The 72,089-nt window shown below is 37.4% G+C and overlaps 1 pseudogene; it reads right to left on the bottom strand.

The window, feature by feature from the left end:
- Positions 1-49,857: 49,857 nt before the first annotated feature.
- Positions 49,858-49,975, bottom strand: LOC129890970 (5S ribosomal RNA; annotated as a pseudogene).
- Between the last annotated feature and the right edge of the window lie 22,114 nt (positions 49,976-72,089).

The following is a 72,089-nucleotide window of genomic DNA, read 5'->3' as shown; positions in this document are numbered from 1 at the left end:
TATACAAAACCTATAGAACATATATATATATAACCCACAATACGAGTCTATAGACCTTTACAGAATGATAGCATAATCATATGATGGGACAGGACCCTGTTGTACCCCTAACCAACGTGTACAAATATGCAACAGAAAAGTTAGTACCAAAATAGGACTCCAGATAAGGGAGCACTGTCAAACAACAGAGTGGATGTCCTAGGCAAGAGGATCGGCAAATCGAGCATCTGTAGCTGCGATCATATAATGCAGCCCCCGAGGAATGGGGGTCAGTACGAAAAATGTACTGAATATATAAAGCATGGACTGTAATAAATAAAGTCATAACTAGAATAAAATGTGCAGAAAATGAGAAAAATACCCAGAATGTCAAAATGATTATCACAAACACAAATAATATATGCGGAAAAACATATGTCATATTCGGCCCCATTATGGAACTCGGTGAAAAAAAGTGGTCGACCTCCCATCACCAGCGCCACAGCACAACATACTCTAGAGTAGGGAACATCTCCGTAATAGATCATATCATATCATATCAGATGGAAATATCATATTATATCATCAGACATCAGCATATATGTACATGATACAACATACAGCATAACCCACGTATATGTCATACCTACCTCCTCACGTCGGGGCACGGTGAATAATGCAGAGAAGTATGCTTGATAACATAACATGGCCTGGGCTCAGTGAATGAAGCATTGAGGCATCTATGAGTGGAGTAATGAGAAAGTAAATGCAATATGAAATATAAAACATTTACAGAGATGCGATAGCATAACTCCGATGACAAATCATATAATAGAAATTGGATGGTAATAATAGTGTATATCTTTCAGATGTCACGATAGTCTATGTCAAAATGGTCTTTGTGAAATCGTTCTCATATTTCAAAATATATTATAGGACTCAAGGAAATAATTAAAACATATGTCGTTTAGTAGTTGGAAGAGTATCAAAGTGTTTCCTTTGAATTTATTCAAAAATAAGTCAAATGAAACAATAAAGGAAAATTCGGTAATAGTGGACCCATCTCGGCCAAATGAGGTGACGAACACAAATTACATGCATTAAACTTCATGATGTTTCTTATAAGAGTTTTAAGGTAGTCGGGTCCTACTTGTGCAAGTTTTAGATATTTAGACAATTTTTCCAACTATTCATGAATATTTAGTTCAATTTTACTGAATGAAAAAGAGGAAAATTTAGGTGTAGATTCTGAACAGTAGAGTCGTCCCCAAGGCTCGTATCAAAACCTATTACACTTATGCCAAGAGAAGGAAAAGTAAAGCTTTACATACCTTATTTCCCTTTCACGCTTGTCCAAATTCAAATCCTGTTTCCTCCAAAATCTAAAATTGGTCATATTTATCAAATATTAACTATAAGGCTTTAAGAATTCAATTCTAGCCAATACTTGTCTACAAAAATTCGGGCAGTGTCTCCCCTATACATACAACATCCACGAAATTTTAACTCGACCAAAATGTCAACAACCATACCAACAACAATACCAATAACATCAACAATCAATTCACCCATTCCATATCTCACCCGAAATCTTTATATATGCAAACAAAACATCACGACGCATTTTTTACTTTCAAATCCATAGTCAACAACAATAATCCACACTCTAACAATTTCATTTCCATAATATCATAAAATCATACTAAAATGATAAAATTTCCTACAATCAATTCCCAACTTCAACCAAATTCATTCAACTCCCATTTCCAACATAAAGTCCATAATAACCATAACTAAAATACTACATAAAATTAATTTATCTTGCCTATTAAACCATACATATACACGACCATATATACATATATACACCCACCATGAAAACTTCCATATTTCCATAAATTCTACCTATATCTACATACTACAATATAAACAACCTTAATAACATAATAAAAAGGGATTAATTCTTACTTTTTCCTCCTAACGTTTTTACTTGACCAAGGTGTTAAATCGATGAAACAATCGCCCTATCTTCCGAAATAACTTCACCATGTTATACAGGAACCTTGAATTAGTGGAAATACTAGAAAAAATAATTTTTGAAACAAGATTTTAAGGGATAAAAATCCCTAGCTATGGCCTAATTTTCTCTTCTTTTGGTCCCTTCTTTCTTTTGTTCTTCTCCTTTCTCAACTTTTCTTGAAAGTTTCATGGAATTGATGACTAAGTGGCCCTTTTATTCATTTACACATGGATAAATTACATGGTCTTGTGTCCTTTTTATGGACCATGGCATGGTTGGGCCTCTCTTATTTTTTTTTTCTAAGCCCAATCACTCAGTCCATATATTTCTTTTTGTACTTCATTAAACTAACTAATTTTGTTTTGAAATTCCAAATTTTCCCTTACCCTTTCCCAATATTTCCACATCCAAAATTTTCATAACCAACTTATGTATCAACCAATATCAAAATATAGCATTGTCCTTAACTTATTACAATTATACCAAAATATCCAAATGCACAAAATACAGGTTATAACATCCTTCCCCCCCCCCCTTTAGAACATTTTTCCTCGAATGTTAAATAAAACCTTCTTCAAAATCTTACACAGACCATAGGGAAAATTCCTTTCTATTGCAATAACACATACTTTCATCAACTTAAGAGTTTTAGAAGTTGGAATTACCTGTAGACATAAGGAATAGGTACGGATACTTGTGTTTCATTTTCTCTTCAGCTTCTCAGGTCATTTCTTCGCAATTCTCATTTCGCCACAACACCTTGATGAAATCTACATCTTTCGTCCGCAACATATCTTCTAGCTATTAGCTAGTCAACTTAGTCTGTTCGTCGGTCTGAGGGTACAATGGTGCACGAATACCTATCTGTCTTCCCAATCTCTTCATGGGCTGATCTTCCGTAGTTAGCTATAATATGGACTCCTTCATTTGAGACAATAGCAATGGGAACTCCATAAAGTCTCACTCTCTCTTATTGTGTTCACCTCTTTTTGTATGGACCCATCCATTAGGGTCTTTGCTAATGGTTCTCCGAGAACTGGAAATGAACTACCTTTTGTTGACAGTCAACATTAGCATAAAAGGAAGATAGCCAATCTATACCCATAATCACATCAAATTAAGTCATATCCAGCTCTATTAAGTCTGCCTTAGTGCAATGATCACATATAATTACCGAGCAATTTTCATATACCTGCTTTGCTATAATAGAATCCCCTATCGGAGTAGCTACCTTGAATGATTCTATCGGTTTGGGTTTTATCCTAATATTATCAGCAATCAATGGAGCAATATATGATAATGTAATGCCTGGATCTATTAATACATATACTGTCTAGGAAAAGATCAATAATGTACCTGTAATCATGTCTAGATACGCCTCTTGATCCTACCGGGTGGCCAAAGCATAAGTGTGGTTCAAAGGATAGATGGAACTAGAGATCCCGCTATGACCTCTACCGCGGCCTACTGGTATAGATGCACCCTGCCTCATGGGGTGCATTGCTATCGAAGAAGATGATGACCCACCAGCTGATCCAGTAGGCAAAGCTGTACCACCTAAATTACCCTTATACGGGTAATTTCTCATCGCATGGCCTTGACTTCCATAAGAAAAACCAGCCCTGTAGCACGGTAGAACTCTCCAAGATGGTACCTGCCACAATGAGAACACCGAGGCTCGGGTGGCCTCATCTGACCAGAGCCTCTGTCTGACTGCGAACTAGAAGCCTTAGATCTCGAACCTACTCTTGAATATCCTGCACCACCTAGTCTCTGGCCTGAGGACAGCGGAGGAATACTCTGTGCTGGCTGGGTGGGTTGTCTGCTATCATACAGCTAAGATAGTCTAATCTAGAACTCTCCAGAATATCCAGTTGATATGGCCCTCTAGAGCTGACTCCTACCAAAATCTCGGTCGGGCTGATATCCTCTATGTCTGTCCTCGATGCCTTGAGAATATGCCTGTATACGGGCGATGTCCATTCTTGGCTGGGCAGCCATTACCAAACCACCATCAAACATATACTGATCTAGGCCCATCATATATCGGTGCATCTTATCAGTCATATCAGCTACCAAAGTAGATGAATACCAGGCCAATGAGTCAAACTCTAAACTATACTCGCGAATACTGCGGCCTTGTTGCCTCAACAGTAAAAATCTATCTGCCCTGGTTCTCCGCATATGAAGAGGCAAGAAATGACTAAGAAAAGCCTCTGTAAACTCGTCTCATACTGGTGGAGGAGTGACTCTTCCCCTGGACAACCCCTAGGACTCATACCAATTAGCAGCTACCTCATGTAGTCTATATGAGGCCAACTCAACCGACTCCATCGCAGAAGCCTTAATCAGACGTAATATATGCTGTATCTCCCTAATGAACTCCTGCGGATCCTTCTAGGGCTTTATCCCAAAGAACTCTGGGGATTACAGGTCAGAAACTCATGAGCCCTCGAACTATTCGACCTATGTACTTGATCTCCGCCTGAACCATGTCTACGCTCCTGGCCTGCCACCAATTTGGTCAATTGCTGGACTGCATCTTATATAGACCTATGCTCAGCTCCTTGATGTCGAGCTAGAGGCTCGGGTAATGGATCTCCAAACACTGGCGATGAAGCCGCCCTTTAATCTGCAGTTGAGGTTGCCCTAATCTCCTCTTATACTGGCGGTGGCGCAAAGCTAGCTATCGGGGGCACAGTCCCCAACTCAGTCTGAGATTGGGTCCTTGTAACTCTATGGGCTTGACTAGCCTCATCAGGCGTTGCTGATTTTCCCTTCTGTGCAGCCGTTGCTTTCTTCGGAGGCATTACTAGAAACATAAAAATTTGTTTTATTAAGGAGGAATCATCTTGATAATACAGCTCTACCGCATGATATAAGACAAGAAGGAAAGGTAACATCCTAAATGTCCTGTAGCATCCTATTTATAGTTGTGGTGCTCAACACACTAATAAAAAACAATCTACTAGAGACGATCTGTAGACATTCCAAGGACCAAACTGCACTGATACCAATTTTGGCATGACCCAATCCTGTAGATCGCGACTCGTGCCCAAGTCCCCTTAGTCTTAATTAGCATATTATCAGAATGAACAAATATATAGAGAAAATAAGGTCGCTAGATAGCACACGAAAGTAGATATAGCGCACAAAGACCGTTAAGGTTGTCACGGAACACCAAAGCCCAAAACACATATACAAAACCTATAGAACATATATATAGAACCCACAATATAAGTCTATAGACCTCTACAGAATGATAGCCTAATCATATGATGGGACAGGGACCTTTCGTACCACTGACCAACGTGTACAAATATGCAACAGAAAAGTTAGTACCAAAATAGGACTCCGCATAAGGGAGCACTGTCAAACAACAAAGTGGATATCCTAGGCAAGCGGATCGGCAAATCGAGCGTCTGTTCCTGCGGGCATATAACGCAGCCCCCAAGGAATGAGGGGTCAGTACGAAAAGTGTACTGAATATGTAAAGCATGGACTGTAATAAATAAAGTCATAACTAGAATAGAATGTGCAGAAAATGAGAAAAATACCCAGAATGTCAAAATGTTTATCAGAAACACAAATAATATATGCGGAAAAACATATGTCATATCCGGCTCCATTATGGGAATCGGTGAAAAAAACGTGGTCGCCCTCCCGTCACTGGCGCCATAGCACAACATACTCTAGAGTAGGGAACATCTTCATTATAGATCATATCATATCATATCAGATGGACATATCATATTATATTATCAGACATCAGTATATGTGTACATGATACAACATACAGCATAACCCATATATATGTCATACCTGCCCCCTCACGTCGGGGCACGAGGAATAATGCAGAGAAGTATGCTTGATAACATATCATGGCCTGGGCTCAGTGAAAGAAGCATTGAAGCATCTATGAGTGGAGTAGTGAGAAAGTAAATGCAATATGAAATATAAAACATTTAGAGAGACGCGATAGCATAACTCCGATGACAAATCATATAATAGAAATTGGATGGTAATAATAGTGTATATCTTTCAGATGTCACGATGGTCTGTGTCAAAATGGTCTTTGTGAAATCATTCTCATATTTCAAAATATATTATAGTACTCAAGGAAATAATTAAAACATCTGTCGTTTAGTAGTTGGAAGAGTATCAAAGAGTTTCCTTTGAATTTATTCAAAAATAAGTCAAATGAAACAATAAAGGAAAATTCAGGAATAGTGGACCCATCTCGGCCAAATGAGGTGACGTACACAAATTACATGCATTAAACTTCATGATGTTACTTATAAGAGTTTTAAGGTAGTCGAGTCCTACTTGTGCAAGTTTTAGATATTTAGACAATTTTTCCAACTATTCATGAATATTTATTTCAATTTTACTGAATGAAAAAGAGGAAAATTTAGGCGTAGATTCTGAATAGTAGAGTCGTCCCCGAAGCTCGTATCCAAACCTATTACACTTATGCCAAGTGAAGGAAAGGTAAAGCTTTACATACCTTATTTCCCTTTCACGCTTGTCCAAATTCAAATCCTGTTTCCTCCAAAATCTACAATTGGTCATATTTATCAAATATTAACTATAAGGCTTTAAGAATTCAATTCTAGCCAATACTTGTCTACAAAAATTCGGGCAGCGTCTCCCCTATACATACAACATCCACGAAATTTTAACTCGACCAAAATATCAACAACCATACCAACAACAATACCAATAACATCAACAATCAATTCACCCATTCCATATCTCACCCGAAATCTTTATATATGCAACAAAAACATCACGATGCATTTTTTACTTTCAAATCCATAGTCAACAACAATAATCCACACTCTAACAATTTCATTTCCATAATATCATAAAATCATACTAAAATAACATAATTTCCTACAATCAATTTCCAACTTCAACCAAATTAATTCAACTCCCATTTCCAACATAAAGTCCATAATAACCATAACTAGAATACTACATAAAATTAATTCATCTTGCCTATACAACCATACATATACACGGCCATACACACATATGCACACCCACTATGAAAACTTCCATATTTCCATAAATTCTACCTATATCTACATACTACAACATAAACAACCTTCATAACATAATAAAAAGGGATTAATTCTTACTTTTTCCTCCTAACATTTTTACTTGACCAAGGTGTTAAATCGATGAAACAATCATCCTATCTTCCGAAATAACTTCACCATGTTATAGAGTAACCTTGAATTAGTGGAAATACTAGAAAAAAATAATTTTTGGAACAAGATTTTAAGGGATAAAAATCCCTAGCTATGGCCGAATTTTCTCTTCTTTTTTCCCTTCTTTCTTTTGTTCTTCTCCTTTCTCAACTTTTCTTGAAAGTTTCATGGAATTAATGACTAAGTGGCCCTTTTATTCATTTTACATATGGATAAATTACATGGTCTTGGGTCCTTTTTATGGACCATGGCATGGTTGGGTCTCTCTTGTTTGTTTTTCTAAGCCCAATCACTTAGTCCATATATTTCTTTTTGTAATTCATTAAACTAACTAATTTTGTTTTGAAATTCAAAATTTTCCCTTAGCCTTTCCCAATATTTCCATAACAAAATTTTTCATAACCAACTTATGTATCAACCAAGATCAAAATATAGCGTTGTCCTTAACTTATTACAATTATACCAAAATATCTAAATGCACAAAATACGGGTTATAACAAGTTTTGGGGAAAGTCCAACTAATAAGATACCTCCACTATACATATCAAGATTTCAAAAGGGTCGATGAACCTGTGTCTAAGTTTACCCCTACTCTCAAATCTCATCATGCCCTTCATGGTAGACACTCGTAGGAATACTTGATCTCCAAAAATAAACTTCAAGGGTTGCACCCTCCCACTTACTCCCAAAATTAATAACATAAGCCCGTAGCACGTCCTTCAAGACATGAATGGTCCTCAAATGGTCTAGGGTGGAAAGTGTTGCTGAGCTTAACTCGGGTAACCAACTCTATTTATATAGACCCCGAGAATTGAAAAATAAATGGAGTAACATGGTTTGAAATGATAGATATTGGAACCCTATGTAGTCAGACGACTTCTCGGATGTAAATTTGAGTGAACCTCTATGACGTGTACATAGTTTGGACCAGTAAGAAGTGAGAAGACTTGGTCAATCGATCTACAATGACCCAAATAAAATCAAAACTTTGGGAGGTACATGGTAAACCCACTACAAAGACCATAATTATTCACTCCCACTTCCAATCTAGAATGGGTAGTCGTTGGGTAAACTCACTTTGCCTCTGATCCTCGAATGTAACTTACTGACAGTTCTAGCATCTAGCCACAAAAGCTGCAATGTCCCGATTTATCCCACACAACCAGTAATGTTGTTGTAGGTCATGATACATCTTTACCACATGGGGATGAATGGAACATCTGCAATAATTGTCCTCCTCAAGATTGAGCCTGACTAAATCTTCGACTCTAGGATCACATATACGACTCTTAATCCTCAAGATAGGTTGCCTTGCTAGCCTCTCCACTGAGTAACTTATCATGAATCACCCTCAGTTGTGGGTCCTTAAACTACTATGCCCGAATCTTCTCCATCAAGGAATACCTAGCCTCTATATAAGCAAGTACCCTAACCAACTCATAAATTTCAAGACGAACCATCAGGATAGCTAATTACTGAATGTATGAAACAAAAGGCCACTCCTCAACTGATAAAACTACCAAACTCCCCATACTCACTACCTTCCAGCTCAAAGCCTCTGCTACTACATTTGCCTTCCTCGGGTGATAAAGAATAGTGATATCATAGTTCTTCAGTAACTCGAACCATCTACGCTATCTCAAATTAAGATTTTTTTGGATGAATATGTACTGAAGACTACGGTGGTTAGTGTAGATCTCACAATGGGATAACTTTACCCTACTGTATCAGAATGCAACCAAGGCCAGTTTTCCATATTTGTGCATCGCCTATCAGCTTGGTTTCTCTTGGACTAGGATGGTTGGCTCAGACTTAAGGCGGTAGAGTGATTTATGGACACATGAAGCCAATTTTTATAAGTAATTCATTGGGGCTTGGCTCAGTGCGACCTTGTTATTTTTGGGGTAACTGTCCCTTGCAACGGAGTATTCAATTTCAGAAGATTGTGTTTTCTGCTTGAATTATGGGTTTTGAAGTTGAGATCGGAGTTTTGGGCTTTGATCAGGTTCTCTCCTTGGTTTGATTATTGTCATCCCCCGATGTTTAGATAGAGTAAGTAACTACTTAGTGGCTTGGAGAAAGGGATTTAGAAGCACAAGACAAGTATTTGGAACTTTTAGAGAGTTGCATCTGTCATGGTCCTGTATTTCTCATTTCGGTGGTTTTGGTTTAGTTTGGTCGTCCACAATTGAATTTGGTATTTTGGTCAAGTTCGGGCTAAGTGAGCAAGAGTTGGAGCCCAAGAAGGAATTGAAGGAGTTTGTGGAGTTGGGAATGAATTTGAGGATTTTCCTCTCAACCTGAGTTTTGCGATGGCGTTGTTCGACCCGAGAGGGTGTTCGAGGGTTTGACGAAGCGGGTGAGCCAAAAATCCTCGTTCTTTCATGCCTTTATGCTATGACTATACTTTTATATTCGCAGATGAAAGTTCTTTTAGTAGTGGGTATTGTTATGACCCTCTAGGTCATTTCATTCATCTTCCGACCTTTTCAGCTCTTAGATCTTTCTTATAGCGACCCCAAGTCATTTATTACTTACTGGCACTGACAGTTCAGTCGTCTATTCGTTCGTTTGGGTTTTATTCCCATTTCCCTTTTTAGAGCTCTTAAAATTTGAATGATTGACTTTGGTCAAAACTCCAGCAAAACGATCTCAAAACAGAATTCTGATGACTCAATTAGCTCCGAAATGGCCAAATTAGGCTCATAGCATATTCAACTTGAATCCCGAGCCTTTCAGTACGAGTTTGAGCAATTATACATTTTAGCCTTTAAGTTTTAGCCTAAGGTTGACTTTGGTCAACATTCTTGGTAAACGCGCTCGAATTAAAATTTTATTAGTGCGGTTAGCTCCTGAACGCCGAGTTTGGTCTAGAACAACCTTTGGTTAGATTACTAAGGTGCTCGGAATGAGTTTTAAGTCGTTTGTGCGATGGAAAAAGGCATAAATTCCCCTTGAAGATATATCAAAAAGTTAGTTACACACTTCAACTACTTGGGCGACCTATACACACCTATACTATTTAAAAGTATATTTATTTACCCCTTCTTACACCCAACTGCACGCATATTTTAGTCACAATTTCTCAATGTGTCAGTACCTTTATAAACTCAATTTTGTCTTTTTTTAAATTACAACGATCCTTTTTATTCTATGTTTTTACATCTAAAACTAACCTCTAAATTCCCAAATCTGATAACCCAAGAAAAATTAATTGGGTTCAATGACGGTCCATACATAGCAAAAGCCAAAATTGGCTCGACAAATACAAAATTGATCTAGCTAAATAGCGATAACTAAAATAGAAAATTTAAAACAACCCATTCCCAGTAGAAGTCAAATTGACTGATATTTGAGAAAGGGGTTGTTTAGATGGGGCTAAGAAGCTGAGAAAAAGAGGGCTTGGGTTCAAAATTCATGTCAATGATGATGACAAGTGGGATGAAACATAATGGGTAATAACTTTGGCTTTCTTCGTTGTCCAGGTCTCCTACTCCTTCACGAACTTTCCCACAGCCTCCACTGCTCCATCGTGCTCATCCACTGCAGTAGCCTTTTTGATATTTTCCCCTTTATGTTTCAACGTAATCTTGGAAGACATGTTCGCCTAGCTTCTTGTCTTTTTGTGTAGAGATGAACTTTTCATTAAAATGGTCCTCCAATGGTAATTTCTTGGAATAAGTTATAGGTTATATCCCTCCCACCTTACCCAAATTTTAACCCAGAAAAAATTGAAAAACTAATTGTTCTTCAAAGCATAAATTTGAATCCCCAAATTGAAATTCAAGATTATTTTTTTAAGGCGAATCAAATGTAACTTTTTATTCATTTCTCTCTTATGTATGCAAGAGGAAATGTAAGGTTTTGGAATTTGGGATTAGACCAAGAAGAAGCAGTGTTAGTGAATTTGGGATTTAATTAACGGAAAAGATGAGGGAGTCAGTGCTTTTATTAATGATTACATGTGGCATTGTGGGTTCATTTAATATATGGCATTATTGGGGGGGGGGCGAGTGGCTCTCACTGTTGACACCAAATTTTGGCTTGGTAGTTTTTGAAATATATACTTTTAAGTATTTTCTTCGTTAAATAGTTCAAAAATAAATATTTTACAATTTTAATTCAATTTTATCGATAATTATCCTTATTTATAAAAAAAGAATTAGGATTTTTATCAGTTTATTTTATTTAATTTCAATTATATCTATTTTTTATCACAGTTCGTTAATTTACATTTTTACATGCCATTTGTTATATTTGTTCATATTCATTTTAATATTTTTAGCACAATCTAGGAATACATTAAAATATAAATAAATATTAATTTTTTCCCATAATTATACCTACTTCACTAATCACACAAAATCATCCACATAATTTTATAAACCCACTAATCACACAAATTTTCGACATAATTTTACCTATCCCACTAATCACACAAAATCATCCACACAATTTTTACTTACCTCACTAATCACACAAAATCTTCTATACAATTTTACCTACCCCACTAATCATAAAAAATTTCCACATAATTTTACCAACCAAACTAATCACACAAAATTTTCCACACAATTGTACCTACCCACTCTCTCCCTCACCCTCACTATAAATGATACTCATTTTCACTTCTTTATTATTCTATCCCTATCCTTCACATTTCTCCATAAAAAACAACCAACCACCACCAAACCCACCAAAACCCTCTTCTTTTCCAGCCAAACCCACTTCATTTTTGGCGAGGTTTGAGTTTTCACTCTCAAATCTTACTAGACATAGATGTTGCTTCACTTTGTTTTATTATTTTGTTGTTCTTGTTGCTATGTTTTGTTGAATTTTAATGTATATTTCATTCTATTTCAGATCTGGCCTGAGGGTTTCAAACCTCCCTATTTTAAAAGACGAAAATTTTAGTTTAAATTTGCATTATATATTATATATTACAATTTAAAAATGGCTGATTAAAAAATTACCATCGATTTCTAAGTTCTTCCATGTTCATAAGACCGGTTTTATTTTTGAGTTGTTGTTGTTGTTGTAGTAGTTGTTGTTGTTGTTTTTATTTATTTATTATTATTATTATTATTATCAATTACTAATGTGTTCACTAAGTGTCTTTACAGGTATTAAGAGTTTCCTTCCGAAGAAGCTATTCGAATTAAATTCAAATAATATTTTTAAATTGGCTTTAGAAAAATATTAGACTATTTTTAATGTTATTGTTTTATTTTATTTTTTGTGTATATTTTATGTTTATACTTGTGCATCATTTTTATCTCCTCCTCAATTTAAAAAATGAGTTCAGTCGAGACCCATAGTTATGGATTTTGAAGGATGCTAATATCTTTCCTTCGGAATCACTTGAACCCGTTACCTTGAATCTATTGGTTTCGTAGACATTTTCGTAATAATTAATTGGTTCCTAATTATTCTAAAATTAGGTGGGGACTCCTTAAAATAATATTTTTTTAAAAATTCTTTTTAAACTATTAAATTAAAATTTTTATGAGTCCCACGATGTTGCGTCTTATTTATAAAAAATAGGGATCTAACACAATGGCGACTCTGCTGGGGACATAGAAGTTCTAACCATTATGGGTTCATTTTTCCTATTTGAGAATATTTTGCTTTTATTTTATCATATATTGTATCTTGTATATTTTGTTGATTATTTATATATTGTACTTATTATTTATTCATTATTTTTTTAATTATATGTATGTTGCCATTTGCATTCATGGCATATTCCGTCAATCGACTTTGGTTTTTTTATTTTTGAAAGAGCAATTTTCCGAATCCATAACTAGTTTTTCTTATACATAACCCTTTTCGAAATGCGAGACAATTTATGGTTTTACCATGTGGCCAATGGTTGTTATAAGTTTCAACCCGAAGTTGTCCACTTGTGTTACCGGTATTTCAAAAGTCATTCTTGATGATTTGTAAAAATATCTGTTTAGTTAAAAACTGTGGCTGTTAGTCAAAAGTTGTGGTTGTGTAGTCAAATTGCGACAGCTTAGTCAAACGTTGTTGTTGCTTTGTCAAAAGGTGTGGCTGCTTAGTCAAAAGTTGCAGCTGCTTAGTCAAAATTGGTGGTTGTATGGTCAAAAGTTGTGGCTGCTTAGTCAAAAATTGCAGCTACTTAGTCAAAAGTTGTGGTTGTATAGTCACAAGTTGCGACTGCTTAGTCAAAAGTTATAGTTATCTAGTCAAAAGTTGTGGCTGCTTAGTCAAAAATTGTGGTTGTATAGTCAAAAGTTACGGCTGCTTATTCAAAAGTTGTAATTGTCTTGTCAAAAATTATGGCTACCTAGTCAATTGTTGGAACTACATTTGACCTGATTTCTAATTCAATGGGATACGTAGGTGCCACCACGGCTCAGTTATGTTCCCCGTAAGCTTTTCATTTCTTTACAATAGAAACTGGGGCAAAAAAATTGGAGAAGATCTCCAAAAAATTCACAAGAAGACATTTTCTACATGATTGAATAGCAGAGTTCCTTGAAGCTGGAACAGAGGCAAAAATTTTGAGGAAAATCCTCAAAACTTTAATCAAGGCTGCACTCAGACACCAGACTTGCGAGGCATCGCTCCGAGTTTGTCTACATCTTTGTGTTAATTTTTGTACATGATGTTTTATTTAGTAGATATCTTTAATTTTCTTTATCTTACATTTTTATTATTTTTTTTTTAAAAAAAAAGAGTTTTTGTTTAACATTTTTTTAAAATTAGGTTTTCCACCCTTCAAAGTGACACATTGGTTCCTCAATTATGTTATTTTCTTTCAAAAGGTACATTTTATTTTCAAAATACATATTATGTGTCATATATGCATGAACTACACACACCTAATTCTCATGCAAATGAGATATGTAGGTAGCCCTTATAGGGTTTGGTATTCCTTATTCAAAAAAATTCTATTTTTAGAATTCTATTTTTGACTTAGTTGGTGCCAACACAGTTAGAGTGTGCCTATGAAAGAGCAACCAATACAATGGAGATGACTGACTTCGTGGTAAACCATGGATTCTTTTTGTACCTCTCATTCATACTTTTGTTAGATAGGAAAATATTTTTTTGCATGCATTCAAGATAAGAACAAAGCCAAATTCACTAATTTATGTGCATTGTGCGATGAGTTTTGAATTAAATTCAATTGTGTTGCATTATTGATCTAGAACTTGGCCTGAATGTTATTGAGATAAAATTTTGAGTGATGTTTGATTTGAAAAATGAATGTAGGCCTTCTTTGACCCCTTTTTATTATTCCCCACACTTTAGGTACATGGGAACATTTATTTAGCTTCTCTCAAGTTACCTGGCTTCTTTAAAGTTACCATGTGATCCATGTTATTCATGACGTTATCAAATAACTCTAAGAAAGGGAGGATGTAATGCCCCATATTTTGCATAGGCTAGTTCTATATGAGACTTGATGGTTGGAAATAGGTTTGGAAGGATTTGAAAGAGGTTGGAGGCCAAATAGTGAGTTGTGGTAATCGACCTACTTGCGTAAGCTACCAACTTGGGTGTCATACATAATTAAGCTACTTGAGTATATGTAGAGCTTAAGTATAAAGGATCACGTAAGTTCTTAAAGTGAGACGAGATTACGAACCTACGAAAAAGAGTAAGTAGGTGATGCACCTACTTGGAAAGTGGACCCCACCAGGATATGTGGCAGCAGCTGATTGGAGCATGGAGGAGGTGCACCTATATGAGCTGGACACATCACTCTTGGGGCTAGACACATGTCATTCTTAGGGGCTGACATGTGTCACCTTCAAAAGTGGTGTATATAGGCTTGAATTGGTGACTAAGACTTCATTTTCTTATCTTTAACCCTAAGAAACCTAGAGAGATAAATAGAGAAAGAAAGAGAGTTCAAGCCATGGCAATTTTGGCCATGGCTGAAGTAAGGAGGGGCTTCAAGTCTTACTCCATAAATTAATTCTCTAAGTTAATCTCGAACCATTGGAAGGTGATTAATAATGTAAATCAATTGTTGGGGTAGCAAGAAGGTTCAATGAGAAGTTCATCAACTTTCAGCTGAGTTGCGAAGTCAAGTTGCTAATTGGAGTTATTGATGTTGTAATGGAGAGATTAATTTGTATTAAGTGAAGTTTGAGGTAAGAAAATGACCTAGTTATTGTTGACATTGTAAATGGACCGAATTGAGGTCGCTCTAGTTGGATTAAAGTTAGTTAGTGTTGTCGTTATTATGGTATTGTATTTGAAGGTAATTTGTATGTGTTAAAGGGATGGAAATGTGGTTATAAATGAGTATAAGTGCTTCTGTTCGCAGCCACATTATGCTCATTTCCGTGAGGTGGTGATTTTACGAAATAAGGATCGAAAACTATATTTTGATGTCGTGGTTTTGGGTAGACTATTTGGAACTTGTATTGAATAATGTTGAAGTAGTTTTATTCTAGATGGATGGTGGTTGTTGTTGTTGGTACGGCTGTGCTAATCGGAGGTTAATCGAAAGTTCGGATAGGGCGAGTTATAGGGGAAATGCTGCTCAATTTCTGTTAACTTCTTAACTAACCAATATACTAGTCGAGAAGTATGAATGAGGAAGTAATTCCTATAGGTAATTGGTTGTAGGTTTAGAAGCTGGAAAGTCGAAGGTTATTCATACTCGTGTTACTTTCATGTTAAATAGGTTAAAGGGGTAACAAAGTAAGCTTGGTTGCAGTTAATCTATAACAGGTATGCAAAGCGTATCCCTCTTTTCTTTTGGCATGTCTTAGATATATGTGATATGTGATATGAGCTTTGGGGATAATTCCATTCATAAGCTCCGAGTATGATTCATGACTCTTATTCACTTCTGGATGTTAAAACTCTTAAAGTAGTTGAGTTATTGCCCTCGAGCCTTCTATATGTTGAATAGTAATTGGATGTATAAGCTCCTATTGCTAAGGACTCTACGATGAAAAATGTCTCTAATTCCATAAGCTTTTTAGCATTGTCTTGATACATGTATTTGATTCCTGAGGCTCCATTTGATATGATCCCTAATGACATTTAGAGGGTACTTGAGACGATTACTACCCTTATTTTCAAGTGATAGTTCACTTGACTATTCTATTAAGTCTTAGATGATGATTTAATTTGCATATGGTTACTTACTACTCTGCTCGTGTATACTGTTAATACATCTTTCATCGAGTCTCAGGCCGGGTACGTTATCGTACTCAGTTTCACTGCATTGTTCACCAAGTCCCTCACTAGAGGGTCGGGTATGGTGTATATATATATATATGATGATATGATATTATGAAATGATGATGTGATGATGGATCCAGGCCCCATGATGGGCCAAATATGATACATGTGATTCACCGAGTCCATAATGGGCCGAATATGATATATGATATGATCATGCATGATTTTATTTCATAAGGCACAGGTACAGTGATTTCTTGAGTATCATACTGGACTCCTGAACCTCTACGTCATATGTGATCTCATTTATGATATATTGTGCTTTATATACTCAGTACATATATCGTACTGCCCCTTTCTTCAGGGGGCTGCATTTTATGCTCGCAGGTACAGATACGTATTTTGGGGATCCACCAGCTTAGGACTTTCCACTCAGCTATTTTGGAGTGCTCCATTGTACCAGAGTATGTATTCATTTATTCAGGGGTACAACGGGGGCACTGTCTCGCCATATGATACTGTTGACACTCTTAGAGGTCTGTAGACATGTGTGTATGTGGGTTGTGTGTAAGTTTTGTTCAGCTGCTTCTAAACGACGTGTTGTGAATGTTAATATGTAATGGAAGTCTTGTCGTCTTGCATTTTCTTTCATGATATGATTAGTGACAACTCCTCTAGAGACTAATGAAAGGGTTATATGTATATGAAGATGTTATGACCCATTGGGGTTCTTATGTACATTAGCCTATTGTTTGTCGTTCAGATTGACCACAACTGATAAGTATGGATACGAGCGTCCAGGTCGGACCCCAGTCACGGCCTACGAGATTGGTTTGTGACACTTTCTTCCTTTCAAATCCTTTCTAAAGACATTAATCCTTAGTATGCCCCCATTTTGAGCCTTAAGAATTTTCTTTGAACAACCACACTTTTAGACTATACCCTTTCTGAGTGTTTGGACGCACTATCCCTCTCAATGCCTGACTTTTTTGAGTGCACTGAATATGTGTGAGTTAAAAAAGAAGATTCAAAGTTCAAAGTTGTCAAAGTCAAAAAATTGAAAAGTCGTTCAAAGTTTAGCATGCAAGAATGACTTTAAAAGAAAATAAAATTGAAAATTTCCAACAAGTTCAAGCAAGTAAAATTGCAACAAAGAAGAACACAACAAACAAATAGTAGAAAAAAGGGTTAGACAGGTTGAAACTTCAAAAGAAGTCCAAAAGTAGACAAGAAATGGACAACAATGAGGATCTATCACTGAAGGCATAGCAAACATTGAAAACACAAATTCAATGCAATGCTCAAAAAGGAATTAAGTCACTTTATCCCAAATGATTATCTTACCTTTCCCTAAGCCTATATTACAAGCCGATAACAAGCCCTATGTCATGAACCAACCCCATAGGCCATGATGGGTGCCAAAACCTAGGCACTCGCGTATATCCCTACTATCTGTAAGTAAATCTCTCCCCTGTTTAAGTTATAACACATCAACAGGTAGGATAACATATAAGTCGGTAAGGCTTATCATAGGTACCACAGTACATACATGCATATACAATCCATACACAACCCACATACATGTCCACAGACCTCTAAGAGTAAGAACAGTAACATAAGGTAGGATAGGGCCTCCTCTGTACCCGTGAATAAAAAAATATATACATCGAGGGTTACTACCAAAACTAGGCTCTAGCACAATAGAGCGCTTTTGAACTACGGAGTGGAACCCCTACGCTGACGGATCCCTAAAGTGTGTATCTTTACCTGTGGGCATGAATGTAGCCCCCTCGAGAAAGGGGGGTCAGTACGACATATGTACTGAGTATGTAAAGCATAGACATCATAAGGTAATTATAGTTGGCGTAGGGATGCAGGGGGCAAGTATAGCATTTAACCATTTACCGTACTCGCATCATATAAAAGAAAGTCATACATATTACCATCACGTACTATGTCCGACCCGTTAGGAGACTCGGTGTACCATCTACATCATTCTATCATCATAAGCACATGTATATTATTAGCGCTGTGGAACATACAACCCGATCCATATATATAGTAAGTACATGTCGAGGAACGTATGAACCAATCCACATATCATATAATAATGCGAAGGAATGAAGGCCCAATCTACATGTCATATAGTAATGCTGAGGAACGTTCGGTCCGATCCATGTATTATATAGTAATGCCAAGGAACATTCGGTCTGAGACACATATAATATAGTAATGCTGAGGAACATTCGATCCGATCCACATCATCATATTATATCATTGCATACATATACTGTACCCAGCCCTTTATAGGACTCGGTGTCATCATATCATCATATACCGTACCCGGCCCTTTATAGGACTCGGTGTCATAATTATCATATACCATACTAGGCCTATTATGGGACTCGGTGTCATAATTATCATATACCGTACCTGGCCCTTTATGGAACTTAGTGAAAGATGTATTACAATATACACGAATAAAGTAGTGAGTAACCATATACAATCTAAATCATTATCAGAGACTCGACAATGTAAGAAGATTAAGCTATCGTCCGAGGACCAGAATAGTAGTGTAGCAATTTTGAGTGCCTTCTAAATGCCATTGAGGCCTATATCACTTAGGACCTCGAGGACCCTAGACATTTACTAAAGTAATACTAAAAATTCATAGAATCAGGGATACCCATCGTCACATACTCCTTAGGACTAGGAGCTCGTGCATTCAGTACTTCTCAACCTATGGAGTTCAAGGAAAATAGTTCAATTTACTATAAGATTTTGACATTCAGAAGTGAATAAGAGATACAGATTACATTTAGGACTTAAGAACAGAGTTACCCTAGATCTCATATCATATTTTACTTATAATTAGGACATGCCAAAGGAAGAGAAAGAATAAGCTTTACCTAGCCTCTACTTTTCCTTAAGGAGTCATCATTTATATATATCTTACCCGACCCATCATGGGCTCGGTATCATAGACTTATTATTGCATTACCTTACCATCATAGTACCACACTTATGTCAAAGACATATCAAGAGGAAATAAGGGTAGCTCTACGTACTTATCTCAAAACATGCCAAGAGAAAGGAGATAACTTCACAGACTTACTACTCTCCATCATATAGAAGCCTTGAGAGGAAATAACTCAATTAGTATAGGAATTCTACCATTGATAAGTGAATAAGACTTATGAGTCATACTTGGGGTTTTATGAATGGAATTATCCCCACATTTCGTATATCAATCGCTTAAGGCTAAGACATGCCAAGAGAAAGCTTCACATACCTTTTTTGGGATTAATTGTAACCCAACTTGATTTGTTATCTCCTTGACCTATTTAACATGAAAGTAATAATAAGATTAATAGCCTTTCATTTTCCAATTTCCAACTCTACACCCAAGTAGTCATAGGAACCATTTTCTTATCCATTTCCCTCGACTAGCTTATTACTAGTTCTGCAGTTGCCGAAAATCGGGCAGCATCTCCCCTATAACTTGACCTATCCAACTGCTAATATTAGCAGCCATATTACCAAAAACAACCAGCAGTTATATATATATAATCAAATCACCTCAACATTACTCAATACATATCCAAAAGACTAGCTCAAAACTTCGATACCAAAGTAGAGTTTTTAGCCTTTATTTCGTAAAACCTTTAACAATACGAAATGGAGGGTCATGTGGATGAAACCAGAAGTACTCACACCCCTTTTAGAAAACCTTCCATCCCTACAACATTCCATCCAACCAGATACAAATGCAGCACCACAATCACCACACACTACTCGACTTCGATTTAACGCTAGCGACTTCAATTTAGTTTGTTTCTAACGTCAAGCATCCTTATGCAATTTTTCCACCTCAAGCCTCATTTAAGTCATGTAATATACCTCACAAAACATCATAAACTTCAATATGAAAGAGAAATCCTTACCTTGTCTGAAACTCACCAAAACTCGCCTCGGAAGCTATTCTAGCATGACTGAAAGTTCGTGGCTGTTGTTGTCCGTTTGGGGCTTCTCCAAACCATAAATTTACATTAATAACACCTTAATACCTTATTTTTATACCCCATATAATTAATTCACGGAACCTAATTGGAGAACTTACCTTTTTCTCCTCCCAAAACCTTAGCTCTTTCTTCTCTCTAGCTTAAGTCTTTCTTCTCTTCTTTTCTCTAGAACTTTCTTGACTTTTGGAGATAAAAATGAAACTTATAGGATAAAGATGACCATAAAAGTCATAAATTATATATATAGGCCACTTTATAAGGTGACATGTGTCAAGTCCCAAGTGGTGACACATGTCAAGCTCCCATAGGGCCAACACACCCCTTTTCTCCAATCACAGGCTGCCACATGGCATGTGGGGTCCACCAACCTTGATACAGATGCTTCCACATGTCATGATCTCATATTTCCATGTGTCACTCTCTCATGCTTCCACGTGGAACTCTTTTTTCCCCCTCGTGGGTTCATAATCTCGTCTTACTTTACGAACTTATGTAATCCTTGCCAGTAAGCTTGGTATGTACTCCAGTAGCTTAAGTATGTAAGGTTTACAAGTTGGTAGCTTACATAAATAAGTCATGTACTATGACTCATCATTCAGTCTCCAACTTTTTCTTGATTCTTATAACTCTATTTCCAATCTTCTCTACTATGGGGTATCACATTCTTCCTTCCTTAGAGTTGTTTGGTAGCGTTATAGATTATCTGGCTCACATGGTAACTTTTAAAAATCTCAAGAGCTTTAAGAAGATCCAAGAAACATAAGAAGCTTAAGTAACTTAGGAACCTTCCAAGGTACAAAAGTACGGGGTATAACACCCTACATGATTTCATTTTAAATGTTCTCACATTAGTGGATATTTAGATGAAGGCCAAGTCTATGGTATCACAATTGCATGCATTGAATATTCTTTTGAGTGTGAGTGTACTTCACAAAATATCTTCAAATAAAAATACTTTAAATTTGTGCAAATTAAGACCTTCCTTTTGGTGAGATCACTTGAAGGATTGTATAGAGCCTAGTTCAAAGCCTTTGTTTAAAGCAAGATGAACAAATCTTGTCATCACTTAAGTACATTTGAGGTACCATTTGAAACCATAGGGATTACCTCTATGTAAATATCGGTTAAATGAGAAAGCATTGGTGAGAAATTTCTATGCAATACTATTATTGGTGCTAACTATAGTTAAAATATGTTTCCTTGTTTGAAAAATAAAAATAGGCTGATACCCACCTTTAAATACTTGTCAAAGGAATTTTCTTTGACCATTCACTATTAATATTGCATTGTTATTGTTGTCATACCCTTTAACATGACACTCGTGTACTTACATGTTAACTATAATCAATTCACAACAAAATATGATATAGGATTTAAAGAAATAGAATATCATCTTGAAACTATCCCATATTTCTGTATTAACGCAACCTGTCTCCTAACGAGTCACCATCATCAAATGATAACATAATACGTAAGCCGACAAGTCCATCATTACATGTAGGAATGTCCCACTATATACATATACGCAATCCGACAAGGCTGCCACTTCAACAGTGGACATCCTCGAAACATAAGTTGTTAACTTAACTAGACATCGTCTATATACAACCTACATATATGTCTACAGAACTCTAAAAATTTCAATTGTATCATATGATGGGACAGGTCCCTGTCATACCCCTAGGTAAACAAATATATATACATCAAGAGGTCTATACCAAAAGTCTAGGCTCCGGAAAAATGGAGTACTTACCAAAACCACTAAGTGGAAATTAGGGTTACAAACCCTAGTAATCATTATCTCAAGGAAGGGCATTTTAGTCACAAAAACGAAATGGGGTGGGACCCACCTCCGGACCTCGAAAAATTTCGTTCGAAAGATGGAATCGTAGATTCCGTCGATATGAACACAACGAAAGTTACCTCACTCTCAGATTCCATCTACAGCTCCTCAAATTTGCAAAAGACTGAAGTGATCACTGTTCATTGTTCGAGTGAGGAGCTGCTGCAAGCTGAAAAAATCATATCTTTGAGAAATCGTGGATTGCTAAAGGTTATAAACAATATTGGAGATGATTCTTCATCCCATATGCCAACCACAGTACAAAATTCACAAAAAAATTTAGTCCCAATTGTGAAAAATGCAGAGGCGCATCAGCTCAGCATCGCCGCCAATGCGCCACCACTGCGCCTTCAATTTCCAAACACCTACGGCGATATTCTAGCCTTCGCACCACCTGGGCTTTATCCGCAAGGACAAGGCGCCCCGCTAGGAACAAAAATCTCTGGCGAAATCAACTCCGGCGAACAAATTGTTGTCGGCGCCGGAGCTCCGGCAAGCCATAACGCACAAGAGGAATGCCAAAATGTTCCTCAAGCTGTTATCAATCTCCCCAGCCATGTGCGCCATCTCGAATCACTGCCACACTCTTCGAATTTATCTTTGAGCTCTGACAACAATGGAGTCGCCGGAGCTCCGGCGAGCCAATCCATCCAAGACCAATACCAAAAGGTGCGTAACAGTGTGGATAAGGTTTCTAACTATAACACATGTCTCGAATCTCTACAAACAAGTTCAAATTCAAAAAGTCGTCAAGACGACTTTGGTGGTGCCGGAGCTCCGGTGAACCAATTGGCAAGAGACCAATTCCAAAAGACTCATCAAGGTGTTATGAAGCTTCCAAGCTATATAGAGTGCCTCGAGTCATCATCAACAAGCTCAAATTCAAAAAGTCGTCAAGACTTGCATCTCCCTGAAGAACACTGTCTCAGTGTTGTTCGAGCTGAAGCTGTGGCTGTTGTATTGGATCATGTTCAAAATGACCAACAAGGAAATAGAATGCTAATATTGGAAGGCATTGAAGAAAATGGTCATGCCCCAAAAGAAATTTCGAAGGGGAACTTCACTGATAAGCAATGGAACAGTGCTCCTACTGTGGCTCATCCAGGTAAGTCTTCTAACTATTTCAACCAATATCTAGTAAAAAGTGCTGATCATAGTAACAATGTTGTTCAAATGCATAGTGACACTGTCGAACCTCATGAACTTAGCTTACTTGATAATAATGTACAAAAAGGAAATTTAGCTAATGTTGCTACTGTTAAGCCTACTAATTTGCATCTAGCTGTGACCAAGAATAATGAGGAAATTCAGAATTCTACTCACAATGTTGATACTGATCTTGTTGCTAAGCACAAGGAGCAGGGGAACATAATACTTGGTAATGTTGAAAAAAACAAACAACCTGACCAGTTGAACAGGGGGCTCAATGTGAAATCTCAACCTGTCCATAGACCTTATGTTCCTAATAGCAATCCTATGAAAGTGTCAAATAATTTTGATGCTATTAAATCTACTAACAAACCTGCTGCTCTGAATACTGGAAGCAACCTAGGTTCCAGAAACTCAAACCAACTTAGAGCTCCAAGTTTTAATACTCCTACTCCTAATAATCATGTGGTGCTTCCCAATACTAATTTACCTGCCAAACAAACCAAGCACCCCAATACTAATACTCCAACCCCTCCTAATCCTGTCATCCACCAAACTCTGGCTACTAAGTTGAGAGCCCAAGAAGCTATGAAAACAGACACTATTGATATTACACCGCCCAAAATTACCACAAAGCAAGGCTATCCAGCTGTAGTATTTACAGAAGAAGATTTCCTGGTGAAATTGGCTAGTGATTATAAGTATACTCTAATAGGAAAATTCACAAATACTATGCCTAAGATGGAAACCATTAGAAAGGAATTCATCTTACAAACAGAGCTCAGAGGAGGAGTGAAACTTACCCATTTTAACTCTAGGCATCTGTACATAGATTTGGACAATGAGTATGATCACTCTACTGTTTGGTCCAAAGGAAGAATGTACATAAATGGCCAACTTATGAGACTCCAGCTGTGGACCCCCACCTTCAAGCCTGAAGAAGAAACATCTCTAGTTCCTATATGGGCTATATTACCTGAATTACCTTGGCACTGTTATCGTCTTGCAGTGGTAACTCCATTACTGTCCCCAATTGGAAAGGTGTTGTTCTTGGATTTGGCAACCTACAAGAAAACAAGGGGTAGTGTTGCAAAAGTCAAAGTACAAATTGACCTTACAAAACAAAGACCACAACATGTATGGATGGGGTATGGTGAGGATGAAAATGGAGCAGGAAGGTGGCAGTCTATCCAATATGAGGGGGTGCCAGATTACTGTCAACACTGCAAACATCAAGGTCACACCATTCATGTTTGTACTGTGAAAAGAAGGGATGAAGATAATAAGAAAAAGCAAGTTCAAGAAGAAGAAGCAAGAAACAAAGATAAGTCCAGCAATGAAAAGAATAAGGAACAACAGAACAAGGAGCTAAAACACCAAGAAGACAAACAAAATAAGGAACAACAAAACACTAGCAAAGCTGAAGCTGAAAAAAGAGACCAAGAACATGTAGGTTGGCAAATTCAAAGGAGGAAAGGCAAAAAAGATGGACAACACAACCAACAACAACCACAACAACATAAAACACAAGTATCCACGACAAAAGGGGAAATTTCAGTACCACCCCAGCATATTATTAGCAGCAGCAAAGAAGGAAAATCTTAATAGCAGGCAGGTATGCTTAATAACTCTAACTTTAATACTTGTAATATCCAAGCTTGTAATGTAGACTCTGGAGTCCAGAGCCTACTCCCCACTCCCCATACAATATTGGATCCCAGCCCCCATAATCCCATACAACAGGTATTACATGTTAATGAAGAGAGCAGACCTGCAGACAAACAAAAAGAGCAAAATTTTACTGCTAGGTGTGCACCAAATACTGGTTTGAATAATGTGGAAAGCAACAAAGCCAATGGAAAAATCCCAGGTATTGACTTAATGCTCCCACACCCCCATGGCTCCCCCAATTACTTTAATATCTTAAATAGTATTAATGTTGTGGCTGAAGAAGTCTGTGGAGGTCAGGATGGAGGAATACAGGAGCAAATCACTAATCTGCAGGAAGGGGAAAGCAAGGGGAGGGAAAGTCTATTGGTTGACCATAGGAAAGACCCTAGAGCCCCTGCCACCACTATTCCAGCAGAGAAAAGGTCCAACATGCCATTGCAACAAGATGATGTTCAACAGCTTTCAGAGGACAGTGATAAGGGAGGTGTTGAATCTCCAAAAATTAGTGAACAAAATACAGGTGCAGTGATTCAGCTACTGAACAATAAATATACTCTGTCTTTGAGTAAAAAGAAGAGGGAGGCACTGAAGAAAAAGATAGGAAAAAAAAGAAAAAAATCTCTGTCTGAAAAGACACAACACAGAAACTATGTGTTGGTTGGTGAACAAGCAGGGATTGATGCTTCACCTCTTCAAATTCAATCCAGCTCTACTGAATTGTGTGTGCTTAATAAGAGAGCCATATCAGATGACTTGGAGGATGAATATAGACCTATTCAATCTGAAGATGAAGAGGACCTAGATCAAAGGGAACAAACTCATGATGAGGATGAGGAAACTAGTGCCTCTCCCATTAGAGCAATGGATGATATCACAGATTCTACAACTCAGGATGAAGTGTTGCAAGTCACTGAGAAGCAGGGTTTATCACCCAGGGGTCAGCAAGCAAAGAAGAAGAAGAAAAAACAGAAACAAGACATCTCCACCAGTTCAGATAATGCTACTTGTAAGAGTGGCATCAACACAAGGTCCAAATCCCTGAAACTTTGATGATGAATACAATATGCTGGAATGCAAGGAGTATTGATACTCAAGGTGCCTTGGATAGACTCCAAAAACTCAAGGATTATCACAAATTAACTATGTTGGCAATCCTGGAACCATTTGCTAATCAATCAGCTGCCTTAAGCCTAAAGAGATGGCCTTTAGTAATTTGGATCCTCCAACTTGGGAAACAATCCTTCAAACTTTGCATGGCTAAAGGAGAGGATATATATGCTAACTTCATAAAGTTTCAGCTCAAATGGATAATTGGAGACGTTAGTCGAGCGACTTGGAAAATGATAACACCCTCCAAAGCTCTTACTGAGGTCCCTTCTTTATTGCTAGTCTGTGTATATTATGTTTTGTTTGGGTTTGCTTGCTGTATTATTGCAGGTGTCTGGAGTGATATATCAGCATTCTTCAACAACAAATACATAGAGAAGAGCACAAGTACAACTTCCAAACACCCTGCAACCTCTAAGCTTCAGCAGGGCAGCAGGTGCAGGGTGAGGAGTCACTTGTGGACCTGTCCAAAGGCCCCCAAACTTTGCAGGATTGCAGCATATATTATTTTGACAAGGCCCAAGAAATTTCAGCCCAAACGGATAATTGGAGACGTTAGGCGAGCGAGCTTGAAACAATCAGCTGTCTTAAGCTTAAAAAGGAAGAATTTTGCTAAATGGAAGCTCCAACTTGGGAAACAAGCCTTCAAACTTTGCATGGCCAAAGGAAAGGATATATATGCAAACTTCAGAAAGTTTCAGCTCAAACGGATAAGTGGAGACGTTAGTCGAGCGACATGGAAAATGCTAACAGGCTCCAAAATTCTCTTTGAGACCCATTCTTTTCTATTAACCTGTACAGGTCTTTGCTTGTCTTTAGTTAGTTGCTGTGTATTTGCAGCTGCAGATGTCAGGATGGACTCATCAACATGTTTTCTCAACACCTACATAGAGCACATCACAGATACAACCACCAAAACAAATACCTTCACTAAGAGGCCTACACAAGGACTGTGCAGAATTGCAATTCCCTCCTGGTTTTTGTGTTTGTTTGGTAGCTTGTCTTTGTTTGATTGTTTTTGCTTAGGCCCTCTTTGGAACTGCTATAAGGGCTGCAATATCCTGGGGCTTCTATGGAGCAACACACTCAGCTTTCCATCCACATTCTCTAACATCAACACACCCCAGCAACAACTCCACCAACTTGAAGCACACAAGGAACACCTACAAGTCATTAGTTACTATAACTTGCAAAATTGTTTGTATGTGTGTTTTTCTGTTTCTGTTGGTGGGTGCACGTACCCTAAGGAGATGATCCTGATCACAACTAAGGGTCCCCTCTTGGAAGTAGCTTGCAACAACATGCATCTTAACCTCCTTTACTATGGAAGTAACTTGGAGCTACAAAAGAACCTGCAGCAGCCTGTGCATCTATCCTCCTTGTTTGTCTTCTTGTCACTTGTCTTTACAGGTTCAAGTTACTTCAACAAAAGAGAAACAACAACCTGGCATGCTAGGACTTCACCAAATAGTCAGCCTCTCATTCATGCCAACACCCTCCCTGTAACATCTGTAACTAAGCTGCAGCAGCCCCATTGCATTTGTTATGTGCAGGCACATAAGATACCTTCAAAGGAGCTGCTCATCTCTCCATTGGAGGCAAAAAGAAGCTGCCTACAGGTGGCAACTTTAAGTCCATTAAGTATAGGATTGATGATGAGCTTTGGTACACCAAATGAGCTCCAACAATCTGCAGTACACAAGGAGCACTTACAAGTCCAAAATGCAAGCTCCAGCAACCTACAGATTGGCAGGTTTGTATGCTTTCCTTTTAGTTGCTTGTGCAGGTATACTAAAGAACTCCTACACATGGAAGCTGCTGAACTGACACACTGCAACAACCAACAACATCAAACAACATATGTTGTTGGAGATACAGGCAACAGTGGAACTCAGATGGAACTCCAACAACCTCATAGACAACATCCAAGAACCAACAACAATATCATGAGTAGCTGTAACATGTTACATCTCCATCAACTTCATATACATACTGTGGGAACACAACACCAAACAACTGCTCAACCACACACCAAACAACAACTCAACCACAGAGCTGAAGCTAAAAGTGCAGACTTGAAAGATGAAGTTCAACAGCATCAGCAACAACAGATGCCAAAAGTAACACACTCCCATGTACAGAACTACAACAACCATGTTTGTTTGCTGCCTTGGCTACTTGTAGGTGCAGGTCTGCAGCAACCATACATTTGGACCCCCATGCAGGTGTTCGAATGCAGCCACACTTTTCTCCACAACAACTCCAAGGCTGTTGGCTACTATAGCTCCATATACTTCCTCTCCTTTCAGCCTCCTTAGCTGGTAATCATGATACTGATACAAAGGCACACTTCACCTGGATTTACTTGGTACGACAAGACTAAAAAGAGCAAAGATGAAAAGAATTTCCCATCCCATGCGAGATAGAAGTTTCGTATACTTGTTCTTCTTCAATGTAGCTATGTCTAGTATGTAGCATAGTTGGAATAGGACTAGTGTAGGTTACTTTCCTTTTTTCTCATGGAAGGGGAGAGTCTCCCTCATTTATGCTTTCATAGTTGAATTGTACCGGGAGGAGTCCTCTCACAGGTTTACTGCTTTCTAGTTATAGTTAGTCTCTTTTTTGTATCGGGGATGAGTTAGCCGACCTTAATAGGTTAGCCGACTTATGAACCACCATAGGATCGGAGGTAAGGTTTATGTCCCCCTCCTTGTATTTTATTTTGATTATTTATGTTAAGGCTTGGGGGTGTTGCTTAACCCCTGACTGTGCACGAGAGGTGGGAGCCTCGTGTAGGGTCTGTTCCCATAAAAAAAAAAAAAAAAATTGGTGGATCCCCGAAATGAATATCGATACCTGTGAGCATGAAACGCAGCTCCCCGAAGAGAGGGGGTAAGTACGACATATGTACTAAGTATATAAAGCATAAAATACCATAAAGGAGATCACATCTAAAGTAGAGATTCAGGAGATAAGTATTAAAATCAAGAAATCACTATACCTGTATTTCACAAATGAAGTCATACCTATTGCCATGACCGGTCCATTATGGGACTCGATAATAAAGTTGTATCATCATATTATCATATTATCATATAATCATATCATCATATACATATACCATACCCGTCCCTCTAGTAAGTGTTATGCCCCGTACTTTCGTACTTCTGAACGCTTTATGAAACTTCTTAAAAGTTACTACGTGACCCAGATTATCACTAATATTATCAAATAACTCTAAGAAAGGAAGGATGTAAGGCTCCATAAGAATGAAGGTTGGAAGTAAGGGTTATAAGGATTTGAAAGGAGTTGGGGGCCAAATAACAAGTCGTGGGACTCGACTTACCTGCGTAAGATACCAACTTGGATGTCTTACATACTTAAACTATTTAAGTACATACTGAGCTTACGTAGCAAGGATTACATAAGTTCTTAAAGTGAGATGAGATTACAAACCCACGGAAGAGGCGGAAGGAGGCGTAGCACCTACTTGGACTAAGTAGGTCATGTACCTACTTGGACCAAGTAGGTGACACACCTACTTGAGGTGGGTCCCATGCTACCACATGGAAAATTTGGAGTGGTGGCATGGTTTGGGTGGTCCAATAAGGGTTGGACACATTTCACCATTAGGGGTTGACACATGTCACCTCTTAAGTCGGAGGTGACATAGAACGAAAGTCAGAGGCTTACATCAAATTGGTCAAATCTGTGGCTGCCCTATCTTGTTCCTCAATGTTTTTCTCTTCTTTTTCCAAGGATAAACATGCTGAAAATGAATTATATTTCAGCATAATGTACATATATACACCTCCTTAGGAGGTGAGATATGGCAGCCCCCTAGGGGTGACACGTGGCAGTCTCCCTAAGGTGCCACCTTATGCCATGACTCCAATCCTTGGCTGCCACGTGGTAGCATGGGGTCCACCCAAGTAGGTTAGTCACCTACTTTGTCCAAGTAGGTGCATTACCTACTTAGTCCAAGTTGGTGCATCACCTACTTGCTTCCAAGTAGGTGCTACACCTCCTTTTGCCTCTTCCGTGGGTTCGTAATCTCATCTCACTTTAATAACCTATGTAATCCTTGCTACGTAAGCTCAATATGTACTTATATAGTTTAAGTATGTAAGACATCCAAGTTGGTAGCTTACGCAGGTAAATCGAGTCCCACGACTTGTTATTTGGCCCCCAACTCCTTTCAAATCCTTATAACCCTTACTTCCAACCTTCATTCTTATGGAGCCTCACATCCTTCCTTCCTAGAGTTATTTGATAACATTAGTGATAATCTGGGTCATGTGGTAACTTTTAAGAAGTTTCATAAAGCATTCAAAAGTACGAAAGTACAGGGCATAACATCCTTTCCCCCTTTAGCACATTCGTCCTCGAATATTAAGCAAAACCCTCTTCAAGGTCTTATACAAAGTACAGAGAACTTTTATTTACTGCAACCATAAATTATTTTTCTAACCAATTAATGTAATAGTTTCAGGGGTTGAGATTACCTGTAGACATTGGGAAAAAGTACGGATATTTATCCTTTATCTCTTCCTCAGCTTCTCAAGTCATCTCTTCTCTATTTTTATTTCGCTATAGCACCTTGGTGGAGGCCACGTCTTTGCTGCACTATCTCCTGACTTGGCGATCCAGTACAACTATAGGGCATTCCTCATACGAGAGTTCCTCAGTCACCTAGATATCATCTACAGGGAATATTCTGGATGGATTACTGGCACATTTGTGAAGCATAGATACATGAAAGAATAGGTGTACCACTTCCAGATCCGATAGTAGGTCCAACTCATAAGCAAACTTGCCTATTCTTCAGATGATCTGATAAGGACCATTGTATCTTGGGCTAATCTTCCCCTTCTTACCGAACCTCAATACTCCCTTCATGGGTGATACTTTCAAGAACACCAATCATCCCCCTGAAACTCCAAAGGTCGACGTTAATTATATGCATATGATTTCTGTTGACTTTGAGCTGCCAATAGCCTCTCCTGAATAAGATTCACTTTATCTATGGCCTACTGAACTATGTTTGGGCCTATCAGTCATGTTTTACCAACATCAAACCAGCCAATCGGTGACCTACACTTTCTATCATATAAAGCTTCATACGACGCCATTTGAAAGCTAGAGTGATAGATGTTATTGTAGGCAAACTTGATAAGCGGTAGGTAATCATCCCAGCTGCCTCTAAAGTGAATAATACACGCCCATAACATGTCTTCTAATGTTTGAATAGTACATTCATCCTGCCCATCCATCTGATGGTGGAATGTTGTGCTAAGATTTACCCGCGTCCCCAATCCCTCTTGAAATGATCTCTAGAAGTTAGCGGTGAATTGAGATCCCTAGTCTGATATAATCGATGTGGGGACCCTATGAAGTCTTACCACCTCCTTGATATACAACATTGCATAATCCTCAGCTGAGTATGTGGTGCTAACTGGGAGGAAGTGGGCTAATTTTGTTAGTCTATCCACAATAACCCATATGGAATCATATTTCTACAGAGTGCGAGGTAAGGCTGTAATGAAATACATATTGATTTCTTCCCACTTCCAAGTCAGGATTTCTATCTCCTGTAACAGCCGGTCAGGCTTCTAATATTCAATCTTAACCGGTTGACAATTTGGGCACTGGGCCACAAATTCGGCGATATCCTTTTTATGTCATCCCACCAATACAGACATGTAAGGTCTTGATACATTTTGGTCAATCCTAGATGAATAGAGTAGTGGGCATGGTTTGCCTCTTCTATCACCTTCTACCGTAGCCCTACAATTTTAGGTATATAGATTCAGCCTCTACATCTTAGTACCCTACCAGGTGTAATCTCGAATGAAGTCTTTTCTTTGTGAAGAGATGTGTCTCTATACTATACCAGGATAGGGTCTTTGTATTGGCATTGCTTTACCTCCTTCATGATGGAGGATTCAGTAACTCCTCAAAGCAAAAATCCACCATTCCCCGAATTGGCCAACCAAACACCAAGGTTAGCTAATTGGAAAATCTCGCAGACTATCTCTTTCCGCTCTAGTTGTACATCTGCCAAGCTACCCATTGATTTATGGCTAAATGCATCATCTACCACGTTCGCTTTTCCTGGGTGGTATAGAATATCAACATCATAATCTTTCAACAATTCTAGCCACCTTCTTTGCTGTAAATTCAGCTCCTTCTACTTGAAAATGTATTGGAGGCATTTATGATCTGTATAAATATCAACATGTATGTTGTATAAGTAGTGCCTCCATATTTTCAATGCATGAATTACTGCTACAAGCTCCAAGTCATGGGTAGGATAGTTCTTCTCGTGTTTCTTGAGTTGTCAGGAGGCATAGGCTATGACTCTACCATGCTGCATTAGCACACAACCTAGCCCAATATCGGAGGCATCATAATAAATAACGTAGCCATCCTGTCCCTCAAGAAGAGTTAGGACTGGGGTCATAGTCAACTTGTCCTTTAACAACTAGAAGCTCCATTCGCATGTATCAGTCCACTAGAACTTGGTCGCTTTCTGAGTTAGCCTGGTTAAAGGTGTGGAAATCGAATGGAAGTTCTCCACGAACCTTCTATAATATCCTTCTAAGCCCAGAAAACTACGTACTTTCATAGGTGTCATCGGTCTAGGCCAAGCCCTTACAGCCTTAATATTCTGCGTATCAACTTGAACACTATCCATCCCAATAACATGCCCCAAGAATGATACCGAGGTCAACCAGAATTCATACTTAGAGAATTTAGCGTACAATTTCTAGTGTTGAAGCACCCCAAGTACCATCCACAAATGATCCATATATTCCTCCTTGATCGTGAATAGACCAGAATATCATCAATAAAGACAATCACGAATAAATCGAGGAATGGCTTAAACACCCAATTCATTAGGTCCATAAATATTGCTGGAGAATTCATCAATCCAAATGACATTACTCTAAATTCGTAATGTCTGTATTGGGTTCTGAATGCAGTCTTTGGTATATCCGCTTCTCTTACCCATACCTGATGTTAGCCTAACCGCAGGTCTATCTTTGAGAAATACTTAGCACCTTGCAACTGGTCAAACAAATCGTCAATCCTAGGGAGAGGGTATTTGTTCTTTATTGTTGCCTTATTGAGCTACCTATAGTCAACACACATTCGCAGCGACCCATTTTTCTTTTTCACAAATAGTACCGGTGCTCCCTAAGTTGAGGTACTGGGCCTAATAAAGCCTTTCTCTAAAAAGTCCCTCAACTACTCCTTTAATTCCTTCAATTTTGCAGGTGACATTCTGTAAGAAGGGATAGATATAGGCTGAGTATCAAGTAGCACATCTATAGTGAACTCTATCTCCCGTTTGGGAGGAAGACCTGGGAGTTCATCTGGGAATACATCCAGGTATTCATTGACCACTAGTACTGATTGAAGAATTAGTACCTCTGCTTTCAGGTCATGCACCCACACCAAGTGATAAATATACCCCTTTCTAACCATTTTCCTTGCCTTGAAGTATGAAATAAACTTACCCCTCGGTGATGCTGTATTTCCCAACCATTCAATAGTTGGCTTGTCTAGGATCCGGAACTGAACTACTTTGTTTCTACAGTCAACGTTGGCATAACAAGAAGCTAACCAATCCATACTTATAATAACATCAAACTCCGTCATATCTAACCCCAGTAAATCAGCCAAGGTATGACGACTACCTACACCCACTGAGCAATTTATATAAACTTATTTTACTATAATAGAGTCTCCTATCGGGGCAGCCACCTCAAACGGATCTATTGACGGCTCTCAACAAAAGGAGATATGTATGAAAAAGTGGAACCTAAATCTATTAATGTATATACATCTTGGGAACAGATTGATAATATACCTGTAACCACATCTGGCGATGCCTCCTTGTCCTGTCTACTAGCCAAGACATAAATGTGATTTGCAGGGCCGCTAGAATTGGAAGCTCCACCATAGCCTCTACCACGGCCTGCTGGCGCTTGAATACCTTGCCTCATAGGACGCATAGCCACTAAAGATAAAGAACCAGCAACTGATCTAGTAGGCTGGGCTGCACCACCTCGGTTACCCTTAAGTGGGCAATCTCTCATAAAATGCCCTTAACTGCCGCAAGTGAAACAAGCACCCAGAACCAAATGGCATTCCTCTAAATAAGACCTACCACAACAAGAACACTGTGGCAAAGGTGGCCTCGACTGACTCAATTCCCTATTTATCTGTGAGCCTGAAACCCTCGTGCTCTGACTAGCTCCTGAATACTCTGTGCTATCAAACCTCCTACCTATGAATTGTGAGGGTGCACTCTGGGCTACTGGGAAGGGTATCTACCATACTGTTGAGGCTGCCTACCTCAAAAATCACCATAATAACCAGCTGAATTAGTCCTATTACGCTGGCCTTTATCAAAATCTCTCTCGAGTTGATGTCCCCTGTGCCAGTCCTCTACTCCTTTTGCATACGCTTGTACCCGATCAATATCCATGCCTAGATGAGAAGATATAGCCATGCAGCTATCAACCAAGTGATGATCTAGCCCTATCACATAACGATGCACCCTATCAACCATATCCTCCATAATAGTGGGCGCATGTATCGCCAACGAGTCAAACTCGAGGCTATAGTCTTTAATGTTCTTACCATTCTGCCTCAGCTGTAAAAAAATATCAACTCTAGCTCGTTTAATTTTCGAAGGTAGAAAATGGCCAAATAAGGCTTCCACAAACCCATCCCAAACTACTGGAGGAGCACCCTCGCCCCTCGATAATTCCTAGGACTTATACCAATTAACGGCTATGTCACACAGCCGATATGAATCCAACTCAACAGACTCAATATCAAAAGCCCTAATTACTCTTAATGTTCGCTGCATCTGTCGAACAAACTCCTGCGGGTCATTTGCTGGCTTCGACCCATAGAACTTTAGAGGGTTACAAGTCAAGAAGTCACAAACCCTCAAACTATTATGTCTATCAACATCATCAACTCCTAACCCATGCTTCCGAGCCTGCCTTGCCATTATTCTGGTCAGCAACTGCACGACATCTCTCATAGCCCTATCTTTAGGCCCTGGCCGTGGAGCTGTAGGCTCAAGCATTGGAGCTTCAGGATCTGAAGCCCCTGCTATTCTAGGCTCCTCTGGAGGTGGCGGCGTAGTAAAGCTCGCCAACTAGAGCATAATCCATGGCATAGACTGGGCACGAGCCCGAGTAATTCTCAAGGTTTGACTGGTTTCTCCTACTGTTGAATTGCCCTTTTGGGCAGTGGTCGCTTTCCTTGGAGAAATTGTTGTAAACATAATGAACCATTAGGGAGAAATTATCTTAATATTGCAGCTCTATCGCACGATGTAAGATAAGAAAGAAAGATAACATCCTGCCTCCTGTTTATGGATGTGGTGCACATGGCATCGCCTTGACACATGCTTCTGATGCCTGAGACTTCACTCGATATGACTTTTACTGACTGTTAGAGGGTACTTAAAATTACTACTACCCTGATCTTCAAGTGATGGTTCGCTTGATTACTCGGTTGGGCCTCGGATGGTAATTTAGTTACATATGATTACGCACTGCCTTGCTCGCACATACTGTAGTACATTTTACACCAAGGCCCAGGCCGGCTATAATATATATTTATACAATCATATGATATGTGGATTAGGCTATCGTTCCTCGGCACTATTATTTGATATGTATGTATATGGATCGGGTCTTCTTTCCTCGGCACTAAGATATGAGATATGGGTTAGGCCATCGTTTCTTAGCATTATCATACGATATGTGGATCGGTCCATTGTTCCTCGACATATATTTGCTATATACATGGATCAGGTTGTATGTTCCACATCGCTAATAATACACAAGTCCTCATGATGACAGTGATGATAGTATGTATGACTTTATTTCATAGATGCAGGTATGGTGAATGGCTAAACGTTATACTTACCCCTTGCATCCCTATTTTATCTATAACTTCTTTATAATATTGTATGCTTACATGCTCAGTACATATGTTATACTGACCCCCTTTCTATGGGGGGATGCATTTTATGTCCGCAGGTACAAATGTGCACTTTGGGGATCCGCCAGCTTAGGATTCTGCTCAGCCAATTTGGAAGAAGCTCCACTATATCGGAGCCTATTTTTTGGTACTGACCCTTGGTGTATGTATTTACTTTCATTCATTCAAAGGTACGACAGGGGCCTTGTCCCGCCATATGTTATCTTCACTACTCTTAGAGGTTTGTAGACATGTGAGTGGGTTGTGTATATATGTGTGCTTAATCATGTTTGTATGAGGTATATATGGAATGTTTCCTCTGTCATGGCGGCCTTGTTGGCTCGCATATATGTATATAATGGGATAACCCCACAAGCTACGATAGCCTCATCGGCTCATATGTTATGCTGCCTAAATAATAAGTTGTAGCCCCTCAGGAGATGGGTTGGGCTAATACATGATCATACAAAAGGATTACTAACAGTTTATAGGTGTACACACGAGTGTCCAGCTTCGACACCCGGTCACGGCCTACGGGGTTGGGTCATGACAGTAAGGGACTCGGTGAATAAAGTCATATCATCATATATATACCGTATTCGGGCCCTCTAGTAAGGGACTCGGTGAATAAAGTCATGTAGATATATACCATACCCGGCCCTTGTGGGACTAGGTGCCATAATTATATCATTGCATAATCATATACCATACCTGGCCCTAGTGAGGGACTCGATGAATAATATAGTAAAATATACGTACCCTGCCATAGGAGGGACTCGGTGGATAATATAATGGAACTATACATGATAACATACCCGGTCTATCATAGGACTCGGTGGATAATATAATAACAATATGACAAATAAGGTATCATTAACAACCATGTGTTACTATCATCTGAGACTCAATTAGAAACAGTAAAATAAGCTAACACTCGAATATCAAAATGATAGTTATGTCAAGTTCTCTTTAATTATCATCATGAACTATGTAAGTAAAGTCTCAGGAATCTTAGTTATATATCAAATTAATACGGGAAAACGTTTGATAGTTAAGGACTTTAGTCATCATAGAGCCTTTTAAGAATAGGAGCTTTTAAGCATCAATCACTATCCAATCGTATAGAAGACGTGAGGGCGGTAGCTCAATTATTCCAAGAGTTCCAATATTAAGGAGTGTATAAGAATCATGGATTATACAGAAATCTTAATCATACAAAATTAGGATGGCTGAAATCATACACATGTATCAAAACATAATAATATAAGTTTTAGAAAATCAAGAGCATTAGTCATCCTAGTGTATCTAAGAATAAGAGCTTCTTTGGAGTTTATGTATTCGTCGTTCGTTGGTTTCATATGGATCATGCCAAAATAAAGAAAGATTAGCTTTACACACTTACTACTTCCCAATGTATAGAAGACTTGAGAAGCAATAGCTCTATTATTTTAAAAGTTTTAACATTAAGAAGTGAATAAGAATAATGTATCGCGCTCAAAGCTTATGAATAGAATTACCCCAAATTTCTTATACATATCATTCGTCACTTATATTTAAGACATGCCCAAAAGAAAGAAGGGATAGGCTTTACATACATTTATCTGCACACAACATGTATATGTTGCCCCATAGGGCCTCAACCTATATTAATATGTTAAGCACTATGGTTAGGCTACGGAAAGACATAAAACATACTTCGTCGTTAATAGGTTATTTCTAGAAAAAATTGGAAAACACCTCCCCTATAATGCTAACTTTCCTCATCTCCAAATCAGCCATAAAACTACCAAGTAACATCAACAATCACACATTAAAATACCATGTTAAAACTAGCCAAATTGAGATTCAAGAATATTCCGAACAACCCACATAATATTCTACTTTCGTTAATTATCAACATGATGACTACGATGCTGTTGAATTATTTCTAATAGGTTACAGCCACCACACCTTCTAGAAATGATTTAGAATAGCCCAACAATTGACCATACAATGCATAATCATAACTACACTTAATCCTTCAATTCAACACAAGCCTACACACATTAGTAGCAGTCCTTAAATCAATTACAAGTCTAATTTGACATGTCGAATGCTTTTATTTTCATTTAGTAATAAGCCACAATAACAACCACCACATTAATCGATATTAATTCACCATTTTTAGTTAAGAACAGCCCCAATACGACTAAAATAAAGATTTAACAGTAACATATACAATCCCTTCACTTTTAACACATAATCCATGACAATAATAGCAACAATGACAATCAAACCAATCTAATTCAAGCAACTCCAAATTTGTCCATTTCAACGCCAATACTAATCATGGAGTTTTCTTGCTTCCAATTCTATTTAATACAAGTTAATCACTTCATTATAACATTATTTGTAATTTAAGGTAGCCCACATTCATAACATCTGACAACAATCAAAATCCACATACAACTATTACATCTTAAGTCATCTTTAATGAATATAGTCTTAACGTTTTTATCGGAGCATTCCTACAATAATCTAACCGACATACAACACAACATATAATCTTAAATATCATTAATCTTCCAAGCTCAACAATAACAACAACAACATATCAAAACAACCCCTAATTAACAACATAAGGATGTTCAAAAACCTTATGAACACCTACAACACGTTAAGCAAACCACCTCCAATTTTTATACGTTATTTCATACAATGTTTTCATCTAATTTGATGACATATCACATATTCCCCATGAAATTAACATCACCCATTTAAATTCAAGAAAACCATGTTAAAGTTACATCAAGTTCTACCACAACCCCTAAATATCATACCAGAGAGCTCCAAAATATATACAATATCTTCATACACTTTAGTCTTCCAAATTCAAGAACAACAACTCATCAACAACATCAAAACAATATCAATGATTATTATACATAATCATACAGATAATTCCATCCATTTAATCCACTTAAAATAGCCTTTTAATCCATAAATCTCAACAAATCAATAAACGAGTTTATAATGCTATTTTCTCCGTTCTAATCCGTTAAAACTCTAAATAAACTTGTTAACAATGAAAAAGGGACCTTAATATTACCTCAAGTGTGAAGCAACCATATCAACACTTCTATTTCTTGGCTTATTTTTAGCTCAAATTGAAGGCAACGCGACGTGTAACACTTTTTTCTTCATGAGCTTCGAGATTCGAGGCTTCAATTATGGTCAATTTTTGTGTTTCTCTCTAGGGTTCTCCTCCCTCACTCTCTCTAGAAATTTGTGGATATTTTTTTGTTCTAAAATATGAAGGAAAAGCTGAAAAATTCACTTTAATAGCGTGGGTATTGGGCCTGACCTGAGTTGGAATCGGATTGGGCCGAATCCACTATTCAGTTTGGCCTGTCAGACTTAAAACATCCATATCTTCTTATCCTGATGTCACATTCCAACCCACGACCTTTGGTTGGAAATATTTTTAAATTATATACAACTTTAATTTTGATAGTTTTCCCAAATTCCGAAGGGGTTATAGCCTCCTGAAGTCAGATCACCCGAAAACATGACTTAAAAACAATCTTTTTGATGGCTTCCACTTAGAATTGGCTCAAGGGTCCTTCTTGAGTTATCTTTAACTTCACATATATTGTCCATATAACTTATCATATGTCCTTTTTATAAAAATTCCATCATGTGGGCCTCACCTCAGCTTACGATTATGAGGGCTATATATCTTTTAACATCCTATTTCAATCATATTGTTCGAACTCCAATTATTATACTCATGCTATCCTCATGCTACTATAGTAGAATTTCACTCTTTATACTTGTAATATTTGTTCCTCCTCGAGCTCACATTAAGCCATCTGTAACCTTAGTAACACGAAATTTTCTGGGGTGTAACATCCTTCCCCCTTTAGAATATTCGTCCTCGAATGTTGAATTAATTCTGAATTCCCAATATTTTCTAAGTTTTCTCTTAGTTAATTATGCCCTTCACATACTTCCTCCATTTGTCAAATATCTTTAGTTCATTATAACGTATTCTAGGTTCTACGAGTAAAATGAAGTTTCACAGGGGGTAACATTTTTGTACTCCAATATTCTTTCTTTAATCTATTGTGGCAGTCCGTATTCTGGAATCCTCGGCATTATGTGTAACTTTCTTAATTTCACCTGAAAGTCTTTAACTATCATTTGCTCTTAGTTCTCCTACTACGCACCCTATAGCAATCTTTATACAAATATGAGTACATGTTTAAATTAGCCCAGGAAATACCTTAACATCGCCACGCTAATCTTTATACACACCCTATATTTCCTCTTACCTCTTTTAGTCGATATTAGGCTCAACTATGGCTTTTGCCCTCATTACTAATTATATCTCTGTAGTTTTGCCTCAAACTATCTTATACTTCTCTTTGATGTATCTATAATATTGCAATCACATTGTTATTACTGAATTCTTAATCAATTTATCAACTAATCACTTGATCTAACCTTTAGCATACCAATATTCGTAGGTTGCATAACTATTCTTGTACAATTTGTACCAAGTGCGCTCAATTCTAATTATAGTCTTTCCTTACCTTTCAATTTTCTCATATTCTACCATAGGAGAGATTTCCTATCCTTTCTCCTTTGCTACTTGTATGTCATAATTTCATTAGCCAATAACTATGTTGCCAACATCTTAACCTTTAATCTAGTATAGCCTTGCTATTATTTATAATACCTTGAAGTCACTCATTACTATTCTCTTGTTGTATTCGTCCTTTTTATAAGCATCTATCTTTTGATGTCATAGTATCCAAGATCTTCACCAATAATTCTTAGCACTGTCTCAAAGATCATCTCGGCTTGTAATCATATATTGATGGATTTTAGTTCTTACTAACTTGTTTCAGCATGGGATCTCACTTGAAGTTTAAGTGTTCACATTAACGCGTTGCAGTCTTAGTTGATTTTGGCTTACACTTGTATTTCTCTAATCTGTTTCCCCCTTAAAGGGGTACCCATATCATTATTTGTTTATATTCTCCTCTATGCCCCATTTCAACTTTTCAAATTCATATGATTCTTTTCCAATACATTTGGTACACTACACCATATCCATGTCTTCATTTATATCATCTACAACTTAGATTACTCATGTACGAAACCTTAACACAATCACGAGGTGATGAGAACTCCTGGTATATAGTATAAAATCTCGTCTAATAATTGGTACTCGAGTAACATAATTAATGTAGCAATTTATCCAAAGCCACATTCCATTCATTCCAATTAGTAATTAGTTAGTGCTTAAAATCATTTCATTCTTTATTCGGTAGCACTTATAGTCTGATAATAAGTTTTCCAAGCTTTCTTATAACACTATCTTTATCCCAACGGATATCACTTGTTCCTCTAATAAACTCATAATACATCCGTTGTTTCGCAAATTTACATTCTCTGTCCTCTAAGGATCTTACTCTTTTCTAAGGTGAAGTCACAGATACACAATACTCCTTTATGCCTCATGCACTTTCACCCTAGTCGTGTACCCAACGCTAACTTCTAATCTTACTCAAAATCATATCGATTTCATTACAACTTGACTTTTTATTCTGAACTTTCCCTATAGAACTTTGTAAGTCATTCGTATTCATTCTACACCTGCTTTTCCGTTTCACACTAATCACATCGTATTCTTTAGTTACCTCCTTGTTAGGCTTCACTCATTTCTATAGTAATCCTTATGGTATTCACATTACATTCTGTTCGTAATCCATCCTATAACATAACACTTCTTAACCTTATTCACGATTCTTACTATGTTTTAATTACACTCCCTGGACTAGGAGTACTCGACCCTTCACCCCTTCTGATCAATCTTATCCTTAATAGCTCAAAATTATATATTTTTCCTTCCACAAATTCCATTTCTAATTAGTTGGTTAAAAACTAATAAAATATTATCATGAAGTATTCTCAAACCACCACCAGAAGGAAACTAGAAACCGATAAGCACCATAGGACTTTTGAGTGCTTGATTCACATGGTTTACCTCCAGGTTTAGTCTTGAATCGTGAATGAATTATTTAATTCATAAATTACTTGTTGCAAGCTTTTTACATTTCAACAAAAGTGAAACTTAATCACTCGACATTTTGCCCTTTAACATAACTTTACTTCTTGCTATCTCAAAACCTGCATGCAGAAAATACCAATAATGCCTCACAGGGCCAACATATATATATTCATATCATATCATATCACAACTACACAAGGCACTCAATATCAACAACAGTATGCAATGATGGACTTACCTCGTATGTCCAACTCGAACTGCACTTGTTACACTTTTCTATCTACTTTTCCTTTCAATTTTTAACGTTACATTTCATTCATACTTTGATACCTTACCTGACATCTATCTTTCATACCTTTGCTTACCTGCGTGCTTTGTAACTTCCAATATCGTCAGTCACTTCCTTTTGTTGATGTCGTTCTTCTACTGAAATCAAAGGTTAGTATGAGGAATTTCATTTCCTATGACTCGGCTATAGCGCACGATCTTAGATATGAAAAAAAGTAGCATCTTAAATTTCCTATAGCCTCCGATGTATAGATGTGGTGCACAACCCACCGATAAAACAAGACTCTACAAGACACGATCTGTAGACACTCTGAGGATGAACTGCTCTGATACTACTTCTGTCATGACCCAACCCCATGGGTCGTGACTAGTGCCCGGAATAGACACTCGTGTACATACATGTTAACTATAATCAATTCACAACAAAACATGATATGGGACTTAAGGAAATAGAATATCATCTCGAAATTGTCCCATATTTCTATATTAATACAACCTGTCTCCTGAAGAGTTACCATCGTCAAATGATAACATGCTACGTGAGCTGACAAGAAAGTCATTACATGTAGGAACATCCCACTATATACATATACGCAAGACGACAAGGCTGCCACTTCAAAAGGGGACATCCTCGAAACATAAGTCGTTAACTTAACTGGACAACGTCTATATATAACCCACATTTATGTCTACAGACCTCTAAGAATTTCAACTGTATCATATGATGGGACAGGGCTCTGTCATACCCCTAGATAAACAAATATATATACATCAAGAGGTCTATACAAAAAATCTAGGCTCTGGGATAATAGAGCACTTCCCAAAACTTTTGAATGGAAATCCTAAGCTAGCGGATCTTCAAAATGAATATATGTACCTGCGGGCATGAAATGTAGCCCCCCGAAGAAATGGGGTCAGTACGACATATGTATTGAGTATATAAAGCATAAAATACCATAAAGGAGATCACATCTGAAGTAGAGATTCTGGAGACAAGTATTAAAATCAAGAAATCACTATACCTGTATTTCACAAATGAAGTCATACCTATTGTTGTGCCCGATCCATTATGGGAATCGATAAATAAAGTCATATCATCATATTATCATATTATCACATTATCATATCATCATATACATATACCATACCCGGCCCTCTAGTAAGGGACTCAGTGAATATAGTCATGTACACATATACAGTACCCGGCCCATCGTGGGACTCGGTGCCATAATCATATCATTGTATCATCATATACCGTACCCGACCCTAGTGAGGGACTCGATGAATAATGTAGTAAAATATGCATACCCGTCCCTAGTGAGGGACTCGATGGATAATATAGTGGAACTATGCATGATAACATACCTGGTCTATCGTAGGACACGGTGGATAATACAATAACAATATGACGAATTAGGTATCATTAGCAACCATGTGTAACTATCATCTGAGACTCAATTAGAATGAGTAAAATAAGCTAACACTCGAATATCAAAATGATAGTTATGTCAAGTTCTCTCTAATTATCATCATGAACTATGTAAGTAAAGTCTCAGGAATCTTAATCATATATCAAATTAATACGGGACAACTTATAATAGTTAAGGACTTTAGTCATCATAGAGCCTTTTAAGAATAGGAGCTTTTAAGCATCAATCACTATCCAATCGTATAGAAGACGTGAGGGAGGTAGCTCAATTATTCCAAGAGTTCCAACATTAAGGAGTGTATAAGAATCATGAATTATACCAAAATCTTAATCATACCAAATTAGGATGGCTGGAATCATACACATGTATCAAAATATAATGATATAAGTTCTAGGAAATCAAGAGCATTATCCATTCTAGAGTATTTAAGAATAAGATCTTCTTTGGAGTTTATGCATTTGTCGTCCATTGGTTTCATATGGATCATGCCAAAAAAAAGAAATATTATCTTTACATACTTACTACTTCTCATCGTATAGAAGACTTGAGAAGCAATAGCCCAATAATTGTAAGAGTTCTAACATCAAGAAGTGAAAAAAGAATCACGAATCGCACTCAAAGTTTATGAATAGAATTACCCCAAATTTCATATACATATCATTCGTTACTTACATTTAAGACATGCCCAAAAGAAAGAAGGAATAGTCTTTACATACCTTTATCTGCACACAACATGTATATGCTGCTCTATAGGGTCTCAACCTATATTAATACGTTAAGAACTATGGTTAGGCAATGGAAAGGCATAAAACGTACTTAATCTTTAGTAGGTTATTTCTAGAAAAAATTGGACAGCACCTCCCCTATAATGCTCACTTTCCTCGTCTCCAAATCAGCCATAAAACCAAGCAATATCAACAATCACACATTAAAATACCATATTAAAACTAGCCAAAACAAGATTCAAGAATATTCTGAACAACCCACATAACATTCTACTTTCGTTAATTATCAACATGATGAATACGATGCTATCGAATTATTCCTAATAGGTTACAGCCACCACACCTTCTAGAAATGATTTAGAATAGCCTAACAATTGACCATACAATGCATAATCATAACTACACTTAATCCTTCAATTCAACACAAGCCTACACACATTAGTAGCAGTCCTTAAATCAATTACAAGTCTAATTTGACATGTCGAATGCTTTTATTTTCATTTAGTAATAAGCCACAATAACAACCACCACATTAATCGATATTAATTCACCATTTTTAGTTAAGAACAGCCCCAATACGACTAAAATAAAGATTTAACAGTAACATATACAATCCCTTCACTTTTAACACATAATCCATGACAATAATAGCAACAATGACAATCAAACCAATCTAATTCAAGCAACTCCAAATTTGTCCATTTCAACGCCAATACTAATCATGGAGTTTTCTTGCTTCCAATTCTATTTAATACAAGTTAATCACTTCATTATAACATTATTTGTAATTTAAGGTAGCCCACATTCATAACATCTGACAACAATCAAAATCCACATACAACTATTACATCTTGAGTCATCTTTAATGAATATAGTCTTAACGTTTTTATCGGAGCATTCCTACAATAATCTAACCGACATACAACACAACATATAATCTTAAATATCATTAATCTTCCAAGCTCAACAATAACAACAACAACATATCAAAACAACCCCTAATTAACAACATAAGGATGTTCAAAAACCTTATGAACACCTACAACACGTTAAGCAAACCACCTCCAATTTTTATACGTTATTTCATACAATGTTTTCATCTAATTTGATGACATATCACATATTCCCCATGAAATTAACATCACCCATTTAAATTCAAGAAAACCATGTTAAAGTTACATCAAGTTCTACCACAACCCCTAAATATCATACCAGAGAGCTCCAAAATATATACAATATCTTCATACACTTTAGTCTTCCAAATTCAAGAACAACAACTCATCAACAACATCAAAACAATATCAATGATTATTATACATAATCATACAGATAATTCCATCCATTTAATCCACTTAAAATAGCCTTTTAATCCATAAATCTCAACAAATCAATAAACGAGTTTATAATGCTATTTTCTCCGTTCTAATCCGTTAAAACTCTAAATAAACTTGTTAACAATGAAAAAGGGACCTTAATATTACCTCAAGTGTGAAGCAACCATATCAACACTTCTATTTCTTGGCTTATTTTTAGCTCAAATTGAAGGCAACGCGACGTGTAACACTTTTTTCTTCATGAGCTTCGAGATTCGAGGATTCAATTATGGTCAATTTTAGTGTTTCTCTCTAGGGTTCTCCTCCCTCACTCTCTCTGGAAATTTCTGGACATTTTTTTGTTCTAAAATATGAAGGAAAAGCTGAAAAATTCACTTTAATGGCGTGGGTATTGGATATGACCTGAGTTGGAATCGGGTTGGGCCAAATCCGCTATTTAGTTTATCCTGTCAGACTTAAAACGTCCATATCTTTATATCCCGATGTCACATTATCACCCACAACCTATGGTTGGAAAGATATTTCAATTATCTACAGTTTTTATGTTGAGAGTTTTCCGAAATTCCAAAGGGGTTATGGCCTCCCAAAGTCAGATAACCCATAAACATGACTTGAAACAAATCTTTTTGATGGCTTCCACTTTGAATTGGCTCAAGGGTCCTTCTTGACTTGTGTTTAAATTCACATATATTGTCCATATAACTTATCATATGTCCTTTTGATAAAAAATCCATTATGTGGTCCCCATATTAGCTTACGGTTACGAGGGCTATATATTTTTTAACATCCCATTTCAATCATACTGTTCGAACTCCAATTATTATACTCATGCTTTCCTCATGCTACTATAGTAGAATGTTATTCTTTATACTTGTAATATTTGTTCCTCCTCGAGCTCACATTAATCCATTTGTAACCTTTGTAACATAAAATTTTCTGGGGTGTAACAATATCTTTCCTTTAAAAATTAGTTTGTCATGCCGTCCAAATTAACACTTGTTTAAATTGGTTTGTCATGACCGTTCAAAATGACAGTTTTTGATTTGTTATTTCTTTTAAATTGATATTTTTTTGTAAAATTCATGATGTCATTTTCAAAGTTAAATATTGGATCACTACCTTATTCATTGCATATAAGGCCATGTTTGTATAGTTTATATTGCATTTATGTTGTTTTTGCTACTAACATTGTTACTGCAAATTTTGTGATACACTATTCACACCAAATTTATATTAGGTCATCTCCCTTTCAAGAGACACATTGGATTGTCACATTCTTTCAAGTGGAATTTCAAGTTTAAATTGGGTCGTCCACTTTTCAAGAGATACGTTGAGTTGGCACATCCCTTTGGTTCATCCGTCTTTCAAGGGACACATTATGATGTCACAACCATTCAAGTGTCATTTCAAGTTTAAATTAGGTCTTTCGCCTTTCAATGGATGCATTGGGTTGTCACATCCCTTCGAGTGACATTTCAAATTCAAATTATTTTAAATTGAAATTGGGTTGTCCACCTTTCAAGGGACACATTGGCTTGTCACATCCCTTCAAGTGACATTTTAAATTCAAATTGGGTCATCAACCTTTCAAGGGACACGTTGGGTGGTCACATCCCTTCGAGTGGAGTTTCAAGTTGTGTATCAAGGTCGCAAAAAATTTTGAATTACACCTACAGCAATTTTGTACGAAAATATATGACCAAAATACTCACAGCTGTCCGTGTAGGATTTCCAAAACCAAATCTGGGCAGCACCTCCCCCATACTTCATCACCCTTTTTCACGAAGCTAAAAGCAAAACTGGATTTTTGAGGCTAAATTAAAGTTATATACCTATGAAACAGCTTTCCAAAACATCTTGAATCACTCAAAAAGAAGCCTTACACAAGGAGTTATACTCGTATTACCAACTCAGTGTTTCTCCAAACCATGGCTGCCTTTGCTTTCTTCTCCACGTTTTTCTCTCTATTTTTGTTCAAGTTTTTGGCTAAAAATGACTTAATAGTCATCCATACATAGATATATATCTTTTTGGAGAGTGACACATGTCATTCCCTAAGGGTAACACGTGTCATACCCTTAGGCAGCCACCTCAATTATGCAACCAATCCATGGTTGCCACGTGGCAGGTGGGGGTCCACCCCATGGTGTGTCACCTTTTGCCACGTGTCACTTTCATATGCTTCCATGTGTACCTATCACGTGTTGCCATGTGTCAAGTAGGTGAGTCACCTACTTGCTTCAAGTAGGTGCGTCGTTTCCTTATTTCTCTTCCGTGGGTTCGTAATTTCATCGCACTTTAAGAGCCTATGTATTCCTTGCTACTTAGTCTCAACAGGCACTCGAGTAACTTAAGTACGTAAGACCTCTAAGTTGGTAGCTTACGCGAGTGAATCGAGTCCTACGACTCATTTCTCGGCCTCCAACTCCTTTCAAATTTTTATAACCCTATTTCCAATCTTCCTTATTATGAAGCATTTCGTTCTCCCTTCCTTGGAGTTATTTTATAGCATTATCAACTATCCGACTCACATAACGACTTTTAAGAAACTTAAGAGCCTTCCCAGAAACTTAAGAAGCTTAAGAAGCATTTTAAAGTACCAAAGTATGGGGTGTAACATTCTTCCCCCCTTTAGAACATTCGTCCCCAAATGTTAACTAGCCCCATACGATCTTACGAGTGCTTCAGGATTCTTCTGTACTGGCTGCCGTTCATAGGCATTGTATCAACTCATATGGTCTATTTAAGAAGGTAGATTACCTGTAGGCATAGGGAACAGGTGATATTTCTTTTCCATTACTTCTTTCCAGTTCCTTTACCACACATCATATTGCACCGATTTCATGAACATGTGTAGGAGCTTAGAGTAGCCCGAAAGATGCTTTAGCATCACCATACTAGTCTGTATGTAAACCTATATCGTTTCTTACTTCCTTTCTCTACTTACCCTTGAGTTTCCTCATATTCCAGTATAGGAGAGATCTCCCGTCCTTTCCTTGTTTTGCTGCTTGTACACCACAATACTAGTAGTCAGTAACTTTGTTACCAATATCTTACCTTCAGTCGAGTATAGCCTGGCTATTCCTTACAGTATGTTTAAGTTCTCATCGTAATTCTCTTGTTGTATTCATCCCCTTTGTATGAACCTATTATTTGATGTCATACTATTCAAGTCCTTACTATTAATTCTCCGTACTGTCTCCGGTGTCATGGCTTTTATCCATTTATTGCTGGCCTTTAGATCTTATTAACTCGTGCCAGTATGTGATCTCACTCGAAGATACTTCCCCCCTTTAGGGTGTACCCATGTCACTATCTATTGTGTTCTACCTTACTCCCTTATTTCCAATTTTCCAATACGTATGATTCTTTTCCAACACATTCGGTATACTGCACCATATCTATGCCTTACTTTATATCTTCCATACCTTTGGTTGCCTAGGTACGACAACTTAACACAATTATGAGGTGCTAGTCCAGTCTAATTATGGGTACTCGAGTCATGTAGCAATTTATTCGAAGACACTTTCCATTTATTTTGATCAACAACTAGCTAGGGCTTATAGTCGTTTCCAATTCTTAAATAAGCAGTACTTACCTTCCGACGCTCGGTGTCCCAAGCTTTGTAATAGTCCTAGCCTTATCCCAGCGGGTACCACTTGTCCCTTTAATAAATTTACAATGCTCTAATTGGTTTGCAAAACTACATCCCCTATCTCAAAGGGTCTTATCATCTTTCACGGTGGAGTTACGTATCCACAATACTTCTTTATATGAACAATGCCATGCACGGCCAACGTGTATATATACATGTATATCATCTCATATCACAGCCACACAAGGCTTCCTAGAGGGTCACCCATCCCAATATTACTCTTGCCCAAGCACGCTTAACTTCAGAGTTCTGATGGGATCCAGTACATTAGTGCTGGTATGATCGCACCCTCCCCCGTGGGGCGCATATCTATCGAAGAAGATGATGACCAAGCATCTAATCCAGTAGGCCAAGCTGCACCGTCCAAGTTATCCTTCTTAGTTAGTCTTATCCTTAATATATCGTTCTATGCAGAACTACCAGTCTTTCCTAATTCATTTTCTTTTTATTTCAAGGAAAATTTGGGCAGAGTTTCCTCTGTATTTTTTACTATCTCAACACCTACACGCAGAAAATGCCAACAATGCCTCACAGGGGAAATACGCATAAAGATACATATATACGTATCATATCACGTCATATCGCAGCCTCACAGGGCGCCCAATATCAACAATAGTATAAACTGATGGACTTACCTCGTATGTCCAACTCGAACTGCACCTGTTTAGACTTTCCGTCTACTTTTCCTTTCAGTCTTCAACTTTACATGTCAACCGTAATTCAATACCTTACCTGGCACCTATCATTCGTGCCTTGCTTACCTGCGTGTTGTGTAACTTCCAATATCGTCAGTAACCTTCTTCTATCGATGTTGTCCTTCTACTGAAATCATAAGTTAGTATGAGGAATTTCATTCCCTATGACTCGGCTCTATCGCACGATCGTAGATATGAAAGAAAGGTAATATCCTAAATGTCCTGTAGCCTCTTGTCTATAGATGTGGTGCACAACACACCCATAAACAAGACTCTACTAAACACGATCTGTAGACACTCCAAGGACGAACTGCTCTGATACTACTTCTGTCATGACCCAACTCCGTAGGCTGTGACTGGTGCCCTATTTGGGCACCCATACTTACCCTTAGCCCCATTGAGTATGTTAGCAGAACAAACAAATTAGGAAATCAAAAGCGATCGCTAGAGAGCGCACGAAAATAGATGTAGCACACGAAGGTCATTAAGTCCATCACTGAACACAGGCCCAAAACACATATACAAAACCCACAACACAAGTCTCCAGACCTCTAAAGAACGGTAGCATAATCATATGACGGGACAGGGCCCCCGTCGTACCTTAACCAATATGTACAAATGTACAACAAAAAAAAGTTAGTACCAAAATAGGGCTACGGATAAAGGAGCACTACCAACCAACAGGATGGATGTCCTAGACGAGCGGATCGGCAAACTGGGCGTCTGTACCTGCGGGCATATAATGCATCCCCCGCCCCCCGAAGAAAGGGGGTCAGTACGATATATGTACTGAGTATATAAAGCATGTACTGTAATAAATAAAGCCATTACCACAACAAAAGGTGCAAAAATAAGCAAAATATCCAGAATATCAAAATGTTTTTCATAATCACAGATAATGTATGCGAAAAAAACATATGTCATATCCAGCCCCATTATGGGACTCGGTGAACAAATACAAAATGTGGTCACCGCCCCGTCACTGGCGCTACAGCATATCATAACTCCAGAGAAAGAAATATCTCCGTAACAGATCATATCATATCAGATGGTCATATCAGATCATATCATATCATAGGTGTACATAGCACATCATAACTCCACAAATCAAACCCATGTACAGGTCGTACCTGCCCCCTCACGTCGGGGCACGGCGAACAATGCAGAAAAGTATGCACGATAACAAAACATGGCCCGGGATCGGTGAAAGAAACATTGAGGCATCCACGAGTGGGGTAGTGAGAAACCAAATGCAATTTAAATCATATTTGAGACTCGATGGAATAATCCAAATAAGCTATCATTCAAAATCCAGACAAGGATCATATCAAGTACCTTTTGAGAGTTACTATGGGTTATATCAAAATAGAACTTTTGGGAATCATATACACATATCAAGGCATAACAAAATATCTTTTGGAAGTCGAGAAGTTGGCCATTCTAGCGGCTTTACGAACAGGAACTTCTTTAAAATCATATGAAAGTTATATACTTGTTTCTTAAGATCCATGACTAAAAGGAATATTAGCTTTATATTCTTATGTCAAAGAAATGCTAAAAGAAAGTATAAGCCTTACATACGTATGCCAAAACATGCCAAAAGAAAGAAACGTTAGCTTTACATACCTTGTCTGAATTATTCCTTATCCTGCTTGCCTAGCCGTCCTTTGAACCTATTCAACATGAAAGTAGTATGAATATCAACCCCTTTTACTTTCCAGCACCGTACGAATGCATTCAGTCTTTGACCAATCCTTCCCTTTTATTTATTATTGTCAACCCCATTCACGGACGTAGAGTATTTTACAAAAGCTCTACTAACGTCTCATATCATTTTGTTCAAAGTTTATCAAATCAAAATTGGGTTCGTCAACTTTATTTATCCATAATTTCTTTCATCAATTCTAAACTAACAAAGGGGCAAGTTATTGACACCAAATTTTGGCTTCATATTTTTTAAAATTCATACTTTTAAGTATTTTCTTCGTTAAATAGTTCAAACATAAATAGTTTACAATTTTAACTGAATTTTATCGATAATTATCCTTATTTCTAAAAAAGAGGAATTATAATTTTTATCGGTGTATTTTATTTAATTTCAATTGTACCTATTTGTTATCACAGTTTGTTAATTTGTACTTTTACATGTCATTTTCTATATTTATTCATATTTATTTTAGTATTTTTAGCATAGTCTAGGAATATATTAAAATATAGATAAATAAATATTCCCCACAATTATACATACCCCAATAATCACAGAAAAGTTTCCACACAATTTTACATACCCCACTAATCAAACAAAGTTTTCACAAAATTTTACCTACCCCACTAATCACACAAAATCTTTCACACAATTTCACCTACCCAACTAATCACAGAAAATTTTCTACATAATTTTACCTACCCCACTAATCACACAAACATTTCCATACTGTCACATTCCAACTCTGTAGGCCGTGACTGGTGCCCTATTTGGGCACCCATACGTACCCTTAGCCCCACTGAGTATGTTAGCAGAACAAAAAAAATTAGAAAATCAAAAGAGATCGCTAGAGAGCGCACGAAAATAAATGTAGCACACGAAGGCCGTTAAGTCCATCACTGAACACAGGCCCAAAAGACATATACAAAACCCACAACACAAGTATACAGACCTCTATAGAATGGTAGCATAATCATATGACGGGACAGGGCCCCCGTCGTACCCTTAACCAATATGTACAAATGTACAACAAAACAAAAAAAATTAGTACCAAAATAGGGCTACAGATAAAGGAGCACTACCAACCAACAGGATGGATGTCCTAGGTGAGCGGATCAGCAAACCTGGCGTCTGTACCTGCGGGCATGTAACGCAGCCCCCCCTCCCCCCGAAGAAAGGGGGTCAGTACGATATATGTACTGAGTAAATAAAGCATGGACTGTAATAAATAAAGCCATTACCAGAACAGAAGGTGCAAAAATGGGCAAAATATCCAGAATATCAAAATGTTTTTCATAATCACAGATAATGTATGCGAAAAAAACATATGACATATCCGGCCCCATTATGGGATTCGGTGAACAAATACAAAATGTGGTCGCCGCTCCATCACTGGCGTCACTGCACATCATAACTCCAGAGTAAGAAATATCTCCGTAACAGATCATATCATATCAGATGGTCATATCAGATCATATCATATCATAAGTGTATATAGCACATCATAACTCCACAAATCAAACCCATGTACAAGTCGTACCTGCCCCCTCACGTCGGGGAACGACAAACAATGCAGAAAAGTATACACGATAACAAAACCTGGCCCGAGCTCAGTGAAAGAAACATTGAGGCATCCACGAGTGGAGTAGTGAGAAACCAAATGCAATTTAAATCATATTCGAGACTCGATGGAATAATCAAAATAAGCTATCATTCAAAATCCAGACAAGGATCATATCAAGTACCTTTTGAAAGTTACTATGGGGTATATCAAAATAGAACTTTTGGGAATCATATACACATATCAAGGCATAACAAAATATCTTTTGGAAGTCGAGAAGTTTGCCATTCTAGTGGCTTTACGAACAGGAACTTCTTTAAAATCATATGAAAGTTATATACTTGTTTCTTAAGATCCATGATGAAAAGGAATATTAGCTTTATATACTTATGTCAAAGAAATGCTAAAAGAAAGTATAAGCCTTACATACATATGCCAAAACATGCCAAAAGAAAGAAACGTTAGCTTTACATACCTTGTCTGAATTATTCCTTATCCTGCTTGCCTCGCCCGCCCTTTGAACCTATTCAACATGAAAGTAGTATGAATATCAACCCATTTTACTTTCCAGCACCCTAGGTTACATCTTAGTATTAATGGAATCTATTTCCTTAGTCGTTTCCCCGACTAGTTCTGTTATTCGCTAAGGCATCGACGAAAATTGGGTCCCTAAGACCAACAGCCAACCAACAACAACAACCTGCATCAATTCACACCAATAATATACAACATAAACTCCAAACGATTTATTCAAAAATACGGTAGCACAATAGGGCGTCTAGCCTTTATTTTACAACGCCTTTCATTATACGCAATGAGGGGTCGTGTGGATTCAACCAGCAACACCCTAACCTACATTAGAACATATTTAGGCCCTGCAAAAACACATCAAACCCCTGCAGAAGCACCTCACACGAACAACACTATCCTTCGACGACAATTTAACTATAGCGATTCCAATTTAGTTTATTTCGAACGTCGAGCATTTCTACGACATTCTTAAACTTCCAGCAGCATAAAAGGGGTGTAATACACCATATAACAATACCATAAACTCCAATTTAAAAGGAAAGGCCTTACCTTACGTTAAACTACTCAAACTCGCCAAAACTATCCAAAATGTGAAATCTGGACAGCCCACTGTCTTATATTATCGCTTAGTTTCGGAGGGGTAATTGAGGGAAACAGGATTTGTGGCCTCAATGAAAGTTATATACATGTGTATCAAGGTCGCAAAATATTTTGAATTACACCTACAACAATTTTGTACGAAAATATATGACCAAAATACTCACAGCTGTCCGTGTAGGATTTCCCAAACCAAATCTGGGCAGCACCTCCCCCATACTTCATCACCCTTTTTCGCGAAGCTAAAAGCAAAACTGGATTTTTGAGGCTAAATTAAAGTTATATCCCTATGAAACAGATTTCCAAAACATCTTCAATCACTCAAAAATAAGCCTTACACAAGGAGTTATACTCGTATTACCAACTCAGTGTTTCTCCAAATCATGGCTGCCTTTGCTTTCTTCTCCACGTTTTTCTCTCTATTTTTGTTCAAGTTTTTGGCTAAAAATGACTTAATAGTCATCCATACATAGATATATATCTTTTTGGATAGTGACACATGTCATTCCCTAAGGGTGACACGTGTCACACCCTTAGGCAGCCACCTCAATTATGCAACCAATCCATGGTTGCCACGTGGCAGGTGGGGGTCCACCCCATGGTGTGTCACCTTTTGCCATGTGTCACTTTCATATGCTTCCATGTGTACCTATCACGTGTTGCCATGTGTCAAGTAGGTGAGTCACCTACTTGCTTCAAGTAGGTGCGTCGTTTCCTTATTTCTCTTCCGTGGGTTCGTAATTTCATCGCACTTTAAGAGCCTATGTATTCCTTGCTACTTAGTCTTAACAGGCACTCGAGTAACTTAAGTACGTAAGACCTCTAAGTTGGTAGCTTACGCGAGTGAATCGAGTCCTACGACTCATTTCTCGGCCTCCAACTCCTTTCAAATTTTTATAACCCTATTTCCAATCTTCCTTATTATGAAGCATTTCGTTCTCCCTTCCTTGGAGTTATTTGATAGCATTATCAACTATCCGACTTACATAACGACTTTTAAGAAACTTAAGAGCCTTCCCAGAAACTTGAGAAGCTTAAGAAGCATTTTAAAGTACCAAAGTACGGGGTGTAACACATACAATTCCACCTACCCTACTCTCTTCCTCACCCTCACTATAAATGACACCCATTTTCACTCTTCTTCGCTACTCTATCCATCTCCTTCACATTTCTTCATCAAAACCACTAAACCCACCAAAATCCTCTTCTTTTTCAACCAAACACTCTTTATTCGGCGATGTTTGAGCTTTCACTCCAAAATCTAACTAGACATAGATGTTGCTTCACTTTATTTTATGATTTTGTTGTTTTTGTTGCTATGTTTTATTGCATTTCAAAGTATATTTCATTCCATTTCAGATCTGGTCGGAGGGATTCAAACTCCGGCCATTATTTTTTGTGTTTTCAAGTTGTCCGGTCATTATTCATGATTCTCCATTAATTTTTGTTTACTATTTTGTTTGGGTCATTTTTGTTCGACATTTTTAGTTAATTTGGACGTTTGTAATGTTATTCTTTTACCTTAATTCTGTTTGTTGTCTTTTTGAACTGTTTGCAGGTCCTAGTGGCCAATAAAAAAATCTCTCCATTGGTTTTTAAGGTCTCCCCAATTTAAAAGACGGCAATTTTTATTTAAGTTTACATTATATATTATATTTTACAAGTTAAAAATGGCCAGTAAAAAAATTTCTCCATCGGTTTTTGAGGCCTCCCCATTTTAAAATACGGAAATTTTAGTTGAAGTTTACATTTTATATTATATTTTATAAGTTAAAAACAGCCGATGAAGAAATTACCGTTGATTTCTAAGGCATTCCTTATTCATAAGACGGTTTTTTTTGAGGAGTTGTTGTTATTGTTATCCATTACTAACATGTTCACTAAGTGTATTTACAAGTATCCAAAGTTTCCTTCCAAAGAAGCTATTCAAATTAAATTCAAATAATATTTTTAACTTGTTATTGTGTATATTATTGGCTTTAGACAAATATTAAGTTGTTTTTAATATTTGTTTTTCATTTTATTCTTTGTGTATATTTTATGTTTATACTTGTGCATCATTTTTATATCCTCCTCAATTTAAAAAATGAGTTCACTCGGGACCCATAGTTATGGATTCTGAAGGATGCTAATATCTTTCCTTCGGAATCACTTGAACCCCTTACCTTGAATCTATTGATTTCGTAGACATTTTCGTAAATAATTAATTGGTTCCTAATTATCCTAAAATTAGGTGGCGACTTCTTAAAATAATATTTTTTTAAAATTTCTTTTTAAACTCTTAAATTAAGATTTTTTACGAGTCCCATGATGTTGCGCCTTATTTGCAAAAAATAGGGATGTAACACTCACTCTCTACATAATATCTGGTGTTGGGTGTACGAAGGGGTAAACAAATACACGTTTTAGTTGTATAGGTGTGTAATAGGTCGCCCAGTAGTTAAAGTGTGTAACTGACTTTTTGATACAACTTCAGGGGAAATTTATGTCATTTCACTTTGTGCAATTTATGTGTTTTCCTTTGAAAATCATTGACTTTGATCAATATTTCAACGAAACAACCTTCATTGGGAAATTCTTTGATTCCATTGAGTCCGGAATATTGTTTTCAATCAACTTTCATACATGGTTTGCATTCATGGGACTCCGGATGAGTCCAGAGCATCAAAATCAAATTTTGGTATGTGCTGTGAATAGTAATCCGAACAACCTATTTATAAAAGTTTACGACTTGAGTTCTTGCTCATTTCTTGTCCAAATTTAGTGATCCGAAGGTCTATTCTATGAGTTTTCCCAAGAAAAACGTCATGGCATCATTGGAATTCGCAATTAAGGCTTCAATTGAAGTAAATTCCACTTTTAGCTGCTGCAATGGGTGTATCTTTTGGGTTAGTTTTTGAAGAAATTTAGGACTTGATTCTAATTTCTATCTTGTGTGGTCTTTCGTGGAGAACATGTTGGTGAGTTTAGAAACTGATTTGAAAACTTCATTGGCGGTAAGATTGATGTTTTAGCTGCTGTCTTGACCAAATCAGTTTTTGGTCTTCTTCTCCAACTTCAAAACCCCATAACTTGAGTTCTAGAGCTCCATTTTGGGTGATTTAAAGCCTAACTTGTTTAAAAAGTTCGTGTCTATGCATTGGAGTGCTTGGATTGTTGGGTACTCTCAGTTTGATGTAATTGTTTGAGATTAGCTGTTGTCTCTTGCCATTTTTGGAATGGAATTATGGTGACTTTTGGGAAATAATTTCTTAGTCATTTTAGGTCCATTTTCTGTGATTTAAGAGTCCAAATTATGGATTTTCCACAAGGAACATTGTGGTGTGATTAGTTTTTTCCGAAGAGGCTTTATTTCTGGTAAATCGCTATTTAAAGTTGTTGACCCCTTTTTCTGTTTAGCTTAAAAATGCAGATATTCTTACTGTATAATCATTTCTTGACGTCTCCCAACCCCACCTTGTGTTGTAAATTATAACATAAACTTAGTGTGTTGCTTAGACAAACTTTTGGGGTCAATTTTGGAATTTTTGGATGCAACTCCCACGTTTCTCATTTTTTACCCCAAAATTGACCCATCTCCAAAAAATGCAATTTTAGTGTCAAAGCGTCTGTATTGATGAGGTGATCAATATTTTGTTAGCATGGCAGCAATTGGAGATAATTCAAAGGTTAAGAGCTTCATTCTGGTGGATTTGGAGCATGTTCGGCTTCGAGGTAGGCTACGGTCTCCTTCTTTTAACTGAGTTCTTTTAGATATCATCTAGTATCTATTGCATATGATTTAGGTTGGTAGTGGATAGTTTTATGTCCTTCCTCCTTTCCTTTTATCTCATTTCCTTGATTCTGGATTGACCTTATACTAGCGTAGTCTCTTGAGATCCTTATAGGCTTGTAGTTTCGGTTGCATTATGGTTGAGTGAGATTATCATTCTTATGATTGGTATTGATGGTCTTAGGCTAGGGTTGATCCTTAGATTCTTTACTTTTTGTTCCAATGCTTTTATAACTGGGCATAACTTTCGATAGGGCTTGTGATGACTGGTGTAACTTAGTGCTAGTTTTTGAGACCTTAAAGGCTCGTTGTAGCCATATGTTTGGCTGAACTATGCTCTTTGGGTGCTTAGATGACATATTTTTGGGTAAGGCATCATTCCTAGAGATGTTTCTCCCCTATTTGATTCTGAGTCATATATCGATTATTCCCTTTTGGTTAGCATTACGCTTTTGATGGTTGCTTATATATTATTCATTGTTGGGCCCAAGGACATATTCGAGGAGTGATTGGACCCCAGGTTAGTTTTTTTACCTTGTTTGTATGGTATAACTTATTGTACTATTCATACTCTGTGTACCTTGTTTGAATTCTGGTGATGGCATGCTTATATTGATTGAGCATATTCTCTCATTTTATTGTACGATTTTGGATTCTTTATAGAATTTCACTATTATTTTTGGGAAGTCTTTCCCAGACTTTTAGTACTTTTAAACTAGTTTTGAACAGGAGTCATACCACCTGGATTACTTGTTTTGAAACTGATGAGGCATCGAGAATATAGTTTTTTTCTACTTGAGGCATTAGAGGCATCTGGAATGTGCTCAGTATTACTTGCATATTCAACACAGCGATGCCCTTTATCTACCTACTGATGCCCCCAGGTTAACTCTTTCTAGATAGGCCGATGCCCCGGGGCAGACACGACCTCTTCTAAGGCTAGAAGACCAATGGAAGATACCCAAGACTATAGCATGTCATAAAAAAAAGCACACTGGATGGGTGTCTGGAATTTACTAGCTAGCTGGGTAGCCTCTTCTCAGGGTGTTCACGGTTTAAGGTTACTTGTTTACTTATATCCGGCATATCATCACTTTCTACCTAATCTGACTACACATTCCTCCCATACCATTGACGGAGATGACTCATATAAGACCTAGTTCGTGCCTAGGTAGTGTATATGGACTTCTCGCATCCCCCATGGGTCTCTCTGGCTGTGAGTACTTATAACGGATGAGGGATCTACATGGGTCCTACCTGGCAGGCCATGGATGGGGTGGGTCTATATACCTTGGGTTAAAGGCCCTAATTACAGATGACACTTTGGGTTAAAGGCCTTAGTTACAGACGACACTATGGGTTTTAGTACAGACTTGAATTTATTAGCATCGCCTATTACTAGTATACTTGTATCGTGTGGTCCCCCAGTTTATAAGGACCGAGGGTATAGTTGTCATTGTTTATACCTTCTAGGGATATGGGCATTCGGCTGGTTATTATTGATCTTACTTGTACTTACCTTTGGTTGTCTTTGTAGTTGGTATACGAGGTATTTGAGTTGGATTATGGTTGGCACTTCTTATGGTTTTGTCGGATTAATTCTTAAGTGATTTCATGGTTAGCATTGTCTGCTAGTACTATATTGTTGTTTAGTAGACTTCTATGACGCCTTGTTCTTGTTAATAGGTTGTTGGATTGCGTTTCTGGTGCATTCTTCGACTCTTCTCTTTTATCTATGTCTCCAGTATCTTTGTCTTATTTCCTATCATCATTGTGATAATTCTTGATTAGTTACTAGTGTAGTATTTACCTATTTATATGTTATTTATACTTGCTTTATCTGCAGAGCTCAGTCGGCCTATGTCTATCGAGTACCATTCATTTGGTACTTATACTACACTTCTGCTCCTACAGATCATAGTTTGAGTTTTCACCATTGATTTGGACTGGAGTGGAGAAGCTTTTAGTTCAGAGATTTGGTGAGCTCCTAGCGTTCTGAGTTGGAGATTTCCATCTATGAAGGACTAGGACTAGTCTTTACTTGATTTTGAAGATTATTGGTACTTATTTTGTTTTTTTACAAAAAAAAGCCTTGTACTCCTATTTTGATTTAGATGCTCGATTGTTGATTGATGTCAGGTCTTGTAGTGGTATCTTAAGTTTGTTTCAGTTTTTCTCTTTCTTCTCATTATTACATACTTTCCGCTTTATTTATTCATCTTCGGCTTGATAGTCTCTTTCCTCTAGCTTTGGGCTAAGGATTAATGGTTTGGCTTACTTGCTGGTGGGTATTAGTAAATGCCATCACAGCCTAAGAAATTGGATCGTGACAATGGTATTTTTCATTCCCTAACAATCATGATTTTGAGACCAAGTGAATCTGTCTCTAGAATGATGTTCTTCAAATTATGGAGAGTGTAAAACTAGATGGAATTCCAAATTGACATTAACTATGCATCCAAGTTAGTTGCAATTCAAATGTCCTTTGCTTCTTCGTATATTAGATTACCATTGCTTTATCGAACACAAAAATCATAGGAGCTCTGTCCCAATTGACTTTGCAGCTCTATTTATGTTGACTTCACCCACCCGATCTCTAGAAGGTTCTACTATCACGACATAATTTCTCAAGTCATGATGGCACCTGTAAGAGGGTCAACTCACGATGATGTAACACACTTCGGTAGCCTAACACTTTAGACTCAACCTTTCTTTCTTTTCTCTCAATCTTATTTCACACTTAGATAATGCCTACGAATATACAAACACACCAGCACATACAGGAAAAAGTTCCAACTTTGTATTAAATCGTGTCACAAAGAAGCATACAAAATCTATAAAAGTCTGAACCAATAAATCCGCCTGTGATAATAAATAGGCCACAACACCAGTCACATGCCAGTCATATTCCTTACAAAGTCAGTTGACATCCCCAACTGATATGCCAAATTCGAATTTCAAATAAACAAGTCTAGCTACAATGCTAACAAGGCCAAAACAGGTAAAAAATTCCCAAATGCCCAACTTCCCATACATGTGCGAGGAACACGTGGGAAGCCTTCAATTCTAGCATCAAAACCAGTCTCTGGCCGCCTAAAATTGCACCTGCCCACGTGCCTGCATTGTGCCCAGGTCCTGCCTCGCACAACTTGCCATTGTGGTCTAGTCTCCTCATCCTTTGCCCCTTCATCCATCACTTATCCCATAAACTTATTTATCCATAACCTTTCCACGATCATAGCCTTGCATTGCCTTAGCTTGCCCAGCCCTTGTCATGCCTTAACCACGTCTTTTCTTGCATTCCTTAGCCACAGATATTGACAAGATCTTGTTAATTAAACTTAATCTTGACTGATTGTATTGGGCCTTGCCAAGGCTCATCATATAAATCCCTAGTCATGCCCGAGCCACTCAATCCATCAAGCTAAGGGTCTAACAAACTTCCCCCACTAGATGAGCTCATTATCCTTGATAAGGTAGAATCTAAGTACGCTTTGATCTCGTCCTCAAACTACGACAAAGATGAACCTTTCTCTCATGTATCATCACATACTGGCTTCCCTCATCGTTGAACTAGAAATTATGTTCGCCGGTTCTTCTTGTTTTGACCCAAAGTCCTATGATCCAGAATCCTCTCACGCTAATCTTCAAACTACTTTCTTATAACAAGACGAGCATATTTGGTTTCTTACCTTGTTGGATCCTCAGTATCTTCATGAAAAGACTTCAAAAACCTCACATGGAATGTAGGGTGAATTTTCAATCTTTCTGGCAAATTCATCCAATAAGCAACTTTACCTACCTTCTTTATGACTTTAAAAGGTCTATCATATTTCAAAATCAGTCCACGATGAATCTTCTTTCTACTAATTTTCTTCCAGATTTAGGGAGTAAGTTTTAGCAACACCTTATCCCCAACCCGAATTTCCAAAGCACGGCGAAGTTTGTCAGCATACTTCTTCATTCATTTTGTTGCCTTTATCTAGCTGTCTTGCAACTCGTGCTTGTCTCGCGCATACCTATAAGTAGCAGGGAAACTATCTTATCATTTAGACTTAGCAACTTCCAGTGGTGTGTTAGGCTGAATTCCCAGCACTAACTCAAACGAACTCTTCTCTATTGCTGACGACCTATGCAGGTTGTAGAAGAACTGTGCACTGTCTAGCCACTCAACCCCAATTCCTCTGACTTGCAGTCACATAATGTCTGAGATATTCTTCAAGAAGATGGTTGATTCTTCCAATTTGTCCATCAGTTTGTGGGTGGTTTGTTATTGAGAACTTCAAATTAGTACCTATCATCTTGAACAAAGTATTCCAAAACCAACCAGTAAACCTAGCATCAACAATCACTCAAAATATCCAATGGAACACCAAAATTCTTCACAACATTCTTATAGAATAACTCAACAGTTATTTCAGAAGAACATAAAGTAGGGGAAGCAATAAAGATATTGTATTTTGAGAACCTATCAACCACAACCATGATTGATACTTTGTCATTCACTCTTGGAAATACATTAATGAAATCCATTGAAACAAAAGCCCACAGACGCTCCACAATAGGTAGATGTTGAAGTAACCTAGTTTTCTTCCTTCTTTCTATTTTGTCCAGTTGACACACTAAACATGATTTCACATAGGCCTTAATGTCATCTTCCATTTTTGTCCAGAAATAATTTCGAGACAGAAATGCCATCATCCTTTCAACCTGGATGTCCAACATAAACAGTATCATGTGTCTTTTTTAGGAGTTTTCTTCGTAGCCCATCACCTTAAGGAACAACGATTCTTCCCCCTGTGAAATAGAGCAGATCGTCCTCGATTCAATACCGTCTAATTGTATCCTCCTTCACTTGATCCATTAACTTAATATATAATAAATCATATGCAGTACTAACTTTGATCTTATCAAGAAAATCAGATTCAAATCTAGTAATTGCATAAATAATAGCGAATACCTCATTGCGACTTAGTGCATCAGCCACTTGGTTTTGCTTGCTTGGTTTATGTACCTAAACAAAGTAATATTCATCCAATATCTCTTTCTATCTACTTGTTTCGAATTTAGTTTCGGTTGATTTTTGAAGTATGTATTAGCCACATTTTCTATCTGGAAAACAAACTTCATTCCAAGTAGATACACCCTCTGAATTTGAAGACAATGGAGTACCGCCACCATCTCCTTCTCATGAGATAAATACCTTTGTTCTACAGGATTTAATTTTCTTCTTTCAAATGTAACAGGATGTTCATCCTGCACCAGCATGCCGCCAACAGCATAATTAGAGGCGTTATTGTGTACCTCAAATGGAAGATCAAAGTCAGGCAGCTGTAATAATAGTTCAGATGCAATGGCCTTCTTTAATGAATTAAAATCCTTCTGTCTTGATTCTGACTAAGCCCATTTCACGTTCTTCTTTAGCAAATCCGTCAATGGAGTAGCCTTTTTTGAATAACATGTTATGAACTAACTAGAATAGTTTACAAGTCCTAAAAATGTTCTCAGTTCCTTAACCCTGCTAGGTACTTGCCATTCTATAAATGCCTGCACTTTCTTAGGGTCCATGCGCACTTGGTTTTCGCTTATCAAAATGCCCAACAACTTTATTTCATGACTAGCAAACTCACATTTTCCCATCTTGACATAGAGTTGGTATAACATTTCTCAAAATGCTCATAAGTGCCTTAAGAATATCTTGGGAATAGGCCACTCACGTATTGCATTATCCTTAGTTTTTTTTGGAAAATCTGAGTCTAAAATATCGATCAGGGGGTTAAAGCCTACGGGAAAATAGTCTCGGTGGATTTTTAGGACCCGCATATTGAAAGATAGATTTTTTAAGAACTGTACAAAACTGTGAAATGCGCGGCAGCTACGCATCGTAGACTTGCTTCTGTTCAGTGAAGTTTTCCCCGAATCAAAATATGGCCAAAAATCTCATTCGCTCAAAATTGGCCTATCAGGGAACACCTCCACATCACGGACCTGGGCCATGGTTTTTATCCGTATTCAGTTTTTAAGTTAGGGCACTTTAGACTTTTCCCAAATTGTTAGTTAATGAACCTGGACATTTTTAGGTCCTAATTCTACTCACCCTAAACCTTTAATTCTATTCATTCTTCAATAATTCACCTACTCAAATATTTCTCTCTCTACAAAAGACTCTCAAGGACTCCACTAAAGACTTCAAAGAAATTCACTTAAGCTCTCCATCAAAACTCTCAAGTTTTTCCAAATTATTTAGTTTTCTCACTCAAGGTATGTGGGTATTAATTCATGGATTCTTTCATCCATGAAGCCCAATCAAATTCTCAAGTTTTCTATCAAATTAAAGTATGATACTTTATGAGTTCTATGATCTCTATTCCAATTGCATGAATTATGATTCAAATTATGATTATGATTCTATTTTAATATAAATTGTTAGTGATTGCATTGAATTAAAGAGTTTTTCCATGAATTCTCCTACATTGATCTCTAGGGTTCATGATATTAATTATGGATATTTTTAATTATACTTCCGAATGATATTAACTTTATAAATTATGTATGGGCCAATAAAAAGTATATGATCATGCACGTTTTCAAGTCAATTAATCATGCATTCATGGTTTACCCTAATTTCCAAGAATAAATTATGATTATGTATTTCAATTATGATCATAGACTATAAGCATGTTTCAAATTATGATTTTCATGCAAATTATGGAAAAGATGACTTAGGGCCCAATATGGTGCCTTAAGGCCTATGATATGAACTATGTATGTATGATTTGTAATTTGGAATGACAATACCCGCATTGCACTTATGTTATGAAAATGATCTACTTTGTGATTTCAAACCTAGTATCATGATTATGATATATGTCATTATGATTTCTATGCTATGTATGTATTCCGTGGGATTTGACTTAGCACCAAATAGACATAAGGTGGGGGCCTTACAAAAAGCCCTAGTAGCAACCTCTTGTCTCTTAAACTACGTGCAACCATAGGTTACCTTCATGACCTAGCTATTGGATCCACATATAGTGTATGTATGATCAGCCTATCCGGGTAGAGTCTACCTTAGCAAGTAGATTCCCCTTTTTCTTGGTTGTATGGATAGATAATGGGATTCCATATTATAGCACCCATAGTTTTATTATCGGTTATGATTTCTATCCCACATATGTATGACCTCATATGTATTTCCATGATCTAAATTATGCTTTTCTAATGCTTTGGTCATTATGATTTTCTCATGACTTTACTTATCTTATCTTATCATGTGTTTTACTTGACCATTGCATCCAATGATTTATGTTGCATTTCATTCCCTCATACTTAGTACATTCCAACGTACTAATGCATACTTTTTCCTACATTGTCTCATAATGTAAGGGTTGAGGTTAAAGATTATATTCATCCACGTGGCTAGTTAAACTTTTCTATCCGGCGGTATTTGTGGTGTGTCTTCATTTATTAGGGACTAGTCATCGAGTTGGTTATTATTTTTAAAGACTTTTGTTATGTTACATATTGAGGGTGATCTAGGGACATGTCTTAGCCCCGCACATGTTCATGAGTAGAGGCATCTAGTTAGACAAATGTTTTGAGTCTATGTTGTTAGGTGACATTCTTCTTTTACTATTCATGGTTTAGACTCTTTTATGATATTTTCTCTTTTACTTATGTATGCTTATGATATATAAAAGAGGATTGGTTGGATCCCTTTAGGGGTTTGACTGTTGTGTTATTACTAGGCCCTAGGTCGGGCGTGACAAACTTGGTATCAAATAACAAGGCTCAAGTGTCTTAGGTAGTCCAACATACCGCGTCAACTAGAGTTTTATTCATGATTATAAAGCATGTCACATCTATGAATAGGAGGCTATAAAACATTTTAGAAATTCTCACTTCTTTTTTGATCTATGTCGTGCTATAAATTTACCATAAGACTTTATTTTCCCTACTGGTCTTTCTTTGTGATTTTTAGAATAATGACTCCAAGAAGACCACCGTTTCCAAGAGGGAATAATTCTAATGAAGCCCAAGCTCCCCCCGGATCCTTAATATAATGGTCCTTTATTGGACCAAGTGACTAATGTGGAGTTTCAAACCACCATTACTATGCTAGCCCAAGTGATGATCAACCAAGGGATTGTGGCTCCTCCTAATGTTCCTACTCCGGCCTCAAGAGTGAGGGACTTTGCACGAATGAATCTTCCAAAGTTTCATCGCTCAAAAGTTAATGAGGATCCTCAAGAGTTCATTGATGAGGTCTACAAGATAGTGAGCATTATGGGGGTGACTTCGAAAGAAAAAATGGAGTTGCCAACTTACCAATTTAAGGTTGTTGCCCAAGTTTGGTACACTCAATAGAAGTTGGAGAGGGTGGATGAAGGTCCTATTGAATGGGAGGCTTTCAAACTTGCTTTTCTTGATCACTTTTTCCCTCTTGAGTTAAGGGAGGCTAATGTGTTAGATTTCATAAATCTTCAACAAGGCAATATGGGGATGAGGGACTATACCCTCAAGTTTACTAAGCTATCCAAGTATGCTCCTTCATTGGTTGCCAATCTACGTGCCCGAATGAGTTAATTCATATCAGGGGTGTCCGGCTTTGTTGCTAAGGAATGTCGTACCACTATGCTTGTTAAGGAGATGTACATATCTAGGCTCATGAGTTTTACCAAACAAATTGAGGGAGAAAAGCTCAAGGAGATGAGGATGAGGGATTCTAAAAGGGACTATTATGAAGGTGGGTTCTCCAATTCTAGGACCGGTGGTAGTAGTGGACGCTCTCAACAAGGCCAAAGCTCGGGGAAGAATTTTTCTAAGGATAGGGTGTCATACCCTAAATCTCAAGGAGGAGGAGATGTGAATACTAGTAGCCCTTCTTTTCCTACGTGTGCAAAGTATGGAAAGAATTATGGAGGAAAGTGCTTGATGGGAACGGGTGATTTTTATGGATGCGGTAAGATGGGCCATAAGCAATCTGAGTACCCTCATATTGCCAATAAGGGTGGAGAAGGTCGTCCTCTAGGAGGCCAAGTGCAACAAGGCGCCCAAGGTCAACCTAAGGGTTTTATAAGACCGACTATTTCACCATGGGATGCTCTGGTGTTATTTTTTAGGAAGAAATATGGGTCACTCTGAATGTGTATCGACTACTGGCAATTGAATAAGGTCACCATAATGAACAAGTATCTAATTTCAAGGATAGATGACTTGTTTGATCAATTACAAGGAGCAAGCTATTTTTCTAAGATTGACCTTCATTCCAATTATCATCAATTGAGGGTAAGGGAGTGTGATATTCCCAAAATGGCTTTTCGGATAAGGTATGGTCATTTTGAATTTATAGTAATGTCATTTGGTTTAACTAATGCTCCCGCAATATTCATGGATTTAATAAATCATATTTTCAAGCCATACTTGGACATATTTGTAGTGATATTCATTAATGACATCTTGATTTATTCTCGAAATGAGGAAGATCATATGGGTCACTTGAGGACTGTGTTGAAAACATTGAGAGAGAAGAAAATATTTGCTAAATTTAGTAAGTGCGAGTTTTGGCTGAGGGAAGTTGCATTTCTTGGCCATGTGTGTCTGGTGATGGGATTAAAGTAGCTCCAATGAAAATGGAGGCAGTTAAGAATTGGTCTAGACCATTATCTCCTTCTGATATTAAAAGCTTTTTGGACTTAGCTGGATACTATAGAAGGTTTGTTGAAGGATTTTCATCTATTGCTTTGCCTTTAACTAAGTTGACATAATAGAAGGCAAAATTTCAATGGTCAGATGAATGTGACAAAAGTTTCCAAATATTGAAGGATCGTCTCATGTTGGCTGTTATTTTGACATTGCTCGAAGGTTCGGATGGGTTTGTTGTTTATTGTGATGCTTCATGTGTGGGTTTGGGTTATGGATTAATGGAACATGGTAAAGTTATAGCCTATGCTTCTAGGCAACTTAAAGTGCATAAAAGAAATTATCCAACCCATGATCTTGAACTCGCGATGGTTGTGTTTGATTTGAAAATTTGGCGCCATTATCTTTATGGTGTGTATGTTGATGTATTTTCTGACCACAGAAGCTTATAATATGTGTTTATCCAAAAGGACTTAAACCTTAGGAAAAGGAGGTATCTTGAACTGCTAAAATACTATGACATGAGCATATTGTACCAATTAGGTAAGGCAAATATTATAGCCGATGCTCTTAGTCTGTTGTCTATGGATAGTGTTGCACATATTGAGGAAGGTAAGAGAGTGTTGGTTAAAGAGTTCCATAGATTGGAACATTTAGGTGTGCATTTAGTTGATTCCAATAATGGAGGCGTTCTTATACATAATGGTTCAGAATCGTCTCTTGCGGCAGATGTCAGGGCCAAATAAGACAATAATTCGAGTCTAGTTGAATTGAATAAATCGGTTGGCGAAAAATCCGTTGAGGCTTTCTCCCAAGGGGGGAGATGGGATATTACATTATCAAGGTCGTTTGTATGTTCCAAATGTTCAGGGATTAAGAGAGTTGATATTGAATAAGGCCCATAGTTCTCGGTATTCAACTCATCCAGGATCCACCAAAATGTATCGTGATTTGAGAGAAGTATATTAGTGGAATGGCATGAAAAAGGACATAGCGAAGTTCATGGATAAGTGTCCTAATTGTCAACAAGTGAAAGTTGAACATCAGAGGCCGGGAGATCTAGCTTAAAACATTAAAATCCCTACTTGGAAGTTGAAAGATGTGAATATGGACTTTGTAATGACTTTTTCTCGTACTAAGAGACAACATGATTGTATTTGGGCCATTGTGGACCGAATGACCATATCGACACATTTTCTACTGGTTAAGACATCTTATGGTGCTGAAGACTATGCTAAGTTGTACATTTGTGAACTTAAGAAACTTCATATTATTCCTTTGTGGATTATATCAGACAGAGGTACTCAATTCACTTCACATTTTTGGAAGTCAGTTCAGAAAGGTCTTGGTACTAGAGTCAAGCTAAGTACCGCTTTCCATCTTCAAACCAATGGACAAGCCGAAAGAATAATTCAAACCTTGGAGGATATATTAAGGGCATGTGTGATTGATCTTAAAGGAAGTTGGGATAAGCATTTGCCTGTGATTGAGTTTGCCTACAATAATAGTTATCACTCTAGTATTCAAGTGGCTTCTTTTAAAGCCTTGTATGGGAGAAGATGTAGGTCTCTGATGGGGTGGTTTGAAGTGGGTGAGATGGCATTTATTGGTCCAGATTTGGTAGTTGATGCAATGGAGAAACTAAGTCTCATAAGAGAGAGATTGAAAACTACTCAAAGTCGTCAAAAGTCCTATTTGAACACTAGAAGGAGAGGGCTTGAATTTGATGTGGTGACGTGGTATATTTGAAGATTTCACCTATGAAAAGGATAATGCATTTCGGTATGAAAAGAAAGTTGAGTCTTAGATATGTAGGACCCTATAGAATATTGAAGCATATTAGCAAAGTGGCATATAAGTTAGACTGGCCACTTTAGTTGTCTTTGGTTCATCTGGTATTTCATGTGTCAATGTTGAGGAAGTTTATGGGTTATCCAAATTCTATTGTGCCAATGGAGAATGTGAGTATTGAAGAGAATTTGACTTATGAGGAGATTCCAATTGAGATTTTAGACCGACAAGTGAAGAGCTTAAGATATAAATATGTTGCATCTGTCAATGTGTTATGGAGGAATCAACAATTAGAGAGTGCTACGTGCGAAGCAGAATTGGACATGATGAAATGTTATCCATATCTCTTCCCTTCCACTCAAGCCAAAAGGTACTAAGTTGTTCATGATCAAATCGATTAAACTCCTATGTTTCACTTCCATATGTCATTCATATGCATGCATAATTCATGAAAATGATTTTTATTCTCAAACACTATGTCTTATGTTAAGTATTAAGTTTACATGTTCTATGCATTTTTCAAAGTGTCCTCATGTTCATGTCGTGTTGCTAGTCCTTCTTTTCTTTTTTTCCATGTACTTCCTATATAAGTTGAATCTCATTTGAGGATGAATGTTTCCAAGGGGGAGATATTGTAATATTTCTCAAAACTCTCACAAGTGCCTTAAGAATGCCTTCGGAATAGGTCGCTCACGTAATGCACAATTCTTAATCTTTTTTGTAAATCCGAGTCCGAAATATTAATCAGGGGTCAAAGCCTGTGGGAAAATGGTCTTGGTGGATTTTTAGGACCCACATACCGAAAGATAGATTTTTCAAAGAACTGCACAAAATAGTGAAGTACGTGGCATCTCCGCATCGTAGACTTGCTTCTGTTTAGTGAAGCTTTCCCCGATTCAAAATCTGTCCAAATATCTCATTCGCTCAAAATTGGCTATCAGGGAACACCTTCGCGTTGCGGACCTAGACCATGATTTTTGTCCGAATTAAGTTTTTAAGTAAGGGAACTTTACACTTTACCCAAATTGTTAGTTAATGAACCTAGACGTTTTTATGGCCTAATTCTACACTATAAACTATCCTAAACCTCTAATTTTATTCATTCTTCTATAATTCACCTACTCAAATATTTCTCTCTCTACAAAAGACGCTCAAGTACTCCATTGAAGACTCAAAGAAATCCACTCAAGCTCTCCATCAAAACTCTCAAGTTCTTCCAAATTATTTGGTTTTCTCACTCAAGGTATGTGGGTATAGATTCATGAATTCATTCATCCATGAAGCCCAATCAAATTCTCAAGTTTTCTATCAAATTAAAGTATGGTACTTTATGGGTTTTATGATCTCTATTCCAATTTCATGAATTATGATTCAAATTATGATTATGGGTCTATTTTAATATAAATTGATGGTTATTGCATTGAATTGAAGAGTTTTTCCATGAATTCTCCTACATTGATCTTTAGGGTTCATGATATTAATTATGAATATTTTCAATTATACTTCCAAATGATATTAACTATATGAATTATGTATGGTCTAATAGAAAGTATATGATCATGCATTCATGATTTACCCTAATTTCCAAGTATGAATTATGATTATGTATTTCAATTATGATCATAGAATATAACCATATTTCAAATTATAATTTTCATGCAAATTATGGAAAAGGTGACTTAGGGCCCAATGTGCTGCCTTAAGGCCTAATGATATGAACTATGTATGTATGATTTATAATGTGGAAGGACAATACCCACATTGCACTTATGTTATGAAAATGAGCTACTCTATGATTTTAAACCTATGATCATTACGATGATATATGTCATTATGATTTATATGTTATCTATGTACTCCGTGGGATTTGACTTAGCACCACGTGGACTTGAGGTGGGTGCCCTACCAAAAGCCCTAGTAGAAACCTCATGCCTCTTAAACTACATGCCACCGTAGGTAGCCTTCATGGAATAGCTATTGGATCCATATATAGCATATTTATGACCAGCCTAGCGGGGTAGAGTCTACCTTGGCAAGTAGATTCTCTTTTTCTTCATTGTATGGGGAGACAATGGGATTCCATATTATAACTCGCATGGTCTTATTGTAA

The sequence above is a fragment of the Solanum dulcamara genome, chromosome 5 (assembly GCF_947179165.1).
Source record: "Solanum dulcamara chromosome 5, daSolDulc1.2, whole genome shotgun sequence".
Taxonomy (NCBI): Eukaryota; Viridiplantae; Streptophyta; class Magnoliopsida; order Solanales; family Solanaceae; genus Solanum; species Solanum dulcamara.
This window is presented reverse-complemented; position numbering and strand designations above follow the sequence as displayed.